Here is a 72,089-nt window from a genome sequence, read left to right on the forward strand (position 1 = left end):
GGTTTGTGGAGGAGTGGAGCGGCGGAGGTGAGAAGGGGCCTGCCTGTAAGGGTATCTACCCAGCCTCTGTTACATATCGATATCATATTCTCTATTTGGAGCTGTTAGATTCCTTAAAATTATAGCAGCCAGAAAGTTTGTGTTAACCTGCTTCCAGCTTAATAACAGGGGCAGTATTGAGGCTCTCTGAAACCCCAGCCTCCACACAGCTGATGCCATAGGATAAAGGAGATACTCATCTTGCTGTGTTTGAGCATTTGAATACTCTAACAGTTTAGCGCTTGGCTCTCCTACTCTCTGGAAAGTCCTCCTCTTTCCCTCCTTTGTCTGTTCCTCAATTCAGACCATTGTCGGTTCAGCCATCGGTGAAATGGCCCCCAAAAAGTTTAAGGCTTCTACTTCTGAGTCACCGGTTCAATTTTTCAAGCCCCAAAATATCTCTCCCAGTACAGGATATGCCAAGAAAGATAGACCAGCCGGTAGCGCTGTTGCTGCACAAGCAGTGGAGAAATGAAAAGAACTTCCTGCCAGCAATCAGTCAGAAGAGGGGGACTCTGAAGGTCCTCTCACGATTAAGTCTATGCAGAATATGTTGGCCCTATTTAAAACCGAAATTTTGTCCGAAATGAAAGCGTCCATGAAAGAGTTACACCAAGAAGTCATTCAGTTGGGCGGACGCATCAGCCATATAGAGGATAAAATGGAAAAGCTGGCGGCCTCACACAATAAACTTATAACTGAACATGAAAAATTGCGTGATAAAGTCTATTCGCATCGGGATAAATTTACAGAGATGGAAGACAGATTAAGGAGAAACAATATCAGGATCAGAGGCATTCCAGAAACAGTCGCTCCTTCTGAGTTGCTCTCATTTGCTAAGGAGTTGTTTCACAAGCTCCTACCTGAAGCAACGGAGCAAGACCTGATGTTGGATCGTATCCATAGGCTTCCTAAGCTGAGATCAGCCCCAGAGAATGTACCTAGAGACACTCTCATGAGGATTCACTTTTTCCCGATAAAGGAGCGGATTTTAGGAGCGGCTAGAATGGAGGATAATGCTGAGCACTTACAGAACCTCCAGATCTTTCAGGACTTTTAATTTGCTACTTTAGCCAAGAGGAGATCGTTTCAAGGTGTCACCAAGGCTCTGAGATATCAGGACATTACATATAAATGGGGTTTCCCCGTCAAGCTAATTATACGGCGAGATAATGTTACTCATGTCGCTTCCTCAGTAGCTGAAGGATTGGCTTTACTGAAGTCCTGGGATATTCCGGTGCCTGAGCAGATTCCTACGTCAAGCCTACGTCTCAGTCAAGAATGGTCAAAATAAATGGAAGATGCTTAGAGATCCTGTTGTTTTCAGTCTTATGCTCCTGGACAATAGGCTTCAGTTTAAGTTCTGCTAACTTGTATCAGGACCTCACGCATTGCCTTGGTCTTATTGTGTTGGGAGAAGGAGAAGACATGAGTAGCAGTCTTATCCCAAGATGTAGAAGTGGACACTTTTCATCATGCGGTCTCCCTACTGTTCGTGTGTGTGTGTTTTCTTTCTCCCTGCAGGTCCTGGGTGAAACACGAGAAGCTCAACAGGCTGCGGGACGGTAGACGGCGCAAAGACTGGAGGTTCTAAGTTTTCATATACCAAGCGGTGATGTTAATATAACACTGGCTATACGTTGGTTTTTTGTTTTTCTGACTAGTTAGAGTGAGTTAATTCATTTAAGATTAATCTTTGTTGGTATTTAACGGGTCTGGTGGGTAATGGGGGTTAAGTGGTCCCTTATTGCGTCCCAGGGCGCCCCCATATATACATGTTGCTGGTGTTTTTCCTTTTCACTACCAGCAAATACTCTAACACTCTATTAAGGGTTATTTTGGGGGGGGGGGGGGGTTTCCCCATGTTTCCTGTTTTCTTAAAAAAAAAATTCCCCTCCTTTCCTTCTTGCCCAGGGTACACATTAACACAAACAATTGGTCTTTTGTGCTGTCACAGTACTAAGTTTGACCATGGTCTGGTTTCTATTAGATTGAACAGCTGGTCAAAAGCAAGTAGTCAGTGGAGAGTTTTTAATAGCCCATATCTCTATTACAAATGGTTAAGTTTTTGACTCAAAATGCAAGAGGTTTTAATAAACAAAGATTAGCACTTTCATCATTCTATAAGCTTAAAGCAGATGTAGTGGCCCTGCAAGAAACGCATTTTAAGGCAGCGGCTCCCCCAGTATTGAGAGATAGATATTTCCCACTATGTTTCACTGCTAATGGCCCTCATAAAAAGAATGGCGTGGCCATCCTATTCAGCAATAGAGTTGAGTTCATTCATAAATCCACCATAGCGGACAAGGCAGGTAGAAATCTGATCTTGATCGGTACACTAGACAATAAACTAGTCACCATAGTCTCGCTGTACGCCCCTAACTCTAGACAGGTTCCTTTTTTGAGGGGGGTCTTTCAAGAAATAGAGAAATATGAAGAAGGAGGACTGATAGTTATGGGAGATATAAACATAGTAGCAGATCCAAAATTGGATAGATCCTCTCAATCCTTGACTCCCACTGTGGACAGGAGTCTTTCGGGCCCCTCCCTAGCCTTTACCAAGTTGTTGGGGGAATTTGACCTATATGATGTGGGGCGAACTGCAGATCCTAATGGCAAAAATTTTACATATTTCTCACCCATTCACAATTCATATTCGCATATAGACTTGATTATCACAGATAAATGGTCATTACAGGCTACTAAGATAGTCAGGATCCTCCCGATAACTTGGTCGGACCATGCTCCAGTGCTGTGGTCGTGGAAGGCCACTAACACTTTTGCCCCCCCTAGGCCATGGCGTATGCCATCATATCTTTTCTCCCTCCTAGAAGCTAGACTGGATATTAAGAAAGCGATTGAACAATACAGCCAAACTAACGCCCTTCAGACACAAACATCTTTAACTTTTGGTGTGCGTTAAAAGCAGTTGTGAGAGGGGTAGCGACGGGATCTCGGTTAAAAAGAGCTAATGCTTTTTTGCAAAAAGAACTCCAAGAAAAATTAGTTAAACTAGACTCTCAGAATAAAGCATGCCCCTCTAAGAAACTGAAGAAAGAAATTACTCTAGTAAGAGCTCAACTTCAGAAAATGCTACTGTCCAAGACCCAATTAGCGTTAACTAGACTTTAACAAAAAATCCTTCGTGGCGGGGAACCGCGCAGGGAAGCTTCTAGCGAGGAAATTGAGGAGCCAACGGGCTCAGAATATTCAGGCTGCCTTTATTGTGAATTAGACACTGTTCGTGCACTGATGGGAAAGAATTGTTCTCTGCTTGTGACGGAACTTCCATCTATTTGAGTTGCTATTTTCGCTATGCTTATATCATCTGAGTTATCGTGAGCCGAACAAAGGGATAAGTTAGTTTGTATCATAAACGGAACCCTTGGTCACGTGACTTGAAAAGCTTATCCAGATTGGTGCGCACCGAAGAGGACCTTTAATCTGTCTCCGGATTGTTCCATTAAACAGTGGCTTAATATAGCATTGCTCCTTGATGTGAGGACATTATCCGCTGGGGGTAAGAATACACATATATCTATATATCTTATGTGGAGGGACGCGATGTCTGCCGATGTTTAGCCATCCAGATGGTAAGAAGCTTTCATCTACCACATATCCTTACTACTCTTAAACCCCAGCTGCACGGATATTACTTGTATACGGACATATGAATATACAATTACCTTTGTGACATTGAAGTTATTGTATTCCTCTTCACTATAAGAGGTAACATCGTGATATTAAAGTTACTATACTCCTCTTTATCAAAAGAGACAACTTCTGTTTCTACAGATGATTTATTGGAATTGACATTCTATTGGTTTTCTCCACGGCTGCTTAGGATTTCCCAAGGGTTACTAGCATCTGCAAATGTAATTGATTCAGCTGTTGGATACCCTCATCTAACTGGATACTGTCTAATAAGGGTTAAATATATATTGATGCAATGTTTTTCTCTTTTGAAAGCCATGTGATATGATTGTTTTATGTCTTGCTTTTTACAAGCATAATTTGTATCTATATCTTTATATATTCTATATGCTATTACTGTTATAAGATCACTATTTATTGATCTATGAAAGCTTTACATTGGTTGCTCTCACATGATCTGATTTAATAAATGTTTTATCAGGCAATTCCTGCGCAACTCTCTGTTTGTTGTTGTTGATTTAGAGAAAGCATTGTGTTTGAGGTTCCCACTAGAGGACTTGATCTGGGTCCCTAAATCCTGGCGTCCGGTAACTGCTCTTCTTCCCAAAATAATTAAAGGCTCCCTGGCGGTATGGGATAGGTTTACTGCTAATAGCCAAAATCTCACGGCCCCTACTACGAATATCTCACTAGTAACTGTAGCAAAACTTATCCCAGAACTAAACCTAAATCGGTGGATTGAAAATGGGGCTAAATCTTGGTCTGATCTACTTGAGGAACAGAAGCCTTTGTCATTTATGCAAATACGGGATACATTTCGGCTCCCCGCCCAGGAATTTTAAAAAATACTTGCAGATTAGACATTGGTTCTCTACCCTCCCTGGACAGGGATTGGAAATGTGCCGTGCCCCAGCCCTAATATATACGAGATTGACGAAGGGTTCTAATAGGGCAGGTATTACCTTTTGGTATAAATTCCTCTTTCCTCCCACATTGGATACTATGTCCAGATCCCAACTGCAATGGGAAGTAGACCTTGATATTACACTCACCACTGGTCAATGGAGGAAGATATCTGTTAATTCTTTTCAAATGTCCAAATGTGTGAATCATTCGGAAATGATGGTGAAGCTAATTAATAGACTTTACATTACACCGACTCGTTTACACAAAATGTGGCCCGCTCAGTCCAAATTCTGTTGGAGACAATGTGGCTCTATAGGGGATATTATGCACATATTCTGGGGCTGCCCCTTCCTCCGTCCATTTTGGGAGCAGGTGTTTGAGTTTGCCAATAAGGTCACCTCTCAAAAAGTAGATCCCATTCCGGAAGTGGCTTTACTACAGCACTTTCCACCACAATTTCCTCTTCATGCTAGATATGTGTTTTGTCACATTTTGATAGCTGCTAGAGCAGCGCTGGCTCAAAACTGGAAATCCCCCAACCTGCCCGTGTTAAACAAAGTGATTGCTAAAGTACAGTTTAGCTTCGAGATGGAGATGTGGGGGATGCCATATTCCTCTTCCCCTTCATCACCCCTAATAAAGTGGTTTTCCTGGCATGTGTATACTACAGAGGGTGAGGGGGCAACCAGAGCTCAAACTAATTCATTGCTACCCCTTTCACAGTTCTCCTTGAATGAACCCTTGCCAGAATCCACATAGTTTTCTGTTGGGAATATTCTAATGGGAGTTTGACCTCCTTGTTGTTGTCAGTTCTCTTTGCTGTATAACTAACCTACTGATCTGATAGTCTCTATTGTATTAAGTACTGTTAATTTCGGTGCAGTGTAATGTGTTTACCCTACTATGTACCCCTCTTTCCCTTCTCTTTTTTCTGGTCTTCCCTTCCCCCTTCCCTTTGTATTTTTTTTTCTGTATCCCTTAAATTTGGAAGAAAAATAAAAATACTATTGAAGTTAAAAAAAGAAGAGCTCTTCAAACCGTCACCAAGATCCTACGCCAGCACAATATTCGCTACCGCTGGTGATTTCCCTTTCAGCTTCAAATCTTTGCGGCAAACACCACTCATCGCGTTAAAACCCTAGACCTAGGCCAGGAAATACTAGCCAAGCTCAACATTCTTCCCGACTCCAGACCACTGTCCAGCTCCACGCTAAGGCAAGACCGATCACCACCTCCAACCCCTGAGTGGTCTAAGGTTCCTCGACGTCGAGCTCGGGATGACTCTCCAACCTGAAATGTTTAAATGTTCTAGTATAATTTATTTTATTGTTTTTCATACTCATTGGTCTGGAGGTGTCTATAGCAGAAGGTTTCATCTTGCAGAACTTACTCTTCTAACTGCAATCTGCCCAATACAGACGTCTTTTACAATTTATATTGTATTTTCCTTTTGCACCTCAATTCGGTCACCGGCTTAAAAATAACTTTTTTGCCTATAATTTTAGTTAGATGTCTTTACGCCAAACATCTCATAGTCTTCAGTTTAGAATCTTCTGTTCTCGGTTAGATATTACAATTGTTTTTGTTATTACGTTGTTATATTTTATGGTATTTTCTACTTACCTTATACAATAGCTCTCTCATTTTGTACCATTGTACTGTATTAATGTATAATATGTCTTTGCTCATATCACCCTCCCCCCTCTATTTACCTTTCCCCTCCCCCTTTTTTCCCTCTCCCATCTTTTTTCCCTTCTTGTCAACATCCCCCTCCCCTGCTGCACAACTTATCTATGCATCTGGATAACCTGTGGATGTGAATCCCTTTTCTAATAGCCATATCCAGTTTATTAGACAGAGCCATCAACTCAGGTGGCAAACCTGATTAGATGTATCCACACCACCCCCCACGCTCCCTATAGGACTTTTGTTTAGCTATACGATGTTTACTAACAATATGTCTGGATCCCACCGTTAAAGGGTTTCGGCCCAATTCGGCTACTCTTTTCTTTTTCTTCTTTCTCTCTCTTTCTCCTTTCTCTCCTAGTGGCTTTCTCCTCTCTTTCCTCCCTTTTCCCTTTTCCCCTTCCTCCCCATTTAAAGCTCCCTGGTCCTACCCTTCTTACTGTTACAGCTCCCAGATGAGTTATTTAGCGGCGAATACATCATTTTGGCCTCCATGACGATAAAACTTCTCTCCATTAACGTCAACGGCCTCAACTCCCTCAGCAAACGCACAATAGTCCTTGGAGCCGGCAGAAGGAAAAAAGCGGACATAGTCTTCCACCAGGAGACTCACCTCACAGGTTCACACACACAACTCCAGGGTAAGCAATTCTCCCAGACCTTTTTTTGCCTCAGTTAACTGTAAAAAACGGAGGATTGCGATTCTCATCCACAATAAGGTTCCATTTCAGCTTTCCTCCACATATTCCGACTCGGAGGGTCGCTTCCTATTAGTAATGGGCACGCTCCGCTCCTACCCAACCACATTAGCCATTACCTATGCCCCAAACCAAGATCAAGCTCAGTTCTTCCCAATATTATTTTGACACATTGAGCGATTGGCCCAGGGTCACATTCTATTAGGTGGTGACTTTAATGTTGTTTTGGACTCTCTCCTCGATAGGTCCTCCATCCCCCCACGTGGACTCCCCACACCCTCTTCCAAGGGCTCCTCCACCTTGTCTGCCTTGCTATTACAACACTCTCTACATGACTCCTGGCGCCTTAAAAATTCCACTGCGAGAGACTATACACATTCAGCTCCCCATCAGATATACTCCCGCATTGACATGATCCATGTCTCCCAATCTCTGATACCCCTAACAACTCAAGCGGGCATTGTCCCATTCTCATGGTCTCATGGTCTGACCATTCGGGAGTATACATTCCTCTCGACCTCCTCCACCATTATCCACGCCCCTTTAGTTGGCGCCTAGATGATTCCCTGCTTTTAAACACTTCCTCCTTTATGGACATTAAATCAGCTATATCTGATTACTTTCAAGAGAACGCCACTCAGGAATTGGCGCCTGGCGTAATATGGGAAGCTCACAAAGCTACCATTCGTGGGCGACTCATAAGTGTTGCTTCGCAGGTAAAGCGTAAAGCTGCCCTAGAAATCTCTTCATTAGAGCAACGTATCTCCACTCTTTTGTCCCAGCATAAACTGGTCCCTGATCCATCTCTATTAACACAAATTAACTCTTTAAAGGGCTAGCTTAATTCCCTTCTTTCTCGACGGGCGGCTTCCATACTACAGAAACTTCAGCAACGCTTCTATGACAAGATAGATAAGGCGGATTCATTGTTAGCTCGGAAGCTCCGTCAGAGGCGTACCCGAGGGGCTATTGACAAACTCCATAAGAAGTCCACTAGTTCAATAACATATGATCTACTGTAAATTGTTAAGGAATTTAAAAACTTCTATGCATCCCTCTATAACCTTCCTGACTCCCCACCACGCGGGGACCTCTTATCTGAAACTCTGGAGTCGTACCTAGCTAATACCCCCCTTCCACATCTCTCTCAATCTCAGCTCATTTGCTTAAATGAGGACATCACTGCAGATGAAGTTAAATTAGCCATAAAATCCCTTAAATCCGCCTCTGCTCCGGGCCCGGATGGTTTTTCAGCACAGTATTACAAGAAGTTTGCTGTGGACCTCGTTCCTCATCTAACATCCTTTTATAATCAAATTCGCTTCCCGCTGGGCGCCGCCATCTTGGATTCGGGTCTGCGCATGCCCAGACCCGGTGATCACACTAATTCTCCTGCTCACTGCTGATTGGCCCTTCTCCCTGGCGGCAAGTTTAAAAGGCACCTCCTCTCTATCTTCAGTGCCTGTTCTTTGAGTTACCTCCTGGTGATAGAAGTGGCTTCCTGTTACTTTCCAGCTATTTTCCTCCATTCTGGACTGCAGAGCTGACGCTCATCTTCGGACATCTCCACTACATTTGTCTTCAGAGCTGACGCTCATTCTCCTGAACTTTCACCACATAGTGGTCTGCAGAGCTGACACTCACTCTACTGAACTCTCCGCCACATAGTGGTCTGCAGAGCTGACGCTCATCTTCGGACATCTCCACTACATTTGTCTTCAGAGCTGACGCTCATTCTCCTGAACTTTCACCACATAGTGGCCTGCAGAGCTGACGCTCACTCTACTGAACTCTCCGCCACATAGTGGTCTGCAGAGCTGACGCTCACTCTACTGAACTCTCCGCCACATAGTGGTCTGCAGAGCTGACGCTCATCTTTGGACATCTCCACTACATTTGTCTTCAGAGCTGATGCTCATTCTCCTGAACTTTCACCACATAGTGGCCTGCAGAGCTGACGCTCACTCTACTGAACTCTCCGCCACATAGTGGTCTGCAGAGCTGACGCTCACTCTACTGAACTCTCCGCCACATAGTGGCCTGCAGAGCTGACGCTCATCTCCAGACATCTCCTCTACATTTGTCTTCAGAGCTGACGCTCATTCTCCTGAACTTTACACCACATAGTGGTTTACAGAGTTACACCGATCTGCATTATCTTCATTGCCATTACTTATTGTATTGACCATCCTTCCTACGTTACTACTGCCTGTAGTCTTCCCAGGGACTTCCGTACAGTGCTCTAGTAGGGACCGCGACCTGCGAGGTAGACGCAGCTAAGCCCATACCGATTTGCGGCGGTTCCTGGTGAACACCGTCTCCTCGTTAGACTCCGCGCCCTGTTGGAGTAGTGCAAAACTATTCGAATCTCTTGGTTTCGCTACATCTGCCGAGTCTCCTCGTAAGAACCGTGACACCTAACTTTAAAAAATATTACCTATCGGCCCAAATCGTCAGTGTGTGTTATGGAACGGTCCTTCTTCTGCTAGGGTTTGGGTGACATTAGAGGCTGAAAGTCTGGGAATGCTTACTCCTGCCTCCCTTCTGGGGATTCCAAGGGCACGTCGCCCCAAAAAGGCTTCGTCTCATTCCATAATCTCCCACTCTCTGGCTATATGGGACACATCCATCAGGCTCTATGGTCTCTCTCCGCATCCATCACCAATAATGCCCCTTTTTAATAACTCAGACTTCCCTCCAGGCCTACACCATTCCACGTTCCTTCCGTGGCATTCCCGAGGGATACGTTTCCTAAATGACATAACTCGCGATATATCATTTTCCCAATTCGCGGACATTCAAGCTACAATTGGCCTGCCCACACGGATATTTTATCAATTCCTGCAAATTCGCAATTTCCATTCCTTCACCAAATTACCTCTTATTTCTCGTCCTCTCACAACAATCGAAACATTGTGTCTGCACCAGGCATCGACGTCAGGTCTTATATCTAATATCTACTCTGAATTAGTTGCTCCCTCTATTCCTCCTCGTGACCCGCATGAGTTGGCATGGGAACATGATCTGGGCTCTCCTCTTGACAAGGAGGAGTGGTTGGAAATTCGAGACAATGCTGCCTCCAGCTCAAATTGGGTCCGAATAAAGGAAAATGTCTACAAACTCCTCTTCCGGTGGTACTATGTTCCTACTCGATTACAAAAGATACTGCCTGATTCCTCCGACAGATGTTGGCGTCTATGGTCTGGCGCGGGCTCTTTCTTACATATATGGTGGGACTGTCCGAAATTGATTCCCTTCTGGCGTGAAATTAAAGATTTGATAGAAATGTTAATTGAAACTCCCTTACCCCTTGACCCTAAATTTTTTCTTCTACCCCTCGGGTTTCCCTTGCCATTAGACATCAAAATAAACTTGCGCGTCACATTATTTCAGCGGCCACTTGTCAAATTGCCATAGATTGGAAACAGGTTGCCTCCCCTTCATTTTCCGCTGTAACTAACAGGATTTGGCAAATGTATAGGATGGAATACATGACTAGTATTATACGAAACACGGCCAAATCTTTAATAAGGTCTGGGATCCCTGGATGTCTTACTTCCAATACCGCTCCCCCTTTACCTAATCATACCTCCCCTTCTCATTTGTACTTCAATCATATGCAGTATGCCAATACCATGTGCAGAAAAACAGCCCCACACCATGATGTTCCCACCTCCAAACTTCACTGTTGGTATGATGTTTTTGGGGTGATGTGCAGTGCCATTTCTCCTCCAAACATGTTGTGTATTGTGGCATCCAAAGAGTTCAATTTTGCTTGCATCTGACCACACTATATTCTCCCAGTATTTCACAGGCTTGTCCAAATGTTGTGCAGAAAACTTTAAACGAGCTACAACATTTTTTTCTTCAGCAAAGGAGTCTTGCATTGTGAGTGTGCATACAATTCCTCTGACACCCTCTCTTTATTTGATCCCACAAATGAAGACGAAGTAACTACTCTCTTCTCATCTTCCTACTCTACCTCCTGTCCCCTTGATCCCTTACCCTCACAATTTGGTAGGTCCCTGTCTCCTGTGCTCATTCCACCTCTAACTAAAATCTGTAATCTCTCTCTCTCTACTGGTTTCCATCACTATTCAAGCACACAGTGATTACTCCTATTCTGAAAAAACAAAATTCTGACCCAAACTCTCTCTTAGATTACCTCCCCATCTCTCAGCGTCCATGCCCCGCCAAGCTTTTTGAAAGAATTGCCTACACTCGTCTCACACACTTTCTTACAGCAAACAACCTACTGGATTCTCTTCAGTCAAGCAGGCTTCCTACACTCCACAGAGCCTGTGCTAACCAAGGTTGTCAATAATTTGATTACAGCAAAAATGAAAGGACATGACTCTTCTAATTTTCCTGGATCTCTCTGCTGCATTTGACACTATTGACCACTCTTCATACAAACGCTACAATCCCTAGTTCTTGAAGGCACTGTCCTAGCCTGGTTCTCATCCTACCTATCTAATCGCTCTTTCCATGTTAATTTCTCTACATTCACCCCCACTCCGCATCCTTTATCAGATGGAGTACCACAAGGTTCAGTCCTAGGTCCTCTGCTCTTCTCTATCTACACCACTTCTCTTAGAAAACTAATAAGCACCTTTGGATTTCAGTATCATCTCTATGCGGACGATACACAAATTTATTTATCCTCTCCTGATCTCTCCCCATCTGTGTTGTCTCGCATTACTGACTGTCTTTCTGCCAATTTATCTTTGATGTCCTCTCGCCACCTCAAATGCAATTTTTCTAAAACAGAATTAATAATATTCCCACCCAAAAACAGTATCTTCCTGTCTGATATTTCTATTTCTGTTGATAACATGACCATATATCCCACCTCATACACTCGCTGCCTAGGTGTGATCCTTGACTCACAACTATCCTTTGTTCCTCTCATCGACTCCATATCTAACTCATGTTACATACATTTAAAACACATTTCCAGAATACGCTCATATCTCACACAAGACACTGCAAAAACTTTAATTCATGCACTCATCCTCTCCTGCATTGACTATTGCAATTCCCTCCTTACTGGTCTTCCCAAAATCAAACTCACACCCCTACAATCGATTTTGCATGCAGTGGCTAGATTGATTTTCCTTGCAAATTGTTTATCCTCTGCAGAGCCACTCTGTCAGTCTCTACATTGGTTGCCTGTTTTTCAACAAATCAGATTTAAAATTCTTTTACTAACATACAAGGCCATTAACAAAATTGCACCGATATACATCCCGCTTGTCTCAAAATATCTCCCAACTCGACACTTCCGTTCTGCACAAGATCTGCGTTTCTCTTCCACTCTCATCACATCCCCCTATTCCCAGTTACAGGACTTTTTTCGGTCTGCACTCACTTTGGGGGAATTCCCTCCCTCGCACAATTAGACTTTCCTCTGGTCTTCCTGAAAACCCACCTCTTCAGACAAGCTTATGATATTCCTCAACCACCATCTTAATCTCCGCAGGTTACCCTATTACTACCCTCTACACAGCTAACACAAGACAACAACCCTGTGACCAACATTGCTGTGTGATTGATTATACAGCTCACTCAATACTTTTTACTTTTGCATTATAGCTGGACCAGTATGCAATATGATGTAGCACTTACCCTTGTGTATCAAACTCCCATTGTCCCATAGATTGTAAGCTTGCGAGCAGGGCCCTCTTACCTCTCTGTCTGTATGTATTACCCAGTATTGTTTTATTGTTGTTTGTTCCCAATTGGTAAACGCTACCGAATTTGCTGTTGTTATATAATTAAATGATGATGATGATGATGTATTGTCGGATAAAGTGGATGTAGGCAAAACAATGCATTTCAAAGTCAGATTGAAAATAACTTTATTTGTTTATTTACAGCAGTAGGTAAAAGCCTCCATAGTCTTCTCAATAACTGTTCAAAATTGTAACTGTCAGTTTTTATCTCCACAATTGAAGCATTAAGTGTTAATTTCTTATCACCGGAAGGAATGTAATTGATACAGGGCTTTGTTCCTTGTTTACTGATGTTATCCAAGCCTACTCTGAACTTCTAACTCCTCAGCGGTGTCTGTGCTTTGTCAGATATTGAGTGTTGCTGTTTTAAGACCGAGAATTGTAATAAAATGTTTGCCTTGAGGCCTTGTTGCTTTGCAGAGTTTTTGTTATCTCACATCATGATGTCTTGAAAGGGCTCACGAGCACTTGTTGACTGAGTGTAGATCAGACTGCTGGACAAGTAGGCGAGAGGTCATTGGTAATGTATAAACGCAGGCTGTTAGTTTTCTTTTAAATCAAGATCACGGTTATTGAACAACAAAAAGTTACACGCTAGCATCACAAATAAATTAATACCAGTTGCACTAGATGTCACATAGTACTGTAGTGTTCAGATATGAGACAAACATGTGTATTAGCATCACAACAGGTGAAAAATAGAAAACAAATGAAAACCACAGCTATGAAAGCAATGGTATACCCCGTTCACACTGCATCAAAATCCCGGTTAATTGCCTGGCAAGCCCACGACAACCCGGGTCGAGGCTGAGTGTGAACAGGTCCGAAAGCTATTGAAAACTTAAAAAAAGAAAAGAAAAACTTAAATCACAAGAGGCGCCAATCAAAGCTCCTCTTGTGATGTTGCTATGGAATTGTGAACCCGGTTGACCCGGGATATTGCCGGGGGTGGGGGTACCAATGTGAAAGTGGTATAAGTCTGCAAAAGGCTGTAAGGAGAAAGTTTTCAATATGCGACACAGGGTCACACTAGTCCACCAGGGAACCGGGAAATCCCCAGTGGGCCGCCTGTGGGTCCCGCTCCCTACACTAGGGGGTGGCCTGGATCAGGGACCACCTTTTTTTAATGTTCCTAATAAACTGCTGGGTCGTGCAGGGCCAGTGCAGAAATTAATCAGCCGGGCGCCAGTATGCGGTGGGTACCTGTGTGACCGTCCCCATTCCTTCATTTAATCTTTGCCCCCTCCCTCCTTATGTTTGTGTGTCTCTGTATCCACATTGTGGGTGTATATCCTTTATTTCTCCTTTTTGTCTGTCTCCCTTACCCCTCTTATCATTTATATTCCTCCATTTGCCCCCACCACCCCCTTTTTCCCTGTGCACCTCAGGAACCACTTTTCCTCACCTGCTCCTGCCTTCCCCTTCTTCTACTTCTCCCCTCTTCAGCCCTTACATTTCTCCTCCTTCTTTTCTGCTGAAGCCAATGGGCTCCTGGTGGCTGCCGATCAGAAGCAACATTGATGAATGGAGACAAAACCAAGTACTAAGGCACATATCTGGACCGGAGGAAGGCAAGTAAGTGCAATATTCTGAATTCAATCATTTTTGTTGAGCTAATAAACTTTTTATACATTGTCATTATTACTTATTTATTAATTATTACTATTGATCAATATGAACAACCCAGGCCTGATTCATCAAGAAAAGTATGACAAAAAAAGGAGTAAGTTTTCTCTGGACAAACCATGTTACAATGCAAGGGGTGCCAATTAGTTTATTACTTTGCAGTTAAATACTGCCATGTACCACACAAATACTTGATAGCTTTATTTTTACACTGAAATTTAAATTTGCCAAGGTGCAAAGTTACTCTTTTTTTTTTGCTTTACTGTCCTTAATGAATCAGGGGCCCCACGCACACTAATGGAATTTTGAGACACTGACAGTCAGTGATTCCTAATTGAAGATAAATGCTCTAAAAGGCAGCTTTATCAAGGGGAGTAAAGACCTATTACTGCCCAAAACAAGAGTTTTCTCTGATAACAGTGATAACCCTGACGGCGGTATGATTTGCTGACTTTTGCCAGCGAAGGTTTTACCATGCAAAAGTATTACGTTATCGCTATCTCAGAAATGCTTTATTTTTTTAATAAAGCATTTTTAAAGTTTTTTAAAATATTTTCACATTTTCTTTTCCACTTTAGTGGAAATGAAAGACCAAATATGGCAAACCAACTCAAAGACTGGCATGGTAAAGTGATAAGATATAAGGACCTTGTGACAGGATGGACCATCTATGCCACCCTGTTCATTGTGCTGGGGACCGGCTAGGCTTGCTTTGCCACCGTCCCCTTTTCTTTTTCCCAAATGCGCCCTTTCTACCACTGCCACCATTAGGCTCCTTTACCGGCACCTAGAACTGGTTCCTTCTGGGTAAATTTTGCTGCTAGTGTACTCCCTCGCTGGGCACCTAGACTGTAAGCTTGCGAGCAGGGTTCTCTTACCTCTCTGTCTGTATGTATTACCCAGTATTGTTTTATTAATGTTTGTTCCAATTGTAAAGCGCTACGGAATTTGCTGGCACTATATAAATAAATGTTAATGATGATGATGGTACCCTGACCTCTTTCTTTAGATCAGGGTTGCTGTGGATGGTTCCCCATGGCCTATCACACTGGCCAGAGCTGCAAATTAGCGGCCAGAGCGTTGATACTGGATGCAGGGTCCCAACCTCAGAACAGCCGGATAACGGATTAGATTTGGTCTAATCTGCAGATCACAGGAATTACAGAAGGTAAGTAGTTGTCGAAGCAGGTTCTTGAAGCAGGGATGTTTATTAGCTCAAGTAGCCCTTATAAGGACAGTTAAATACACTAATTTAAGTTACTAGGGATCTCTAGAAGTACAGATGGTATAATAATACATGGTCACACAGAGCTCCTTTTTATACAGATTCTGACACAACTGTTAGCAGACGGTAACACCGTCTCCTGATACTAGATGGCTCCGCAAAGACTGATAAATCACATTCGATAATTTAACATCAGGATGTAATCTAATCTTGCATCTAACAATTTTAACTTTCAACCAACCTGATTTCCACAAATGTGCTGTCTATATTTTTAGGAGGTTTCCTGTCTCTCTAACATCTAACAAGACATGCACAGAGGTAATGACCCCCTTCCGGGCCTTTAGGCCAAACCAGGTGTTTGTCACTTGTGAGATGAAAAGAATTAATTAACTTAATTTAATATTTCCTTTCCACCTTTCTTACACAAACACATTTCCTCCACCATGGCTACAGTACATTCCCAAGACACAAATATAACACAGTATCAGAGTCAGTGCATTTGCAATGATATAAATTGGTGCACCGCGCTAATAATTTAAATATATTTATACAAAAAATTATTTATAAGTGATCCAGCCACAGACCTATTTATCAAGTATATATTATTTAGCAAAAATAATACTGCCGGGACTGTTCAGCTATGCTGAGCTACCCTGGTGATGTTATTGATAAATTGTCGTGATAAGGGATGTAAAATATCTTACATATTGTTCTTGATAAATATGTCCCTTTATCTTTGAAATGGATCTCTATTGCTTTTAACAGGAATAAAATTAATCAAGCTTCCTGGCTATTTTGCAAACACTAGTTTGGACAAGTGGTTTAAAAATGATGTTGCTTTAAAAGCACAAATAAGAAATCTTTGTTTTAAAATGTAGTTCTTGTGACAGGGATCTTCTTTAACATAGTGAGAATCTTTAAAATATCACACTTGCAATTGCATAGCATATTTATATTTACTTTGGATAGCTTCCCAAATTGATAGACTCCACCAGGGTCGAATGACAACTTAAAGTGGCCCTGGAAAAAATGTGTGAAGTGGCCTCATATGGATGGGACCAAGTCAACTGTAGGTGGGGCCAGCACAAAAGTAGGCGGGATTTAGAACTAGTTGAATTTGGTTATAGTAATATTTAGTAAAACCTGGATGTGATGACTTAAGACACAGTGGGTCATCTCTAAAGCAATCCAGGGAATAATCTGCCAGTCCTGTGCTATAAAAAGACATAAATCCTTTTGGATGATTTGTAACTGGTTTATACTTCTGTGCTCAAACTTGTTTAGTTGCCTACTAACACATCCTTGCAAAATTCCCTTCATAGAAACATATCTGACTTTGTTTAATAAGTTTAACTATTAAGAAACATGTTGCCACAATTGTATTTGATCAGTCTGCCAGAGCAGCATGTGAGCACCTTACACCACTGTTAAATCTTTCCCTGACATCATCAGATGCAAACTACCAGTCAAATCTCTCTATATATAATATATAAAAATGTGTACTGTTTGTTTCAAAAAAGGGCATTATATAATAAATGGCTATCAAGTTCGATCACCACAAAGGTGAAATTTTGCAAGCATCTGCAAAAAAAACACTTTTTTTGTTGTGTATAGTTGTTGAGTAATAGTTGTGTATGAGCCTCAAATGTGCCCAGTGATTCGTGGTGGTGGTTGAAATTAATAACAGTGCAGAGAGGTTTGGCAGAAAATGGCATAAGTGAAGGGGATATTCCAAAGGTTTGCTGGGGATATAGTAAGTGCAAAGGAGGAAGGATTAATAATATTGTCAGTGCAATGGGGCCTGGCTATATCTTCTACAAAGTTATCTGAGAATGGAACCAGTACAAGGTAGAAGGCAGGCAATGGAATCAATGCAATAACTATTAAACTGCTAAACTTTTTAGATATATTCTAGACAAATACACAGACAAAATTGTGTGCACTACTGTTACATACCTACTGTGACATACCTACAAACTGTCCTTATAGTCGGACCAAATCTACACCAAGTGACTAAGCGAGACAGTCACCCAAATTCGGGACTGCCCCACCAGATTCAGGACATTTGGCAGACTGTCCTGTTCTTTCCTACCTATTCTTGTCACTTTCACCACCTGTGGCTGCTGGTTTCTTTAGATCAGTTGCTACTTGTCTGGATCCTGGAATGTTGGAGGCCCTATTTGGGAAAAAAATGGCTAAATGAAATTTAGAAATCTCCAACCACCCCCAGCTCTAAATCAATAGCGCCTACATTTAATAATAGCCCCTCAAAATTTTAGTATAGGCAGTCCCCCCTTCCTATAGTTTAGTATAAGCAGCCCCCCATAATTTAGTATAGGCAGCCTCCTACTTATAATTTAGTATAGGCAGCCCCCCCATGATTTAGTATAGGCAGCCCCTCTATAGTTTAGTATAGGCAACCCCACTCCCTAAATTTTTGTATAGGCAGCCCCCCATAGTTTAGTATAGACAGGCCCACCCCATAATTTAGTATATGCAGCCCCCCTCCCTATAATTTATTATAGCCAGTGCCCCACTATCCTTACGCTAAACTCTGCGGGGAACACCCAGGACATGCGTGCCCATGCTGGAAGATGCTCCCTGTAGGGATATCTGTATTTTCTCATTGACCCGCTCTCCACTTCATTCTAGAGTGGTGGTACAGAATACTTACTGACACCACTCCGAATTGCCTCAGGACAGGATATTGTGGCCCAATGATGCTTTCCTAAGGATGAGATACACCTCCATCTCTACACTGATCCTGTGCACAATTGTCACGGTCACTAGAGTTCTTGACCCAGCTTTCTGCCAGTTGTTACCACTACTCTCGAGGCGCGGAGTCTAACGTAGCGGCTGGTCTTCTCCAGGGACCCCCACAAGAGGGTTTGGGTTTCTGCGGCATCACTACGCAGGTCGCGGCCCTCAAGAGAGTGCAGCAGAGCAACTGAGTACAGCTTAGTATAGAGATAGACAGTAAAAATTATGCAATGATATTTAAAAGAACAATTGTATTAGTATATATGTAATGGTTGTAACAACAACTGCCCGAACCAGCAGCAAGATAAAACAGAACTATAGAACAAACAAACAGCAGTAAAGTTATCCCACATGAGGCTAACGAAGTCAGTCTATCTAAAGGAATATAACACGGCAGTGATAGTAAATCGGAAATAGTCCATCTAGAGGAATATAGCACGGCAGTAGTGGTGAATCAGAAATAGTCCATCTAGAGGAATATAGCACAGCAGTAGTGGTGAATCAATAGTAGTCCATCTAGTGGAATATAGCACAGCAGTGATAGTAAATCAGAGGTAGTCCATCTAGAGGAATATAGCACGACAGTAGTGATGAATCAAAAGTAGTCCATCTAGAGAAATATAGCACGGCAGTAGTGGTGAATCAGAAGTAGTCCATCTAGAGGAATATAGCACGACAGTAGTAGTGAATCAGAAGTAGTATAGCACAGATGTGATTGAGAAGTATCCGGCCAACGAATGAGATGCAGCGGTCACTACAGCATACAACAGAAGACAGGTTTATCACGAAGGTGGCTGAGAAGTATTCGGCCAATAGGTGAGATGCAGTGGTCACTACAGCATACAATAGGAGGCAAGTTTACCACGGAGGTGGCTGAGAAGTATCCAGCCAACAGGTGAGATGCAGCAGTCACTATAGCATACAATAGGAGGCAGGTTTACCACGGAGGTGGCTGAGAAGTATCTGGCCAACAGGTGAGATGCAGCAGTAATGATTAGACAAAACAATAATAGAATAAAGTCAATGAATGAATAACTTTACCACGGATGTGGCTGAGAAGTCTCCAGTCAACAGATGAGATGCAGCGGTCACTATAGCATACAACAGGAGGCAGGTTTACCATGGAGGTGGCTGAGAAGTATCCGGCCAACAGGTGGGATGCAGGTAGAACTTAAAGACCAGTGTAGTGAAGCAGGAACGCTGAAAGTAACTACAGCCACAGGAACAGAGAGCACAGCTGACACGAGGAAGTGAGAATCAAGATCAGACAATTAAGGAGAGGTCAGAGGTGCTTTGAATAGAAAAAAGGCAAATGGATAGCCAATACAATTAAAGGGAAAGTTATAAAAGACCCTCCAGGTTAGCACATGCACAGAACCATAGTCAAGATGGCGGACGGCTGCGGCGCTGCACAGGCGCCAGAAGAGGGGCAATTGGCCCAACTCTAGGTCTGGAAGTCCGGTGAGTGACAACTATTCTAAAGCTACATTAAATTACTTGTGCTTCAGATATGGACACACTGGACAGTTGCCTGAGGGCCCAACGAGCATAGGGCCCCATAGGCTTGCCAACTTTTTGGCATATTATTCCAGGAGATCTATTCAAAACCTTCAAACCCTCTTTATTAAAATGTTTAGGTGGACTAATCACCTCATTATCAGCTGTTATCTGTACATGCGATTTTGCTGTTGCGAATACATATCTTGACCTTGGCGAAAACAACATACATGTACTAATTGTACATAAGCAAGACAATATCAGCACACAATTTTTTGAAGGAATTTCTGCAAAGAATTTTTGCAAATGTTTGTCTTGAACATTTGATTAATAATAAATAATTCATATTAATTTTGTACTGTGCCATCTCAGTCTATGATTTACCAACTGAGTACTATTTTTATGTTGAAGTTCTTGCTTTTCAACTTCAAGGCTCATGCTATATTGTCCAAATGTTTGTGTGGATTAATATCTGCTGTACACCATGTTTTTTTAATGTTTAAACACTGATTTTGTTGGAGGTACCAATAAATATAAGCTTAATTTGATTGCTAATTTACATTTTTATTGCCGTGAGGGGTTGTGCAGATCACACAATATAACACTTTTAGAAAATATCAATGTGAAACCAGCAGGTACTGGTTGCTGGCCTGTATACTGGGGGAATGCCTGGGTGTGGCAAAGCATATTGCCAACAGTGTAAACTGGGTGTGGGGTGTGATGAAGCCAAGGGCCTGTATTGCAGTCTGGTACTGAATTGTGCCAAGGCTTGAAGCCTGATATGCAACCTGGGGTAACAAGGTCTGGCTTCAAACCTCATAAGTCCTGGTGGTCTAGTGAAGTCTGGTGGTGGCAGGTTGGGCCCAGAGGTTGGACTGAGTAGGGAAAAACTGGCCATACTGACACACAGAGTCCTGACACTGAACAGGAGTTTGGAGAGGGCACAGTGATAACTCTTTTGCTGCCATCTCCTACTCTTGGACTAGTGCTGCATCAATCCTCGCCAATTCCTGAGCAGTTCTGCTCAGATATCACCAATGAACTGCACTGCCTCCGCTTCATCTCGGTGTCTTCTCCTGCCTTGACATCACCTCCTGGCTCCAGAGCCTTTTCTCTTGATTTTGCCATCTTCTGTCTTCTTCCATTCTTGGATGTGTCCATGTTCATCATCACCGGGAATGGCTATTTATATAGCTGCTTGATGGGGTCCAGCCTATGACTTGGTGAGCCTTCGATTGCCTTGCCACTGATCATCAATAATTAGCTCATCGCAGTGGATCCTTATTATTCCAGATACAGATTCACTTTGACCATTCTCAGATGGGCTGTCACACTGCCAAGGCACAATCCTAATACATTTTTAAAGAAGGACCAGCTTTCAGAAAGGCCATCGTCTTAAGTGATAAAGTTCAGCATGAATAAAATTAAGTTCTTTACCCTGGAGAGGAAGGAAGTACCTCAGTACAAGTGGTGGTTGTAAAGTGGTAAGAGGCTGTGCTTTTGATGAGACTTTTATACAATGCGTCTCTTCAGATTTTTCTGCCTGAAGTGCGCTAAATGGACTATCTATTTGCCCAGGTGCATAACCAAAGCATTTTATGCTGTACATCTATTGCGCTTCTTAAATGACTTCACAGCGTGTCAATGTCTCCCATAAAAATGGAAATGTTCAGGAATTGGGCTATAAAAGCTGTTCTTTTTTTTGTGCAACTATGTTTTTTAGGGAGGGGATATGTACACACATCATACAAGAAGGCATGTGATCTAATGGGGCAGCGAAGAAAAATATACCTGCCTATCTTCAGCTGGTGTAGTTGAAATTTTACCCATTTACCTGCCACAGTGGATCCGTATTTATCTATTCCATAGTAATAGCCTGTTGTTTTATTCCTAATGGCACAATGAAAGTGACCAAAAGATAACTGTATCAAATACTGCCGACCCTGTTCTCATTTTCTCCTCAGACTATTACTCCATATGACTTCAGTTTTATGTGGGTGATTGTCTAGTCCTGTGTCTGGGTTAGTAAATGGTGTTTCCTTTTGCATATTGATTTTGTTGTTTTGTTGTCAGGGAAATTATACAGTAAATTTAACTTCACCTACAGTTCTTTAAAATACTTAGGGCTAGATTTACTAAGCTGCGGGTTTGAAAAAGTGGGGATGTTGCCTATAGCAACCAATCAGATTCTAGCTGTCATTTTGTAGAAAGTACTATATAAATGAAAGCTAGAATCCAACATCCTCACTTTTTCAAACCCGCAGCTTAGTAAATCTAGCCCTTAGTCCCTGAGTCATACAAATGCCACATGGGATTTCAAATAGGCCGTATATATATATATATATATATATATATATATATATGTGTGTGTGTGTGTTTGATAATTGCGTGTATATATATATATATATATATATATATATATATATATATATATATACATACAGATGCACCCACACAGTGGTTCTGGAGTGCTATTGGAGGCCCTGAGCACCATGGTTACAGACTGCCAGCTGATATATGGAGGAGGTTTGTTCATAAGCAATCCCTCTTCGACCCTCTCCAATCCGGTTTCCGCCCGATCCACTCCACTGAAACGTTACTAATGATCACTTCTCCCTACTCATCCTCCTGGATCTCTCTGAGGCCTTTGACACAGTGGACCAACTCTTCTGTTGCAACCCCTTCTCTCTCTCGGCCTTCCTGGCTCTGTCCTTGCCTGGTCAACTCATATCTTGCTGACCGTTCCTTCTCCGTATCCATGTTTGGTTCTTCCTCCACCCCCTTCCCCCTCCCTGTAGAAGTCCCTCAGGGCTCTGTTCTCGGCCCTCAACTGTTTTCACTCTATACTACCTCCATGAGTGCTTTCGTCTCTTCCTTCGGTCTTCAGTATCACCTTTATGCTGATGACATTCAACTATCTTCTTCACCTAATCTTTTCTCCACCCTCCTCTCTCGCGTATCTGGCTGCCTCTCTGCTATCTCCACCTGGATGTCCCAACTCTTTCTCAAAATTAACATTTCTAAAACTAAACTCATTGTCTTCCCTCCTTTTAGATTGTCTTCCCAACTTGACCTCTCTCTATCACTGTTTACAGCACCATGATCTCCTGACTCCACTGCCTGGGCGTCATCCTCGACTCCTCCCTCTCTTTTGCCCTCCACACTCACTCCCTTGCCCAATCCTGTTGAACTCCAAAACATTGCCTGCATCTGGCCCTTCCTCTCTCAGGCTGCCATCTAAACCATTATCTATGCCAGGGTTTCCCAAACCCAGTCCTCAGGGCTCCCCAACAGTGCAGGTTTTCTGGATCACATCTGACATAATTAGGACCACCTGTGGATCTGTTACAATGTGTCAGTCAGTAATGAATACACCTGTGCTTCAGCAAGGAAATATGGAAAACCTGCACTGTTGGGGAGCCCTGAGGACTGGGTTTGGGAAACCCTGATCTATGCAGTCATCATCTCCTGTCTTGATTACTGTAACCTTGTCCTTACCGGCCTCCCCCGCTCCCATCTCACCCCCATTCATTCCATACTCAATGCGGCTGCAAGACTTATCTTCCTTTCACGCCAGTCCTCTTCTGCCTCCCCTCTCTTCCTTGCCTTACACTGGCTCCCCTTCCCCTACAGAATCCTTTTCAAACTCCTCACATCACCTACAAGGCTCTCTCTCACTCAACTGCCCCAATATCTCTAACTTACTCTCTATTTACACTCTGGCCCGCTCCCTGAGCTCGGCCAATGACCATCGCCTCATCTCCACTCTGATCGCCTCATCCCACTCCCACTCCAGAATCCAAGATTTCTTCCATGCTGCCCCCTTCACTGGAACGATCTTTCTTACTCTATCCGTCTGTCACCTAACTAGTGCTCCTTCAGATGGGCACTTAAACCTCACCTGTTCCTTAAAGCATTCAAGCCATCCACCTAACCCTTTCTCATTCTCCTACGGTCTTTCTTACCTCCTCTCTGCTCCCTTTTTTTTTACTCCTCCTGCACTCTATTCCCTTAACTGACTGCCATATGTGTCTAATGTCTGCACTTATGAGCTTATGGGCAGGGCCCTCTTCCCTCCTGTCTCTATACCTATTCTTCTGCAGCAACTTCACTACAATAGCCATACCTGAAGGTTCTGAAGTCTTGGTATTATTTGTTTATTGCTCTGTACTGTTTCACGCTGTATAGTCTAATGTTTGAATTGTGTATGGCGCTAGAAGCCATACTTGCCAGAATGTCACATCCACTTCATAGTGAAGAGGGTGGTACAGGGAACTCAAAAGCGTGATTTGCAACACCATGTTCCCACCCCCCACTTGCAACTTGATTGGAAGATCCTGGCGGGGAGAACTTTAATGTTGGTAATTATTTTTACCATCAAGACCAGAGTTGGAAACACACAAAGAAAGAAAGCCACCCCCCAATTTTTCTCTAAGTTGGTATTTATGATGGAAGATCAAAGCTCTAGTGGGAGCTATGGATGGATTAAGTTCTTCAGTGCCAGAAGTCATAGCTACTTCAGGTAACTTTTGTTATACATAGAGGGAAGGTTAAATTAGTAAGGTGTTGTCCAAAAGCAGTCAACCCCCTTATCAGAGAATTTAAATATAATACACGAAACTCTTCACTTTATGATGTTTTTTAAAGCAAATTTACTCTAATTGTTACAATCTGCAGAAAACTCATGACTAGTGACTAATAGCAAGTACATACTTACATCCGCTCATTTTCTGTGTCCTTAAATAGGTTTAAGCTCTACATTGAAAATGCATTTGTTTGTCCATTTTAGGCTAGATGGAGCATGTTAGGTAATTCCTTTCTTCACGTTACCTGAATAATAGGTCAACAGCAGTAAAGACTTCTCTTTTATTTTCAATTCAGATCAAACAGAGCAATGGCATTAGTAATTAGCTCGGAATGCTTTCTTGAAGGTCCTTCTGCTCATAACATATTTCTAAAACACTTAAGTTTGGTATTTCACACTAGTTAAAGAGTCACAAGTGTGGAGAAGAATTAAAATCTCAACCTTTCTATAAAAAGGATCTGAGTGACCCGTAAAACAGTAAAAGGTGGTCTAAATTTCACCATGGCAGGAAATAACAATATATTTCTTTATTAAGGAAATATATAATATAATCATATTTTTTATTGCTAGCTTTTTAGTAGTGTTATTTATAGTCTACTTTGTTGGTGTTCACTCTTGTCTACACTAAATAAGTACAAAGGCATGCTATAATTTTAATTTTACATTGCTCTATTTTAAAATGATTAGTTCTCATAGCATGTTCATAGAATCAGCAGTTAAGATGATTTGCCTAAAGGTGTTGTGTACCTGACTTGTGTTCAATGCCTAACACTCAGCAACCAGCTCGATGTTATGGCTACAGGCTACCAAGATAAAATTTTAGAACAATGAGGTCTTCACCTTTAGCAACCGCCTTTCCGCAGAGCTGAGTATGCTCACAGGTACTTGGATACCCCCAGGTCTTAAGCTCAGCGTTGTAAAAGTTTATCTATGGCAGCCGTAGCGCAGCTGGAACAGGAGGCAGGAGCCACGAGGATGGAGTGGGTGGTCAGTGGTAGGCCGGGATCAGGGTTCTGAAGCAGGCAGAGTAGTCAGGAAAACAGGCTAACGGATCCGGGTGACAAGCAAAACAGCAAATTCCAATGTTCAGGCAGAGTTCAGGGCTACAAGCAAACAGGCAAGGTCCAATTCCAGACAATGGTCACAACGAGGAGTCAATCAGAAGTCAGAAGACAATGAGCAGGTTAGCAACTACACAGGTAGAGAACGCTATAACCGGCATGGAGGATAAGCCCTCCCTGTCTTAAATACATAAACTGCCCAATCAGAATTGAGGAGCGGCTGGAGATATAATCAGCCACCTGGGGCTGAAACTACCAAATTAATCTAATCTGCACCAGTGGAGGGCTGTGTCAGATGCCGGGACATGGTGCTGTCAGAGATAGCGTCCTGACCGTTGCCATGGTGACGGTCGGGACCTGGAAGCCGGAAGTGACGTCCCGGCTGTTGCCATGGTTGTCGGGATGCAAGCAGGAGAGGAGAGCCAAGGATCGCCGTGGCTCGCAGCACTCAAAAAAAGTTTTAAAGTGGGCAGCAGACAGTGGCAGAGTGGACAACATCTGATTGATGATACATTATAGGTGGGCAAGATATGCCTAGCTGATTGCTTTCAAATGTTGAAATTCCTAACCTTTACCCTGTGTCACGGGCACTAGGAGCCTTTACCCAGGGATCACCAGATGATGGACTTACCAGAGCAGTATAGGTGGTAATATGGTACTCTGGTAGCGGGGTGATCACTGAACAGGAGACAGCAGATGGTAGAGAATGCTCGTGGAAAGTCTATGACTAGCAGCACTGGTAATATGTAATAATAGTACACGAGGAACTGAATGGACAAGGGAAACGTGAGGGTAGTCAGTGGTCTGCGGATAGCAAGTTGTACCACTGCTATAGTGAGGAGGAATGTCCAGAAGTAACGGGGAGGTGATGAGAGTCAGCGGTCTGCGTTAGCAAGTTGTACCGCTGTCTAGGTGAAGGAATGGAATCCGGGTGGAGGTATCCGGGAAGTCAGTGGTCTGCGTTAGCAAGTTGTACCACTGCTATGTGAAAGGATACGGAAACAGGTGACTCAGGAAACAGGGAACAGTGGTCTGCCTCTAGCAAGTTGTACCACTGAATATATATGTGAGGAGGAGCACGGGTAGAGAAATGCAATGCAGAGTATACACGGGCACACTGAACTTGATCCCACGATGAAATGCACAATATAGTAATGACTGAACAGCACTGCACAATAATACAAAGTCACAAGAACTATCCAGGCAAAAGGTAACACAGTCAAATGATGGCAATAGTCTCAGCGGATAGTAAACTCCAGAGGAGAACAACTCAGTCCAGCAAGATATGCAATACCCCAGCACAGTCAATGAGAAGTATGCATACCGTGGTTCAGGAGAGCAGGCTGTCAGACAGAAGTGCAGAGATACCTGGACGGCGGGAGACCGGCAGGATATGAAGTCCCAGGAGGGTAGAAGCGGTAATCTAGTAGGTGCAGCGCACAGGTAGGTGAACCCGCAGGGATAGAAACAAATACTCAGGAAGCAGTAGTATATAGAACTGGACACCTGGAGAACACTGAAGAGTAGAGATGATCTAGACGAGATGAAAGCAGCGGGGCGTTGATCCAATGCAGACAGGCGAGTTGACACAAGCGGAGACACTGTAGAAGCACGGAGAGCGGATCAGCTGGCTGCAGACACGAGGAGTACTGGAGGGTAGCGATGAGCAGGGAACGGCAGATACACGGAGGCAGCGGATAGGAATCAGCTGGAGCAGTCACGATGAAACACGGGAGAGTTGAGGTGAGCAGGATACTGTAGATACACGGAGGCAGCGGATAGGAATCAGCTGGTGCAGTCACGATGAAACACGGGAGAGTTGAAGTGAGCAGGATACTGTAGATACACGGAGGCAGCAGATAGGAATCAGCTGGTGCAGTCACGATGAAACACAGGAGAGTTGAAGTGGACTGCAAACTGAAGTAGCACAGAGGCAGCGGATAGGAATCAGCTGGTGCAGTAGCGATGAAACACAGGAGAGTTGAAGTGGACTGCAAACTGAAGTAGCAACGGAGGCAGCGGATAGGAATCAGCTGGTGCAGTCACGATGAAACACAGGGAACAGGAAGTGGACTGCAAACTGAAGTAGCACAGAGGCAGCGGATAGGAATCAGCTGGTGCAGTCACGATGAAACACAGGAGAGTTGAAGTGGACTGCAAACTGAAGTAGCACAGAGGCAGCGGATAGGAATCAGCTGGTGCAGTCACGATGAAACACAGGGAAGATGAAGTGGTCTGGAAACCACAAACGAACAACAGGAATCAGCAGGAGCTGAACACACGAGGAAACACAGGAACACCTTCAGAGGCTCATGGGGAATGAGACTCCAAGATCAGGCCCCGAGGTATTGACCTCAGGTGCTTTAAATAGGGAGTGTTGCCTGATCAGCCAATTAACTAAAAGGAACATTAACTGAAGGTTGAAAAGGGCTGCACATGCGCAGACCCTCAGGATGGTGGACGGCCACGGTTCCTAAACACACAAGAAGTAGCACTCACAGTCTGGTGAGTGACAGTTCTCCCCCCCTTTAAAGGTGGGCACAGAACACCTGGAACCGGGTTTGTCTGGAAACTTGAAATAAAACTTCTTAAGAAGAGCTGGAGCGTTGAGATCTTCAGCCTTGATCCATGAACGCTCCTCAGGACCAAAGCCCTTCCAATGAACGAGGAAACGGAGAACTCCTCGCGAAATTTTTGCGTCCAATATATGAGTAATCTCAAAGTCTTCCTGCTGATGAATTTGAACTGGCCGAGGTGCTGAAGGAGGGACCGAGAAACGGTTGATGATGAGAGGTTTGAGCAAGGACACATGGAAGGCGTTGGAAATACGAAGATTCTTAGGAAGTAGAAGTTTGAAACAAACTGGATTGATCACTTGAATGATCCTATACGGACCAATAAAACGAGGAGCGAATTTCATAGATGGGACCTTCAAACGAATATTTTTGGTAGATAACCAGACACGATCTCCAATTTTCAGTGGTGGAATAGCCCGCCTCTTTTTATCTGCAAAAGACCTATATTTGGCAGATTTTTCTTTAAACAGGTTTTGACCTGAGACCAAATATTTTTGAAGGTTTGGAAAACAGTCTCTACAGCAGGAACTTGGGTGGGAGGGAGGGCAGGAAATTCTGGAAAAGACGGATGGTGACCGTAAACCACAAGCACTTGACTTTTTGAAGATGACTCCTGAGATCCATCTTCAACGTCTGAGGACGTCACGAACGCCCGATGAGGAGGAAGGCGTTCAGACTGACCCTTATCGCACAGATCCGTAGATGAAGGATCCTGTGGAGGGAGACCTGGTGGACCCGGTGAAATAGACGACTGCTGTATTTTGAATGGAACAACTTGAGAGAGACAACGATGATGACATTCAGCTCCCCAAGACGTAACTTGAGAAGTGTGCCAATCAATCTGGGGAGAGTGACGTTGAAGCCATGGAAGGCCTAATACAATCGGACTTGTAGTAACAGGAAGAATTAGAAATGAAATTTCTTCTTGGTGTAATACACCAATTTGAAGGGTTACTGGAGACGTACTCTGGGTGATGAGACCATTGACAATGCGTGATCCATCGATAGCAGTCACAGTAATAGGTGTCTTCAAAGTAATCACTGGTAGGGACCATTGATTCACGAGGGATTCAGAAATAAAATTTCCCGCAGCTCCAGAATCAATAAGTGCTTGGGACTTAAAGGATTTGGTAGCAAAGGAAACTGAAACATCAAAAGCACAGACTTTTAATTTCGTAGAACAAGGAGAGGACTCCAGGAACCCTAACCTTATCTCCCCAGTATTGGTTAGAGCCCGGCATTTCCTGGGACAAGAATTGAGCATATGCGTGGAATCAGCACAATAGACACAAAGTCTATTTTTTACTCTTCGGTCCCTCTCCTCTGAAGTTAATTTGGAGCGACCTATCTCCATGGGTATCACTGGAGATGAAGCTGGGTGAAATTGAGGTACCGAGTGAAGAGGCGCTTTGAAGGAAGTTACTTTTTCGGAATCATTCTCACGAAACCTCATATCTACACGAAGGCAAAGGGAAATCAAATCATCCAAAGAGGAGGGTACTTCTTGTGAGGTCAGTGCGTTTTTAATTTTATCGGAGAGCCCCTGCCAGAAGGCGGCAATTAACGCTTCAGTGTTCCACTGAAGTTCAGAGGCTAGAATCCTAAATTGAATGACGTACTAGCCTACTGTACGAGAACCCTGACGTAGACGGAGGATGCTGGATGCAGCGGAGATGACACGACCTGGTTCATCGAATACACTTCAAAACGTGGAAATAAATTTGGCACTATCCTGTAATAATGGATCGTTTCTTTCCCACAGAGGGGAAGCCCAGGCGAGAGCTTGTCCAGAAAACAATGAAATAAGATAGGCCACTCTGGAACGATGAGTAGAGAAATTTTCAGGTTGGAGCTCAAAATGAACTGAGCATTGAGTAAGAAAACCCCTACATGTTTTGGGGTCTCCATCATACTTTGACGGAGTAGGCAGGTGAAGCGTAGAAGCCGTAGACACCTGGGATGGCACTGGGGAAACGGAGGAAGGCACAGGAGCATCAACAGTAGCTGTGATATTTTGGACAGACGTTCTTTGGGAGGCTAACGCCTGGTAACACCGCAGCAAATGCCGTTGGCAAACTTCCTGTTGCTCAATACGGGTAACCAGATGCCGCAGCATCTCTTTAGCTGTAGGTTCCGAATCTGGGTCTGTCATGGCCTGATCTTACTGTCACGGGCACTAGGAGTCTTTACCCAGGGATCACCAGATGATGGACTTACCAGAGCAGTATAGGTGGTAATATGGTACTCTGGTAGCAGGGTGATCACGGAACAGGAGACAGCAGATGGTAGAGAATGCTCGTGGAAAGTCTATGACTAGCAGCACTGGTAATATGTAATAATAGTACACGAGGAACTGAATGGACAAGGGAAACGTGAGGGTAGTCAGTGGTCTGCGGATAGCAAGTTGTACCACTGCTATAGTGAGGAGGAATGTTCAGAAGTAACGAGGAGGTGATGAGAGTCAGCGGTCTGCGTTAGCAAGTTGTACCGCTGTCTAGGTGAAGGAATGGAATCCGGGTGGAGGTATCCGGGAAGTCAGTGGTCTGCGTTAGCAAGTTGTACCACTGCTATGTGAAAGGATACGGAAACAGGTGACTCAGGAAACAGGGAACAGTGGTCTGCCTCTAGCAAGTTGTACCACTGAATATATATGTGAGGAGGAGCACGGGTAGAGAAATGCAATGCAGAGTATACACGGGCACACTGAACTTGATCCCACGATGAAATGCACAATATAGTAATGACTGAACAGCACTGCACAATAATACAAAGTCACAAGAACTATCCAGGCAAAAGGTAACACAGTCAAATGATGGCAATAGTCTCAGCGGATAGTAAACTCCAGAGGAGAACAACTCAGTCCAGCAAGATATGCAATACCCCAGCACAGTCAATAAGAAGTATGCATACCGTGGTTCAGGAGAGCAGGCTGTCAGACAGAAGTGCAGAGATACCTGGACGGCGGGAGGCCGGCAGGATACGAAGTCCCAGGAGGGTAGAAACGGTAATCTAGTAGGTGCAGCGCACAGGTAGGTGAACCCGCAGGGATAGAAACAAATACTCAGGAAGCAGTAGTATATAGAACTGGACACCTGGAGAACACTGAAGAGTAGAGATGATCTAGATGAGATGAAAGCAGCGGGGCGTTGATCCAATGCAGACAGGCGAGTTGACACAAGCGGAGACACTGTAGAAGCACGGAGAGCGGATCAGCTGGCTGCAGACACGAGGAGTACTGGAGGGTAGCGATGAGCAGGGAACGGCAGATACACGGAGGCAGCGGATAGGAATCAGCTGGAGCAGTCACGATGAAACACGGGAGATTTGAGGTGAGCAGGATACTGTAGATACACGGAGGCAGCGGATAGGAATCAGCTGGTGCAGTCACGATGAAACACGGGAGAGTTGAAGTGAGCAGGATACTGTAGATACACGGAGGCAGCAGATAGGAATCAGCTGGTGCAGTCACGATGAAACACAGGAGAGTTGAAGTGGACTGCAAACTGAAGTAGCACAGAGGCAGCGGATAGGAATAAGCTGGTGCAGTCACGATGAAACACAGGAGAGTTGAAGTGGACTGCAAACTGAAGTAGCACAGAGGCAGCAGAAAGGAATCAGCTGGTGCAGTCACGATGAAACACAGGGAAGATGAAGTGGTCTGGAAACCACAAACGAACAACAGGAATCAGCAGGAGCTGAACACACGAGGAAACACAGGAACACCTTCAGAGGCTCATGGGGAATGAGACTCCAAGATCAGGCCCCGAGGTATTGACCTCAGGTGCTTTAAATAGGGAGTGTTGCCTGATCAGCCAATTAACTAAAAGGAACATGAACTGAAGGTTGAAAAGGGCTGCACATGCGCAGACCCTCAGGATGGTGGACGGCCACGGTTCCTAAACACACGAGAAGTAGCACTCACAGTCCGGTGAGTGACATCCTGCTTGTACAAATAATAAAACTTGAACTTAATTCAAAAATAAGATTTGTTTCTTTTAGGAGGACAAATATTTTACATTTATGTGGGCATTCCCCAGTGAGTGGGGGGTGCAAAGCATTTACCTCCCTGGACACATTCTCACAGGAATATGACAGGACCTTTTCACTCTATCCACCGTGTACATTTCTAGTAGGACCTGCAACCCTGCAGAAGTTGGCACAGAGTGGTTTCCCAGAGACAGTTCCACAAACCGTTATGTGGGCATCCACCTTTGTATGTGATACGCAAATAAATAGACACATTTGTGCAACATTAAATGCAATGCCAAGGCACAGCAGTTTATTTTTATCATTAGTAAAGTGGCAAGAGGCTGTTACCTACACATGGTCATGCAGGGCAGATATGCGTTTTAAAGCAGTTGGTAACATCACTATTAACAGCTACAATCAGGGGGGGGGGACAAACACAAGTGACTCCGTTTTTTCTACTAGCTCGCAACAAAGGAAAATGGTTGTGATTAAAACTGGGAGGGTGTGGTTTTATAAAGCAAATGAAAGATATGAAAAATTGCTATTTCAGAGAACTATAATCAAATACAGCACTTACCATATCCCCCTAATCTCTGTTGGCTATGGTCAGGACCGCCATCAGGGGGTACGGCCAGTACATTTGTAAGAGGCCCGGACAGACTAGGGGGCCCGAACAGGCAGAGAGGTCTGGGAGTAAATGTATCAAATTCTGATTTCTGCAAGTCGTCGTAAATCTGCGACTTTGCAGGGAAAATTTTAAGATGGCTTGTAAAGGCAAACTTGCCTTCACAAGCCATCGCCGCCTTAAATTTGGGGAGAGGGGAGCATTTGCTGCGATGGGGGGACATTTACTGTGATGGGATGGGAACATTTACTGTAATGGGGAGAGGGGAACATTTACTGTGATGGGATGGGGGGGGGGAGAGAGGAACATTTACTGTGATGGGATGGGGGAGAGGGGAACATTTACTGTGATGAGGGAGGGGGGAACATTTACTGTGATGGGATGGGGGAGAGGGGAACATTTACTGTGATGGGGGGAGAGGAGAATATTTACTTTGATGTGATGGGATGGGGGGGAGAGAGGAATATTTACTGTAGTGGGAGAGGGGAACATTTACTGTGATGGGATGGGGGAGAGGGGAACATTTACTGTGATGGGATGGGGGGAGAGGGGAACATTTACTATGATGGGATGGGGGAGAGGTCAACATAAACTGTAATGGGGAGAGGGGAACATTTACTGTGATGGGATGGGGTGAGAGGGGAACATTTACTGTAATGGGATGGGGGAGAGGGGAACATTTACTGTGATGGGATGGGGGAGAGGGGAACATAAACTGTAATGGGGAGAGGGGAACATTTACTGTAATGGGATGGGGTGAGAGGGGAACATTTACTGTGATGGGATGGGGGAGAGGGGAACATAAACTGTAATGGGGAGAAGAGAACATTTACTGTGATGGGATGGGAGAGGGGAACATTTACTGTGATGAGGGAGAGGAGAACATTTACTGTGATGGTATGAGGGAGAGTGGAACATTTACAGTAATGGGAGAGGGGAACATTTACTGGGATGGGATGTGGGTAAAAGGGAATATTTACTGTGATGAGGGGAGAGGGGAACATTTACTGTGATGGGATGGGGAGAGAGGGGAACATTTACTGTGATGGGATGGGAGAGAGGGGATCATTTACTGTGATGAGGGAGAGGGGAACATTTACTGTGATGAGGGAAGAGGAGAACATGTACTTTGATGTGATGGAATGGGGGAAGAGGGGAATATTTACTGTAATGGGGAGAGGGGAACATTTACTGTGATGGGAGAGGGGAACATTTACTGTGATGGGATGGGGGAGAGGGGAACATTTACTGTAATGGGATGGGATGTGGGAGAGGAGAACATTTACTGTGATGTGATGGGATGGAGGAAAGGCGAACATTTACTGTAATGGGATAGGGGAGAGGGAGGGTATGGCGAAGAGTGAAGGGACGCATGTACAATAAAGAGGGAGGGGGGGTGCTGCCAGATTAATTAGTACTGGGCTCCACAGTTTCTGATGGCAGCCGTGCTTATGTTGGCTTTATAAATTTAAACTATCTTGTGCTGCTTAAGTCACGGCTGCACAGTTCATGGCTATGACTGGCGAGCAAGAGACTGGTGGAGTATACTTCCCAGCCATTCTGATTGTGTTTAAAATAAAGCACAATTGGAATGGCTGGGGAGTATCCCCTGCATGCCCCTGGGCCCAGCCTGGTCCTGGATACAGTATTAAAATATATCTTATTTTTTGACTTGCTGAACTATAAAACCATCAAGTTCATTGTCAATCTCCCCCACATATGAGGAAAATTGGTGAAGGTGTGCTTTCCAGGAAATTTGGACACCAAGAGTTTCACTTTGCTTTTATTCATGTTAATTCCCCATAGTAAATGCACAATGTATACCTCCAAACTGTACCAGTTTAAATGGGACAGTCCCAATTTAAGAGGCCTGTTCTGGTGGTATGAATGTTGGAAGGTATGTCCCGTTCAGCACTGCTTTGCATAGCTAAGATGCGGTGAACAGATGGCAGGTGAGCACTACAATGAATGTGTATTTTGAAAGGAAGGAGGCTAGGGGTGGTCTGGTGCTTCAGAAGCTCTAGACATGCTCCCCAAGTCCTGTCCCCATTAGGATGCCCTCTTTGTGCCATGGCCATGCCCCCTTTAGTACTCGCTACCATTTAGTAGCCCTTATTCTATATTTTCTTTATGGCATTGTGTTCTGATGGCAGTAATCTATACAATATAATTAGGGTTCATTTACTACTAATTCATTTATATGCAAAATTTGCACTAAACCACAACAACCAGCACTTGTACTTACTTTCATTATCTACCTTGCATTAAATAGTGATTGCTGATTGGCTCTGGGTACTTTATGCTATATTTTACATCCAAATGCTATGTTAGTAAATGAGCCCCATTGTGTCAGTTCAAACCTGTGCAGTATAAATCGGCTTTTCCTGTGCTGGATGATTAAAGATTGAATGGAAACTGTGTGCAGAATAAAACACAGAGGGCCTCATCTACAAAGCGCACTGGATGCACGCAGCAAAATGCTTCGGGCTTGCACTGGTGTGCTTAGATGGTACACCCAGCACGCAGTTACTGTCCACTCTCGGGAGGCTGAAAGATTTAAATTGCCAATTTGCGCAAATGTGTCACAAAATCCAAGCTTTAACACTAAAATCACCCCGACATTAAATATTTTTTTTTCTTGAACACTACTCTGTTTAGCCTCTTGTATGACTACAATCCATTATGAGAATAAGGGGATATTGGGACTAATTTTATTTCTTGTCACTTTTAGATGCGTGAAACTTTATATTACATTGCATGAAGTGTGCATTTTTCCTGAGCCAAATACTAAATACGGAATGAAGGCATGTTTTAGGCTTGCTCTTTGGTATGTGCAAGGCAAACAATTAGGTATGTTACAATACAATATATTGCACGTCCGCACGTTCTTCGCAAATAACCTTTGGTGCCCTCTCTGTAGCAGACAAAAAGTGCATTTAAAAACAAACTGCTAATAGACCTGATAGGTTCATACTTGATCTCTACAGCTGCTTTGTCTGTTTTGCTAATTCCCTTTACGTGTACTGTAAGACATATAAGGTCATATGGATGGTAAAATAACACATTAATCAAAGAGCATCTAAGGTTTTGATAAACATAAACCCTGAGCCCAACCTTTTCTGTCGTCACACCGTCTGCAGCCCTTGAACGGCTGCACTGATGAACCTTCCTCATACGTAGTGTGCATTTCTCATTCAGCAATATGTAACAAAAGATCCTCTGTGTCCTTAGTTACATCTGGGATAGCAATAATACAAATATCGAGGAACAAATGCACATTATAATGACTACATGAAATCTATTATTTATGTAAAAGTGTGCCTTAATATTTCGTTAATTATTTTACCCAGCCACTGTAGACTGCCATATATTTACTTGTGATTGCACCCAGATGCGTTCTCACTTTATAAAGAGTCCTTTCCATACATTTGTCATATATCTGAGCAGTGGTCGAAGTGGACATTTAAAAGTGGTGGTATGGAAATTTAGAAGTGGCAGTATGAAAAATGTAATGGGAATGTAAGTGAATGGAATGTGATAGTTTTACAATGAAGGCAGTAGGAGAAGTGGGGGTATGGCATACCACCGTATACACCCCCACTTCCACCACTATTTCTGTGGCACTAAAGGAACCGACTTGGTCTGAGATTAGATAATGCTCTGTTAGCAATTTGAAAGGGTCATTAAGAAAATGGAGCTTCAGAGCAAGTATCCTATGCATGTCATCATGAATGTGGAAAAAATTATCTTTGGACTACGAAGTTATCGATGTGCTTGTCGAAATGGAGAGCGAGTATATTTAACACAGTATGATGGGTTGACTGGGGCAAATCATGGCCAATAATCACTGATATGGGATAGATGTAACAATGACACTTATGGGGGAATTCAATGCATCACATTGCCGGCATTTGCGGTAGAAATCTCCACTCATTTTCCCTCGCACCTCTATAGGGTACTTCGGAGATACTTCATGGCTAACTGAATTCCCTGCTTACTGTCATACACCAGGCTCTCAGGTTCTGTCCTAACCTCTTTGCTGCCTTAACAAGTTGACCATGCGGTCCTCAGGCTCTGCTGGTTTCAGATTTCTCTGTAAGATGCTGTCCAGTGTGTCTCCACTCCAGACATCCCTCCAGAATCAGGGTATGGGTGCGGCCATCTTGGATTCGGTTACATGATTCCTCTCAGCCAATCAGGTGATAACAGCCTCCATTTCAGATTCTCTCCAAAACCAGATCATGGATGCTGCCATCTTGGAAATAGTCACCTAATCCATCTCAGCAACTCAGAGTGCTGCTTCTGCCCAGCTGACTGCAGTCTCCAATCAGGACCAATAACAGCTGTAAAAGGACTTCCTGGAGCCCTTACCTGTTTCCAGTGCAACATTGTATTTCAGATGCCAACCTGGTTCCCAGCAGTCTGCAGTCTTGCTATTAATCCAGCTCAGACAGTGCAGTCTGCATTTCGTCTCCAGTCTGATTCCATCCATTCCAGTTACTGCATTCCGGTTACAGTGATCCACTTCCACCATTCGGGTTACGGTAATCCACTTCCAGTATTTTGGTTACAGCATTCCAGTTACGGTGATCCACTTCCAGCATTCCGGTTACAGCATTCCAGTCCAGTTACAGCAATCTTCTTTCAGCATTATGATTACAGCATTTTGGTTCCACTTCGGTGCAGCATTTCGGTTCCAGTCTGGTCCAGCAGTCCAGTTCCTGTTTGCTCTCCTCTACTAGTGTAATCACCATCTGCACCAGTTCATTCACTACATGCAGAGGAACATTATTGGGCACCCCAGCTTTGTCCACATAGTCACCAGTCCAGCACCAGAGACACAACCTAGTCTGGGTACAGACAGATCCTCAGGTGTGACACCTACCATGTTTATGTTCACAGAAATGAGATTTGCTTTTGTTAGGCACAGTGTACCAATGCATTGCACTATATAATTCTTGCTCATCATAAATGACTCTATAATTTGTATTTATTGGAAGAATGCTAACATAAGAACTTCTGAAGGTTGAAAGGATGATGACATGATGGGATCAATATTGGACATGTTCACAAACAACGTTGGGAGATGACCGTTATTTTTTGACTATGAGAACGGGAACAAATGTGGCTGGATATCATCAAAACAGCCTGAACTCATACAATTTGGTCACCCATGTGTGACTTATGTGTGCCTACCATTAGATTGGGAGGATTATAATAATACTGGAGAGGTTGAAAAAATAATGATATGTGGAAAAGTTTGGAAGGATGAAGACGGGAAATATAGATTGGAATTATGACGACAGAGTGTAGAGTTGTAAGGATGATTACAGATTGAAGGAGTGATAACATAGGAAATAAATGAAAATATATAAGAAGTCATGGGATGTGGATGAGAAGAATGAAAACCTATAATATGGCTTTGAAGATTGATGATGTGCTAGATTTTACCATTAGATATATTTTGAGATTAGCAAACGGATTCCTTTCGTTATGACTGATCATTGAAGGAGACAATACTAGAATATGGCATCCTACAAGCCTACACATTATCCTCAGAGCACTGAAGATCATAGTATCCACCAGGGCTAGACTGGCCATCTGGCATTTCTGGCATTTGCCAGAAGGTCCGATGGCTGTATGGGCCGGTCCAGTCCCTGCGCTTCCAGTCCCGCAATTTTTTATTTTTAAATTTCCGCGCGGCCGCGCGATGTGACTTCATGATGACACATCTCGCTGACGCAGCCGTCTAGGAGCCTTCGGTAAGTTGGTGCACTCTTTTTCTTTGTAATCCGTCCAGGGGATAGTGACAGGTACTGCGGAGGGGGGCTGGGGTGGGCAATAACTACAAATTACTGCACGGGAGAAGTGATGTCTGCAGGGGGAAGAAAATGTCTGCAGGGTGAAGGGGGGGTGAGTGACAATGTATGCATGGGAAAGGGGGGGTGAGTGACAATGTATGCAGGGGAAAGGGGGGGTCAGTGACAATGTATACAGGGGAAAGGGGGGGTCAGTGACAATGTATGCAGGGGGAAGGGGGGTGAGTGAAAATGTCTGCAGGGGGAAAGGGGGGGTGAAAATGTCTGCAGGGGGAAGGGGGGGTTGAAAATGTCTGCAGGGGGCAATGACTGTAGGAGGGCGACAATAAAAATGGCCAATGTGTGTGGGGGACAGTATATGACTATAATGTGTGTGGGGGACAGTATATGACTATAATGTGTGCTATTAAGTGAATGTGGGGCTGTTTGGGGAAAATTAGGTATATTTATTGAATGTGATTATGAATTATTTAATGCCTGAGATGGTTGTGGGAAATGGTTATTTTTATTAAACATAAATGCTATTTAATTTCTTGGTGGGGTTGTTTGGAGGGAGGGAAATAGGTTAACTTATTAAAAGGAAATACTATTAATTTAATGTTTGGGGCTGGTTGTAGGGAAATAGGTATATTTATTAAATGTATATACTATTTAATGTCAAGGCTAGTTGGAGGGAAATAGATGTATTTATCAAATGTGAATACTATTATTTTAATGTTGGGGCTGGAGTGAGGCCTAAATTTAAAACGTGGGTGCTATATTGATTTAACACCGGTGCTGGTTGGAGTTTTCTACATTTCATGTACCCAGTTTTTTTTTCCAAATAGGGCCTCCAACATTCCAGGATCCAGATAAGCAGCAACTGATCTAAAGACACCAGCAGCCACAAGTGGTGACAATGACAAGACAGGTAGGAGAGACTAGGACAGTCTGCCAACTGTCCTGAATTTGGTGGGTGACTGTCCTGCTTAGTCAGGATTTGGTCTGACTGCAGTTGGGAGATATGTCCTACTTCACATTGTACTGCTTGTGAAGGCAGAACTGTGTGCACCTAACAGTAGTGCTCACAGTATTGCCTGTGTATTTGTTGAAAATGTGTATAATAATCATATTACATCATAGGAGCTCCCCTGTCTTAAGTGCCTAGGGCCCCCGAGCCTTAATCCAGCTTTGGTTAGCAGGATGGAGCAGATAGCTACTCCCAGTCCCTGGATAGGACACAGCCTGCAGAGCAAGCCGAGGAGATCTAAGTCTCATGAGATTTATTAATCTTGTGAGACTGAGAGCTTCCCTGCTTACTCTATAGGAAGTTCCCACTCTGATGGATGTCAGCAGCATCAGAAGCATAGATAAGTACAGTGGGCTGGGGGTGTTGTAATGTGTTTCTGGGGTGGGGGGGTGGCATGATGGGGAGGGCCTGATAAATGTAATGTTTTATAATAATGTATGTATCAATGCCCCATGTTGACCACGCCCCCAACATAATGTGGCCACGCCCCTGACGGCACCGCTGCTGCACAGCGGCACACAGTTTTGTCCTGCTCATCAACAGAGATGGGCCTGTATGCTTGAAATGCCAGAGCTGATGTCAGACGCCGTCTCCGTGCTATGCCTGCCGCACAGAGACGGACGTCTGCTTCTGTGACTGAGCGCTCGGTTGCCAGGCAACCGAGCGTACTTCCGGGTCAGCGGTCGCGCGTTCCGTTGCTAGGCAACGGAACGCTTCCTAGTAACTCCGGCGGTGGTGTTTAGCGTCACCACCGCCAGTGATTGGTCTGCACCTGTATAAAAACCTCACTCTGGCACATGGAGAGTGCCAGAGTATTAGGTCTCATCCTAGCTCCAGCGTTCCTGTGTACCGTTTCCAGCGCTTCCTGTGTATTACCCGGCTTGTTACCGACTACCCCTGTTCTGTGCTCCCTGTGAACTTGACCTCGGCTTGATATTTGACTCTTCCTCCTGTGCTTCTGACCTCGACCCGGCTTCCCTGACTACGGCTTTGAACTATCCCTTGGACATCTCCTGAATTCACGGTTTGGACTGGGCCTGTACGACACCGCTTTCATCTACTGCTTCACTGATTACTCCCTTAGAGGACCGCGACCTGCGTGTTCCCGCAGCTAAGACCACACTTCCTTGCGGGGGTCCCTGGTGAAAACCAGGAACACGTTAGACTCCGCACCTCTCGGGTGAGTAGTGCAAAAATCAGTAAGCAAATACCCTAAATCTGTGACAGCTGATTTGTACTCCCAGCCCGGCCCTGGTATCCACTCACCCTAATCTGTAAACTCCACTTTTGTTTTGCTTCCAAATGATTCTACTTTTCAACCATATTAATTGAGCCATATTTTTTGCTTCAAAAGATTACTTTTAGGGAATGTTTAATTTGACTTGAACGTCTGTAATGAAGGCTGTGCCAGAGAAAAGAAGTCCTGGAGGCATAAGTGAGAAGAGGTGATCAGAAAGATAGAGAGAATGAAGTCTTGTGCGGAGCTTGTGTTTGAGATAGTACTGGAAATGAGAGAAGATATTTAAAAAGGGGCAGCATTACTGAGTGATCTGCAAGCATGTTGGGCAGATCTTTGACCCGGGGGGCTTGTTCTGAGCCTTCCACTGGATGGATTTGGATGAAAACTTCACAGGCTGGTAACTTTGGATTCCAGAAGACATACTAGGCGGTTGAGGTCCCAGTCAGACCTGTTATTGTATGCTGGCCAGAATTTTAACCCAGGGAGCCTGTTCTCGGCCTTCCACTGGATGGATTGGTTTCTTTGTCTCTTAATATAACATAGAGAGCCTGATTCATTAATGAAAGAAAAGCAAATATAAGGAGTAATAGTGCACCTTGGCAAAACCATGTTGCATTGGAGGGGGAGATAAATTTAAAAAGTGGGGACAGATTTATAGGTGGGGTAGGCCATGTCTTAGATCAACTTTAAATTTTAGTTTAAAAAAAAGCTATCAAGTATTTGTGTGTCCTAAGTCCAAGTCCAAGAGTCACTTCTCCCTACTCATCCTCCTTGACCTCTCTGCAGCCTTTGACACCGTGGACCACCCCCTCCTGCTGCAAACTCTTCGCTCTCTAGGTCTTTCTGGATCTGTCCATGCCTGGTTCCCCTCATACCTCGCCAACCGCTCCTTTTCCGTATCCACGTCCGGTTTTTCCTCCTCCCCCTACCCTCTCCCTGTAGGAGTCCCGCAAGGCTCTGTTCTCGGCCCGTTACTCTTCTTGCTCTATACTTCCTCCCTTGGTGCTCTCATCTCCTCCTTCGGTGTTCAGTATCACCTTTATGCTGACAACATTCAACTCTACATCTCTTCTCCTGATCTTTCTTCCACCCTCCTCTCTCGGGTATCTGAATGCCTCTCTGCAATCTCCTCCTGGATGTCTGCTCGCCTTCTCAAAATCCTCCACTCTCATCACCTCTTCCCACTCTAGAATCCAGGACTTTTCCCGTGCAGCCCCCCCTTCACTGGAATGACCTCCCTCGTTCCATCCGTCTCTCTCCTACTTTGTGCTCCTTCAAACGTGCACTGAAAACTCACCTCTTCCATAAAGCCTACCAACCATCTACTTAACCACCTCACCTCCTCCACTCGCTTTTCCTTCTCTCCCTTTGCCTCTTCTGGCTCCCCTTGTGCCTGTTCTGTCTACCCTCCCTTAGGATATAAGCTCACATGAGCAGAGCCGTCTTCCCTCCTGTCTCCTCACCTGTTCTTCTACTCCGTGCTTATTGTATTAGCCTGCGTGGAGTTTCTGAAGTATTGGTATTTTGTTTATTGTTCTGTACTCTTTCACCCTGTATAGTCTACTGTTTGTACTGTGTACAGCGCTGCAGATACCTTGTGGCGCCTAACAAATAAATGATAATAATAATATCACACAGCTCTGCATTCAAGCCCTGCAGACTCACCAGTAATGGAGTCTTGGGTCTATGAATCAAAACACTAAACAAGACTGCTTGAGGGTATCGGAGACCAGAGACCTATTTACTGATGTGTCTTTACATATAAATTGCCATAAGTCCTCACCGTTCAGCAGGGCAGCCAGCGAGTGATGTAATTCCTGGAGATATGCGTGGGAGGAGCTGCTGCGGCCATTTTGTCAATACTGTATAGGGGCAATGTTTTGCATGTTTAAATACATGCTTTTGTGTCCGTTCACGGAGGGGAGGGGTTTCTAGAGAACCAGAAACTCCCCCCTGCATGCGTCCCTGGTATGTATATATATATATATATATGTATGGATAGATATACATGTATGTATATATGTATGTATATGTATATATATATATATATATATATATATATATATATATATATATATATATATAAGCTAATGAATTCAGTTTATATTTAATTTAATAAAAATATTGTCCCTGTAGTTGGCCTCACAGGTCTCAGGTATGATCAGACCCAGAGCTTGCGGTGAAATACCTGTGATTTTTTAAATCAGCCAGTGTCCTTCTAGTGGCCAAAAATATGACGGTAGAAACCAGTCTCTGCAGTTATGGCTCTCCTGAAATAGATGTCCTCCTTTTGTATGAGTGGAGTGATAAAATGAAGCAGCTCCTGGAATGTAAGATCATTCATCCGCTGGAAATTCCTGAAGTCATCAAAATTCTTGTCTATATCTCCTGTTGCAGCTGCATATGGGAAAAGGACTCTCCTCAGTGACCAGTACTTGGTCCAACAACTGTGATTCTTTCTCTTCCTTTTTCTATGGTTAATTGGTTGCAGCGTTGTCGCCATGGCAACAAGCACGAGATTTTCTTTTATTTGCTAATCTCATTATATAACAATAAATCCCACCATATGTACAGTTGTGAAGGGAGTTAACCAAACGTACACTGTGCACAATCAATGAATAGTGATGATGCTATTTCCTCTTTCGAGATGTCTGTCTCTGTGTGTGTGTGTGTGTGTGTGTGTGTGTGTGTGTGTGTTTGTGTGTGCTGAGGTTCAGCCCATTACTTAAATTAGGTTTGCCTTTTGCTGCAGGGATGGCAGATATCTGTAGAGTGTGTATGGAGTCAAGATCATTTCAGCAGATGGTTATGAGAGATGAAGATCACAGATCTGACGGTAAATCATGTATTGGAAAGCTCATCATGAATTTCAGTTGTTGGTAAAATTGTTACAGAAATCGCATCTGAAGTAATTTTTTGTAGTGTATAACTAGTTTAAGAAGCAACATGGGATTATTTCTTTTACAAAAATCAAGGACTCATTGCAAATCACAATATTTCCTACTAAAGAAGATCTATTGACAAAAATAGATAAATTGTTTGAAGCTGTACTGAACAGAGACATGAGAATGAATAATTGCATTGTATTTCCATGGAAACAAGACACGTAATAAAGTGAAGCTTGTATCAATTCATCTAAATTTAGTTGTTCCAAAAAGATTAAAATATGGAACTGCTAATTTCTAGAACAGATACCTGCTTTTTGATCAACAACACTAATTTAGTATTATGTGCCTATAATATACTATAAAATTATCTTCTTTTATTACCTTTTTCCGTTATATCTTAATCCAATTTTGTATTTTCTGCTGGTCATAGCAACTTTCCTTAGCTTGTGAATTCTCTCTCTATATATTTATGTCTCCATTGTGTTATAGGTTGTGGGTAACATGCAAAAGGCCCGAAGACAGGAGGATATAGGGCCCTACTCATGAGAGTTTACAAACTACTGGGGAGTGGAGCCAGGGTAGAGATTTCCAGAGCTGGGAAATGGAAGTTTCAGTAGTTTCAAGATGAGAAAGGCATTGAATCGTGGCAATGTTCGAGGGTTTAAAGATGGAAGTGACAGGCTTAGGAGAAAGTTTGGATATGGGAAGTGAAGAAGAGGGTGGAGTCAAGTGTGTCTCCCAGACAGCTGACATGAGGAACAAAGAAGAGTGTAGTGTTGTTGACCATGAGGCAGATATCATCATCATCATCATCATTTATTTATATAGCGCCACTAATTCCGCAGCGCTGTACAGAGAACTCATTCACATCAGTCCCTGCCCCATTGGAGCTTACAGTCTAAATTCCCTAATATATACACACACTCACACAAAGACAGACAGAGACTAGGGTCAATTTTTGATTGCAGCCAATTAACCTACCAGTATGTTTTTGGAGTGTGGGAGGAAACCGGAGCACCCGGAGGAAACCCACGCAAACACAGGGAGAACATACAAACTCCACACAGATAAGGCCATGGTCGGGAATCGAACTCATGACCCCAGTGCTGTGAGGCAGACGTGCTAACCACTAGGCCACTGTGCTGCCATGATATGGGGGAGTATGGAAATTTCAGAAGGAAGGGTGATAATGAGCTTGGGTTAGACATGTTGAGCTTCAGGTAGCATTGTGACACCCATGAAGAGATAGCAGAGAGACAGCTTATGAAAGAAATGTAAAGGTCAGGGGAGGAGAGGAAGTGGTTAGTACTTCTGCCTCACAGCGCTGGGGTCATGAGTTCAATTCTCGACCATGACCTTATCTGTGTGGAATTTATATGTTCTCCCCGTGTTTGCGTGGGTTTCCTCCGGGTGCTCTGGTTTCCTCCCACACGCCAAAAACATACTAGTAGGTTAATTGGCTTCTATCAAAATTGACCCTAGTCTCTCTCTCTGTCTGTCTGTGTGTGTATGTTAAGGAATTTAGACTGTAAGCTCCAATGGAGCAGGGACTGATGTGAATGAGTTCTCTGTACAGCACTGCGGAATTAGTGGCGCTATATGAATAAATGGTGATGATGATGATGATGATGATTTGTGTCATCAACATAAAGGTGATATTGGCAAATGAAGGGGTTGATTAGTTCACAAAGGAATAAAATGCACAGTTACAAAGCTAGAAGGCCAACACCCTGTTAAGAGCGTTTTGTCGCTATCCAATAACGATTGTCGAATTTAGATTTGTGTTCCCAACGCACAAATATTTATTCTCAAAAAGTAGCAGAATAATTCAAGCGAAATAATAATAAGTACAGCCGTTACTTATCGCAGGCGCTCTGGATCCAGTGTACAGTCATTCAGGTCTGAAGTCTGTGGTCAAGGTGACTGAACACTACATGAGAGCTACTGCTTATATGCAAACAGAGATACAGTGAAACAATGCAGATGGTATAGCTGGCTTCTATTGGTCCAGGCTTCAGGAGGGTCCAGGGAGTTGCACATCATAGGCTGATTCAATCTAAGGAATCCAAAGGTGGGGGTCATCTCTCCAGGGGATGAGCTCTGTTCTTCCCGCCAGAACTCCAATTACAATCAGTCCATTAGCATTTCACAGTCAATATCATATTAAAGGTTTATTCCCTAACATCAATAACTAGAGTATGCAATGTGCGATCTCTTCGCCAAATGCACCGGACAGCTGCTGATGTAAAGGGGATTGATATGATATCAGACATGACATATTTCCCTTAACCTGAACCATAGGATTCACTAGTATGCATATACCTCCTTTACTAAACATGAATTCTACTATATTTTGACATAAATGACTATGTGTTGCAACTACAATTAATGTGTACTATTTACAAATGTTTATGTTTGTGCAAATGTGTGTAAAAGTGTAGAAACTGTTTATTGCCACATGTTGCGGCTGGATATGCCCTTTTACGCCGTAGCGTGCTCTACGCATAATTTCAGACAAAGACAATCAAGTTAGCTCGATATTAATTGAAATTACTTTATCCAATTTGCTGACTTCGACAACCCCAAATAATTTCTCCAGCTCTTGGAATGTGTGACCAAACCACTACAGTGTCTCTTCTCCATTACAAGATTTATGTCACACACAGGCCCCATGGATGAGTACCGGCGTTGTTACCTCTGTCTCTTAAACGGTGACCACGGTATATTGGATCCAGTGTTTTAGTCTTAGTTTCCATCTGGTTCTATTCTACACATGTGTCAATCATTATTCTCTCATTACCTCCCACTTACTCCTATTGACCTTGATGCTTTTGGAGCACTATTTAAACCTCCCAGTTCCTCCTCTCTGGATCCTGTTCTTCCTGTTCTTCAAGTCACTTACTCTTGTCAGGATTGGGCTCTCCTTGTGTGACTTACCCATGGTTGCTGTGCATCATTGCGTTGCTGTGTTTAATCTCTGGTGTCTTCATTGGAACTCTCGCCTTATCAGGTCTCCACTGCTGCATTCAGTGTCTCATCTACAGTTTCAGTCATTGGACTTCTCCGTTTTACTATTGCAACTCCTAACTTCACTAGGAACCTCCTTCACTTGCTGCATTAAACTACAAGCTAAACGGATCAGCTAAGTCTACATTATTGCTGTTTCTACTGAACTGTGTTGTATCAGTATATCAACTACTGTTACCCGAGTTACTCTTTAAACGGATTAGCTAAGTCTTCATTATTGCTGTTTCTACTGAACTGTTGCTGTACTCCAACTGTGGTTGTTTGAGTTATCATTTAAACGGATCAGCTAACTCTGTTATTATTTCCGTTTCTACTGAACCGTTGCCGTACCAGCTATTCTTCTGCTGTAGTCCTGAGTTACCACTTAAAGGGATCAACTAGTTCTTCAACATATTTGTGTCTATTGAACTGCTGCTGTACCAGTAACTCTTCTACGGATGCTCTGGGTTACCATCTAAAAGGATCAGCTTGTTCTTCATCACATTTGACTCTATTGAACTGTTGTTGTACCACTAACTCTTCTACGGATGCTCTGGGTCACCACCTAAACGGATCAGCTTGTTCATTACATTTGTTTCTATTGAACTGCCGCTGTATCGGGGAATCATCTGTTGTTGCTCTGAGTTACCATCTAAATGGATCAGCTTGTTCTTCATCACATTTGTTTCTATTGAACTGTCGCTGTATCAGTAATTCATCTGCTGTTGCTCTGGGTTACCATCTAAACGGATCAGCTTGTTCTTCATTACATTTGTTTCTATTGAACTGTCGCTGTATCAGTGATTCTGCTGTTGTTGCTCCACCTATATTCCTGCATCACTCGTTCTGGGAACCGCGACCTGCAGTAATAGGTGTATCTAAGCCCATGCCCTCTCCTAGGGTCATGGTGAAAAACACCTACCGTTAGACTCCGCGCCCCAGTTCGAGCATCTGTCATCTGCAGGTATACAGGACTCACTAAATTCTCCAGATTTCGCGACAATGTAATTATTTTTTCGCATCTACTACAGGTATAGATTCACACCTCACTATACCTCTTTATAACTAAAAAATAAAAAACAGTGAGAACAGTTTGATTATTAAGCACACAATTTATCTATTGTTTACACTTGTCTATATATCTATGTTCTCCATTTAAACTACAAACTAAATGCTCTTAAGACATTTATGTTTACTAAGTACCTCAGTCGCCCTTCCTTTGACCCCAGCCCTCACCTTTTTTCTTTTTTTCCTGTGTCCTTATCATTACCTGTTAGATAAAAACCAATAAAAAGGAGGTAAAGGAGCCTTGCTGGACCCCAATGGCTTGTGGGAGAGGAGAGGCAGAGGAGCCAAACTTATAAACAGAGAAGGATTAGTTGAAAGGGTAGAAAATGAAAGAGATAATGGTGCCACAAAGACCAATGGAGTGAAAGGTGTGCAGGAGGCGAGGGTAGTCCACAATGTCAAAAAGAGCTGAGAGTTTAAGGGGGATGAGCATGGAGAAGTGACCCTTAGACTGGGCAGGCAGAATTTCAGTGGTAAGGCAAGTCTCGGTGAAGTGAATGGGATGGAAGCCATATTGGAGAGGACCGAGTAGTAAGTGAGAGTAACCTTGTGAGGCAATTATAGACAAGACAGTCAAGTAAATTGGAGGCAAATGGAAATAGAGTATTTGGGTGGTAGTTGGAGAGAGAGAGGCAGGTTCAAGAGAATGTTTTTTTAAAGAATTGATGAGACAAGAGCATGTTTACAGGATGAGGGGAAGATCCCAGTGGAGAAAGATAAGTTGAAGACGTGAGTTTGGTGCCGGCAGGCGTTGGGAGAAAGGGACCGGAAAAGGTGAGAGTGTGGTGTGGAAGAGGTGGTTGATTGTGTAGAGTGTGAGGATGTGTGTAAAGCAGGTTAGGGTGGATGGTAGTGTCAGTTTGGAGGCAAAATGGATGGCAAAAGTCTAGTTCTGTAGGGGATAAGGGAAGAGGAGTAGAGGGTGAGCAGAGGAGGGAGTTGAAGGTGGTAAAGCGTCAACGGGGGATGAAGACGTTATGGAAAGTGACTTAAATGTAGGGCAGAGCTGTAAGACAAAAAAATTAATTTGAAGTGGAGGGAGTCAGAAGTAGAATGAGGTTTCCTCCAACAGCACTCAGAATTTTAGTGCCAAATTTGTAAGCAATGGGTCTGTTTGGTGCCACATCTGGGTTAAATACACAGGAGGCTGTAAGTGGTGGCAGATGCTGCCAAGTCAAGGGCTGAAGTCATAATGCAGTTTTACAGGGAGACAGCCAGATTGGGGCATGATAGATCGGTGGTAAGAGAGAGGTGTGGTTCAAATGTAAAGTAAAAATGTCAAGGTCAAATGTGATTTGTGTGATAGGAGAAGTGCAGCATGCGGGGAGTTGCTGAAGGAAAGGAGGTTGTGATCAGAGACCGAAAGGGTGAGTTGCAAAAATCAGACATAGCACAGGAGTGGGAGTAGAAGAAATCAAGGGATGTCCATTCTTATTTAGATGCATTTGACTAGGATCTGAGTAAATATTGTAAGCATAGTAAACATTGTGCTTAGAATGTTAACAGCAGCACGGACTATTTCCACTCAACTACTTTGTAATCATCTGTAGGTAAATTTAACGGGACTAAGCCAAATATAGCAAATCTGAACATTTAAATGTTAACAAAGAGTACAGTGTGGTTATATGAGCAGCTTGACAAACTGGTGCCCTGACCCTGAACGCTCCCCTCTTCGTTGGTGGGGGGAGCGGGTAACTTTAAAAAATAAATAAAAAAATACGTGACCGCGGCGCTCCCCGACTCCTCTCTGCTCCGTTCGCACTGAATGTCGGGCGTGACGTCACCACACCCGACGTTCAGTGAGGGGTGGCACAGAGAGGAGTCGGCAAGAAGAGAGAAGACAGTAGAAGAGAAGGAAGAAGCCAATAGAAAAGGTAAGTGCAAGAATGGAGGCAAGGGGGAGTAAAGGCAGCATGGCAGAGAGTGGAGGGGCAAAGGCAGCATGGCAGAGAATGAGAAGGTGCAAAGGCTGCATGGCAGAGATTGATAAGGGGCAGAGGCAGCATGGCAGAGTGTGAGGAAGGGCAAAACCAGCATGGCAGAGAGTGAGAAGGGGCAGAGGCAGCATGGCAGAGTGTGAGAAGGGGCCAAAGCTGCATGGCAGAGAGTGAAGGGGGGCCAAAACAGCATGGCACAGTGTGAAGGAGGACCAAAGCAGCATGGCAGAGTGTGAAGGGGGGGCAAATCAGCATGGCAGAGTGTGAAGGGGGAACAAAGCAGCATGGAGTTTGTATGTTCTCCCCGCGTTTGTGTGGGTTCCCTCCGTCTGCTCCGGTTTCCTCCCACATTCCAAAAACATACTGGTAGGGTAATTGGCTGCTACTAAATTGCCCTTAGTCTCTCTCAGTCTGTGTGTGTGTATGTTAGAGGATTTAGATTGTAAGCTCCAATGGGGCAAGGACTGGTGTGAATGAGTTCTCTGTAAAGCGCTGCAGAATTAGTGGCGCTATATAGATGATGATGATGGCAGAGTGTGAAGGGGGGCCAAAGCAGCATGGCACAGGGTGATGAAGGGGTGCCCGGAGAAGGGGGGGAGCAAAATCAGAATGGGACAGTGTGATAAAGGGGGGCCAGGAAAAGGGGGGAGCAAAAGCAGCATGGAGGGTGCAGTGTGATCATTAGGAGGCACAGCATGGTGATGAAGGGGCACAGTAATGTGTGTGTGATGGCACAGTGGGCTTGTGGCAATGTAATGTGTGTGTGGAAAAGGTGGTGGCTAACTAATGGGTGCTATTTTGTTTGTGGGGTGATGGTGGGGCAATTTAATTTTATAGTGGGGACTATTAATTTAAGATGGGTTGGTTTGGGCGCTATTAATTGAATGCGGGGCTGAGTTTGATGAGCATGAGGTCTATTTATTAAATGTGAATATGAATTATTTAATGGCAGTGAAGGTTGCAGGAAATAGGTATATTTATTATACGTAAATTCTATTAATTGATTGCTGGGGCTATCTGGAGGGAGGGAAATAGGTTTATTTATTAAATGGGAATATTATTACTTTAATGTTGGGGCTGGAGGAAGGCCTAAGTATTAATTGTGGGTCCTATTGATTTAACGCCGGGGCTGGTTGGAATTTTCTAAATGTACCTATTTTTTTTCAAATAGGGTCCCCAACATTCCAGGATCCAGACAAGCCGCAACTAAAGAAACCAGCAGCCACAGGTGGTGAAAGTGACAAGAACAGGTAGGACAGTCTGTCAAATGTTCTGAGTCTAGTAGGACAACCCCGATTTTTGGTGACTGTTCTGCCCAATCTAAGGGGCAGGTCAAGACTGTGTATTTTTTAAATACACACGGTATTGTTATGAGCTTACCTGATCCCCATTCCGCTGTGCTGTCAGCGTGGTCTAGCAGCTGTATCCGCTCTGTGCAGCGCTTCTCCTGATGGCGCACTTCCGGGTTCTTCCTGCAGCTAGTCATGTGACTCCTGGGCAGGGAATTCAAATACTATATCTTCTCTGCTCTGACACGCTGCCTGTGTCAGAGCAATGTGTTTCCTGTTCCTGGCTAACAGTTCCTGTGTTCCTGACTCCTGTGAACCTGCTCCCTGTGTACTCCTTTATTCCTCCTACTCCTGTGTACCAACCTGGCTGTGACCTGACTATTCTTTGGCTTATTCCTGGCACCACGTATTGGACTGTCTTCCCTGTGTACCGACCCGGCTGTGTTATCAACTACTCTCTGGATTTCCCTCTGGCACCGCATACCTGATATCTCCTGTGTACCGACCCGGCTGTGTTCCTGGACCCATCTCCTGCTACGCACTCATTGACTCCGTGCATCTACCGCTTACTGCTCCAAACCTTCAAACCCTGGAATTCACGGTTAGTGCCTGTACTTGCCTCGCTTTGTCATATTGCCTGTCTGACTATCCATCACTTAGAACCTTCTCCCTTACGTCAGTAGGCTAACCTGGGGGCCGCGACCTGTGGTTCTTCGGCAGCAAAGACCACACTACCTTGCGGTGGTTCTTGGTGAAGACCGGAAGGCCGATAGACTCCGCGCCCTATGTAAGCCTGTGCAAATACTGACTAAGGCATTTAAATCGTAACAGTTTGCTCTGACCCCCATATCTAACTGATGGATGCGTCAGGGAATCCCACCGCTAGGGTATTACTGGATCACCTAGCGGCCCAGGTTGAAGACCAGGGGAAGAATCAAGAACAGTTATTACAGATTCTGCAGACTCTCTCTAACAGGTTGGATACGCTTCAAGCAGCTCAGGTGGCAGCTCCAAATCCTCCGCCTGTTCCGGCTCCACAACCTGCCCCCGCCCAGAGCAGCCCTGCCGTATCTGCTCCAGCACCCTCTCAACTCCGCATACCTAACCCACCTTAGTTCAATGGGGATCCCAAGGAATGCCGAGGGTTCTTGAACCAGTGTGCTATTCAATTTGAACTTCAGCCCGGAAACTTTCCTACAGAGAAAACTAAAGTTGCTTATATAATCTCCTTATTGTCTGGTCAAGCGCTTACCTGGGCTTCTCCCCTTTGGGAACATGATGACCCTAGTCTTCATAATTGTGCCATCTTTTTGGAAACCTTCAGACGCATCTTTGATGAACCTGGACGTGTCTCCAGTGCTGCTTCTGGACTTCTCCGTCTACGTCAAGGTACTCTTACTCTGGGCCAGTACGCTCTCCAATTTCGCACTATGGCGGCTGAGCTACGATGGAACAATGAAGCTTTGGTGGCCATGTTTTGGCAAGGCTTGTCAGATCGTATTAAGGACGAGTTAGCAGCCCGGGAATTACCCACTACTCTGGACGAATTGATTTCCCTCTGTAACCAGATTGATATCCGATTCCGAGAACGCACTCAAGAGAGAGAAAGTTCCCGCCGATCTACATTCCGCTTGGCACCCCGATTTCAAAGTCCAATTACTCCTGAGGAAGAGCCTATGCAGTTGGGAAGGGCACGTTTATCCCAGGAGGAAAGAGCGAGGCGATTCAAGAACCGTTTGTGCCTCTATTGCGGAGAACCCGGTCATGTTTTAAGCCAGTGTGGGAGGCGTCCGGGAAACGACCGGACCTAACTGACGTTGGAGAGGCTAAGTTAGGTAGGTCTATTCCCTCTCCTGTGGATTCTAGTTTTTCTATCCAAGTCCTTCTGCGATATATTGATAAACAACTATCTTTTCCAGCTCTCATTGACTCATTGGGGAATTTTCTATGAGCTGACATCGTAGAGAGGTTGTCATTACCCACGCAACCATTGGATCCACCTGTCGCAATTACAGCTATAGACGGCAGCCGTATTATTGGAGGATCCATTAAGAACAGAACTGTCAACCTTTGTCTACGCATCGGAGCCTTACACACTGAAGAAATCTCCTTTCTAGTCATCCCGAAGGCCATCAACCCTGTGATTCTAGGCCTACCTTGGCTCAGACTTCACTCTCCCACTATGGATTGGCAGAAGCCTGAGATTCTTGCATGGGGTCCAGGATGTCATTCCAGATGTCTTCCCAGGATTCATAAACCCGCTATGGCCGGTTCTCCCACATCTTTCGGTATAACTCCTCAATATTGTTCATTTTCTGACGTCTTTTGTGAAAAGGAGGCTTCCAAGTTACCTCCACACAGACCTTGGGATTGCGCCATTGAATTGATGCCGGACAAGATACCACCCAGAGGACGTGTATTTCCTTTATCTTTACCCGAATCTGATGCTATGTCCCTATATATCAAGGAGAATTTGAACAGGGGTTTTATCCGGAATTCCTCGTCACCAGCAGGAGCCAGTTTCTTTTTTGTAAAAAAAAAAGATGGTGGACTGCGTCCTTGTATAGACTATCGTGGTCTCAACGCCATGACTAAGAAGAACAGGTATCCCTTGCCATTGATCTCTGAACTCTTTGATAGGGTCAAGGGAGCTTCTATATTTTCTAAACTTCACTTGAAAGGGGCTTACAACCTAATCCGTATCAAACAAGGTGATGAATGGAAAACAGCGTTTAATACGCATGATGGGCATTTCGAATACTTAGTTATGCCATTTGGACTTTGCAACGCCCCTGCCGTTTTTCAAAACTTCATCAATGAGATTTTTCAAGACTTCCTGTATCGATTTGTGGTGATTTATCTGGATGATATCCTGATTTTTTCTCCTGATATGGTTACTCATCGCCATCATGTCTCCTTAGTTCTTCAACGCCTTCGCTCACATCATCTATATTGTAAATTGGACAAGTGTGTCTTTGAAAAAACGTGTCTTCCTTTTCTTGGTCATGTGGTTTCTGGCTCAGGATTACGGATGGACCCCGAGAAGTTAAAGGCAATTTCTGATTGGCCCCAACCAGTAGGTCTCAAAGCCATCCAGCGTTTTGTGGGGTTCTCTAACTACTACCGTCACCTTATCAAGGGGTTTTCTTCCGTGATTGCACCTATCACCTCCTTGACCAAGAAGTCCGCCAACGCTAAAACTTGGCCACAGGAGGCCGTGGAAGCCTTCAAGTACCTTAAAGAAGCTTTCATCTCGGCTCCCATTCTTCAGCAACCAGATCCTTCCTTCCCTTTTTTCCTTGAGGTGGACGCATCCTCTACCGGAGTGGGAGCTATCTTGTCTCAGAAAAATTCTACTGGAAAATTTTCTCCCTGTGGTTTCTGTTCTCGCAAATTTTCGCCTACCGAAAAAAACTATGGCATTGGAGATAGAGAGCTTCTCGCTATCAAACTGGCCCTGGAAGCTTGGAGACACCATTTGGAAGGAGCCAGGTTTCCTGTTACCATTTTTACAGATCACAAGAACTTACTGTATTTACAAACTGCATCTTGCCTCAATCCTCGTCAGGCCAGATGGTCCCTGTTTTTCTCCCGCTTCGATATGATCATTACCTTCAGACCAGGGTCCAAGAACAAGAAGGCTGACGCTCTCTCTCGTTCCTTTGACTCCATGGATACAGAAGAAGAGAGTTCTAGACCCATCCTAGATCCAGAATGTATTTTGGCTACTACTCCCACTCACTTTATTATTCCTCACGGGAAAACTTTGGTTCTTCCACATCTCCAATCAAAACTCCTTAAATGGGCTCATGCCTCCCGTTTTTCTGGTCATGCCGGTATAAAAAAAAACGGGGAATTTATCTCCCATGGTTATTGGTGGCCATCTATCCACTCAGACGTTCGACAGTTTGTGACGGCGTGTTCCACTTGCGCTCAGAACAAAGTCCCTCGTGAAGCTCCAAACGGTCTGCTGCAACCTCTACCAATTCCGGATCGACCTTGGAGTCATCTTTCCATGGATTTTATCACAGATTTACCCTCCTCCAGAGGGTTCTCAGTAGTGTGGGTGGTCACTGATCGCCTTTCCCGGGCCGCTCATTTTGTGGCATTAAAAGGTCTCCCTTCTGCTCCTGTTCTGGCTCAACTCTTCATCAAAGAGATTTTCCGCCTACATGGCTGTCCAGATGTTATTGTTTCTGATCGGGGAACTCAGTTCGTGGCAAGATTCTGGAGGGCTTTTTCTCGTATTTGTGGAATTAAGTTAAATTTCTCTTCTGCATATCATCCTCAAAGTAATGGTCTCACTGAAAGGACGAATCAAGAATTGGAGAAATTCCTCAGATGTTTCATTTCAGCTAAACATGATGATTGGGTCGATTTATTACCTTGGGCAGAATTCGCTCACAATAATAATTCACATGATTCTACCTCCACTTCTCCCTTTTTTGCTCTTCAGGGGTTTCATCCTAAAGTTCCACCCTTCAAAGATTTAACCGCTTCTGGAGTTCCTGCAGTTGATTCCCTTCTATCGGACTTCTCGGCTAGGTGGGATCTTATTAAACGCAAATTGCTTCACACCTCTGCCATCAGTAAAAGAGCATTTGACAAAAGAAGACCATCTCCACTACTTACTCCTGGTGACAAAGTATGGTTGTCTATGAAGAATCTTCGCTTGTTGGTCCCCTCTTGGAAATTCGCTCCCCGATTTATTGGTCCCTTCAAGATCATAGAGGTCATTAATCCGGTGGCCTTTAGATTAAAGTTACCTCCTACCTTGAGGATTCCCAATGTGTTCCACATTTCCCTTCTCAAACCACTTGTTATTAACAAATTTTTCTCTTCAAAAAAACCTCCTGCTGCTATTTCTGCGCTAGATCAGGAATTTGAGGTGAAGGAGATTCTAGATTCTCGGATTTCCAGAGGTTCCTTGCAGTTCCTGGTTGACTGGAAAGGCTACGGTCCTGAAGAGCGTTCTTGGATTCCTGCACGAGACCTTCATGCTCCGAGTTTGTTGAAGAAATTCCATACCAAGTTCCCTCAAAAGCCTTATAGGTTGTCCGGAGGCCACCCCTGAAGGGGGGGCTACCGACCCGGCTGTGTTATCAACTACTCTCTGGATTTCCCTCTGGCACCGCATACCTGATATCTCCTGTGTACCGACCCGGCTGTGTTCCTGGACCCATCTCCTGCTACGCACTCATTGACTCCGTGCGGTTCTTCGGCAGCAAAGACCACACTACCTTGCTGTGGTTCTTGGTGAAGACCGGAAGGCCGTTAGACTCCGCGCCCTAGGTAAGCCTGTGCAAATACTGACTAAGGCATTTAAATCGTAACAGGTATTCTTTATATACTACACTATGGTGCTAGCTGTCCTTCATGGGCTGACCACTCCCCCTCTAGTGTCTGGTCTCGCCTTTCGCCATACCCCCTCTGGTGGACCCCTAGTGATGCAGTCCCCCGGTGGGCCCTTCAGTCCCCAGTCCAACACTGCTATGAGATTATTCAAATTGTTTAATATTAAATTCTTCTTAGCCTAAATACTAACTTTCTCAAATATGTTTTTTCCCCTCAGTCTTCACATACAGCACATTATTCTCCAGAGATAACTTCAAGCATAGCAAGCATTCATACTGGTATTTTGAGTTCTGTGACACTGGATGAATAAAGCAGAAGGGTCAAAATGGTTATCCAGCAATTCCAGATGGGCAAATGCCCTGATAGGGCAGCAGGGCTAAGGGGCCCCTAAAGATGCAAATGCTGTTTCTGCTGTGCTTGTTTTCCTGCATTGCTGTGCTCTTGCCCATTGTGTCACTGTTTGCAAACAGCAGTGATTCCAATGTGAGGTGAGGTAGTTATATACAGTATAATTGTCCTGAAGTCACAGGCACATACAATGTATGACTGTGACTACAATGCTCCTTCTCTCTGGCAGAGATTGCGTGTGGATGCGGAGTAATGGAGAGTATGAGGGAGAGACTAGAGACACTGTCCCTTGGGTCTTTAAGAGGTGGCAACCAGATATAGCTCCATCACTCATTGTCTCTGACAGTCTCTGGTCATGGAGCAGTAATCTGGAATCAATTATCATAGATCCTGTGATAATGATTCATGATGAAGCTGATAAGTACAAAAATGAAAAACATTGCTCCAGGCAGTACCAGTACACCCATGCAGATAAGATCATGGCACCTCTGGTCATGAAGAGGTTAATTCACTAGTTATAAGTATGAGAATAAATAAAGCATAGCCTTCACTCACTAGTTATAAGTATGAGAATAAATAAAGCATAGCCTTCACTCACTAGTTATAAGTATGGGAATAGATAAAGCATAGCCTTCTGTCGAAGTCAGTAAATTGGAGAAAGTCATTTCAATTAAAGTCTAGCAAACTTGGTTGTCTTTGTCTGAAAAGATGCGTACAAGGGCACGCTACGGTGTGAAAGGGCGTGCGCATCCACTACACGTGGCAGCAACAGTAATCGGTCTTTTACCACACATTCGCACTAACACGCATACTTATAAAATAGTACACATTAATGGTAGTTGCAACACATAGTCAGTTATGTCGAAATATAGTTGTATTTATATGTTATATCAGAGTTACATGCATATTAGTGAAATACACGGAATGGGTTGAAGAAATAACATCATGAGTGGTATCATAATGAACCTTGTCACATATCCTACTGTTTGGTTCACTTTGCGAGGGAATCGCAGAGTGCATACGCAAGTTATGAATGATAGGGAATTATGAACTACTTAAGACTAAGGAATCTTGGCGGGAAAAGCAGAGCATACCCCCTGCTGAGATGACCCCCTCCTTTGGATTCTTTTGTATAAACTGGCCAATGATGACGACACCTTGGACCTTCCTGAGACCTGGACCAATAGATGCAAGCTATTCCATCTTCATTGTATTACTGTATGTGATTGTGTATATAAGCAGCAGCTTGTGATCCAGAGTGCAGACTTCTTGTCCCCAGACTTCAGGATTGAATGACTGCACTGGATCCAGAGCGCCTGCGATAAGTAACGGCTGTATTTACTATTACTTCGCTTGAGCATATTATTCTACTTATTTGCGAATAAATCTTTGTGCTTTGGAAACACAAATCGAGGTTCGACAATCGTTATTGGTTAGCGACAATACGCACATAACAATTTGGGGGCTCGTGAGCTTTGGAGGTTTCGTTGCCGATGATACGCAAGACCAACGGATTTCGGTTCCTCAACAAAGGGTGGAGACGCGTCATAAACGGGTAAGAACGCATGGTGTTCAAAACCTGAATTTTACTCTGTGTTGCGAAACCGAATGTCCGTTTTGCATTATCTAGGGCACGCTAACTAGAACCTAGGGACAAAAGAGAAAATTGTTTCTTTTTACTGTCATTGTGCGTTTTAACTGTATTGCATAGCGTATGTGTACTTCCTGCTGTGCGTACGCGAACTTCCGGTAAACTTGCCACGTGGTTAAACAATCGTTTTGATAGTTATTGTACATGCATAGTATAATCACTTGTGAAAGCCTCTGAGACATTATTACTATTGTTGGGAACTTTTGATTTTCTGCGCAGAAAAGGTGTATAGTGTGTGATGTTGTAACGTAGATACACTGTTTTATTGTGGATTGTGCTCAGTTGCTGTCTGACGAGGCGGATTGCCCAACTGAAGGACGGTATACAGGGCAGGTATACCGAATGCGAAAACCGGGTTTTCGCAAAAGCTCTACCAATAGATCGCAAGGTTTGCTAATAATTAGTATTGGTAGGCAGTGCGATCCGATCGCACCGTTAGTGCGGATTGGTGAAGCAGCTAGGAGGAATTATACTGGAAAGGCAGGTTGATTGTATCGACTTTGCGCTCCCAGCGATAATAAACTCAGCAGATTTTTGTGGTTAAGCCAGGGTATCGAGGAGCTGATAGCCCTTGGGGCCCACAGTGATATTTCTGTATTAGGGATCCTCGCCTGGTGTGAGAAAAGCGAGTGAACGGGGCTAAAGGAAATACGTTCACCGAGCATTATAGATCTCTAGCGGTGAGTATAGCAACAGAGTTGAAATCATTAGGTGGAAAGAACAGAGCATTGCGGTGTGTCTGTGTTTCACATTTGGCCGGAAGGAACAGAGCACTGCGGTGTGTCTGTGTTCCGGGTAGAAGGTATATTGTTCAACATGGGTGCTAAGCATACGCTAGAGATGGACAGTGTACTGCCTAAGGAAGGCCCTATTGGTTCAGCTAGGTTTCTCATGTGTAAGAAATATGGTGCATATGCAACTGTGTATTGTGACACGTGGGTCGGGATGACCAAAGCTTGTGATAGGCCTTTCCCAACAATAGGGAGTTTTAATGCAGAGGTACTAAATACTGTAAAAGATAAAGTATGGTTGATCAAGTCAACGAAAAAGAGAAATAGACATAATGATTGTTTAAAATTGTGGCAAATGGAAGGTAACACGTGGCAGAGCAGCGAATGCAAACCGGAAGTAGGCGTGGTGAAAAGCGCGCGCGAGGCGGATGTAACCATTGAGAAGCGTGGCGAACTCAGAGCAAGCGCGCCCCCGCCACCTTATGTGGCGGGAGGGGTAAGTACAGCCGTTGTTAAAACTGAAAATAGAAAAATTACTAAGTTGTACCCTGTTTTAAACCAGTTTCAATCAAGTGTATCTGAAAATGAAGATGAACCCACTGTGATTTCGGCCATTGCCCATGCTGTTAGTGTACTAGAGGCTCAGCGCAAGTATGAGAAAATGGCTGAGATAGGTGAGAGTAGCGTGATCACTAGGAGTGAAAGTGTTCTACATCTAGGGCCTGTAAATGCTGTAGTGCCCCCTGAAGTTAGTGTACCAGAGGGTGTGTTCCCGGTCCGCACAATATCGGTTCCCAATGGGAAACCGGATAAGGATGGTGTAGTTCCTTTAAGAAATGTTACAATGCATTGTCCCTGGACTAGATCAGAATTACATTCCATTATGACTGAATTCCCAGACCCTAGAAAGGAGTTAGCTAAATGTCAGAAATTTGTTAAAGACTTAGGGAATGCTCACGAACCAACCAGTAAGGATTGGCGGGTAGTGTTGAGGGCGTGTCTTCCTCCCAATACTAACATACAAAAATTTATTGAAGATTGTTTTTTGGAGGAAGATGACACCTTGACTGATGAGATTAACCAACGGAATATAGAACAAATTGTCAAACATTTAGCCATCTGTTTTCCAGTAGTAGTAAACTGGAGTAAGATTTTCACCATTAAACAAAAGGATAGTGAAACTGCCTCAGATTACTTTTCTAGAGCTATAACAGCGATCGCACGATTTACTGGGATATCCAACATAATTGAGGATCCACATCACAGAGAGGTAGCTGTAGGAGTACTGATGGACGGCCTTAGAGAAAATTTAAAGACGAGAGTACAAACCACATTACCTAATTGGAGAGGCGTCACGGTAGACTCTCTTAGGGAGTCTGCTGTGGAGCATGACAAGAACCTTTTTAGAAAAAGGGAAGAGAAAAGTGATAAGTTAATGACGGTAAGTATACAGGCTCTAGAAGGGGTGCACACACGACCACCAGCATTCAACCCATATAACAGGAAACCTAAAGTGATCAGGTGTTTCAACTGTAATGAGGAAGGACATTACAGGAGAGATTGTAATAAAGAAAGACTTAATGCACATAGGGGCGGGTCACATAGATATCCTCCAAGGAAGGATTCACATAGACTAGAAGACTCACATCTACCCGCGCATATTACGGCAGCAAATGCTGCCCGGGAAATCAATAGTCAGCGCTAGGGGTCAGGTCATACCTGTAGTCTACAGCCAGTGAGGTTAACTGAGAGTCAGAGTGAAGAACCAACAATGATAGTTGACATAGCTGGTAGGAAACAAACTTTTCTTGTAGATACAGGGGCGGCCCGATCTGTGATAACCTCTCCTTTCAATCTACAGGTGACCAGTAAAACCATTCCAGCTATGGGGGTGACGGGAAAAGTGTTACATTATCCTCTAACTAAACCCACTGAAGTTACTATCGGCCCTCTGCATACTAAGTATTCGTTCCTCTTAGCTGCAGCGGCTCCTACTAACTTGCTAGGGAGAGACTTGTTATGTAAAATGGGATGTGTCATATACTGTACTTCAGATGGTGTGTTCCTAGATATACCCGAGAAGGTTGCACATGAGCTACAGGACATATTGGACACCCCTCAAAGGTTAATGTTACACTCTCCTGTTATAGAACAAAGTCCATCTCAAGTAAAGGGGATGTTGCTGGAAATACCAGGTTCCCTATGGACCAGAGATGGACAGGACACTGGACTGATGGCAAACGTAGCCCCTGTCATGGTCAATCTAAAAAGTGGTAGGATAGCTCCAAAAATCCCACAGTATCCATTAAAACCGGAGGTGGAACTAGGGGTATATCCTGTTATTGAGAGGCTAATACAACAAGGGATTTTAATCCGTACAGCTAGTACAGCAAATAGTCCCATTTTCCCTGTGAAGAAGAGTGGGGGGAGGGGCTATAGATTAGTCCAGGACTTAAGGGGAATTAACAAGGTTGTTGAGAGCCAATTCCCCGTAGTGCCGAATCCAGCTGTCATCCTCATGCAGATTCCACCGTCTGCCAGCCATTTTACTGTCATTGATCTATGTTCTGCTTTCTTTTCAGTCCCTCTTCACCCTGACTGCCAATACCTTTTTGCATTCTCCTACAGGGGAGTGCAATACACATGGACCAGACTACCCCAGGGGTTCATTGACAGCCCCAGTATTTTCTCCCAAGCCTTACATGACTGTTTGCAATCCTTTCAACCCCACAATGGGTCTGTTCTAATTCAATATGTGGACGATTTGTTGTTGTGCTCTGATTCTTTTATGTCATGTTTACATGATACTAAATTGTTGTTGCTTCATCTTTCACAAACAGGGCACAAGGTGGCAAAGGATAAATTACAGCCATGTCAGACTAAGGTCAAATACTTAGGACACTGCCTCACTAAGGGGCTAAGACACCTGACAACCGACAGAATTGAGGCCATACAACACATGACCCTGCCACAGAGCCAGAAGCAGATTCGTACTTTCTTGGGGATGTGTGGATACTGTAGGTCCTGGATCCCAGGTTTTTCTATTCTGGCATTACCATTGCAGGAGCTAGTCTCTTCCTCAAAACCAGAACGTGTTGTACACACAGAAGAGTCAGAGCGAGCGTTCTTTAATCTTAAAGATAGTCTGACAAAAGCACCTGCATTGGGAATACCTGATTATGAAAAGCCTTTTGAACTATTTTGTACAGAATCTGATGGTTGTGCAGCAGGTGTCCTCGCACAGAAACATGGTGACGCTAGCATACCGGTAGCATACTACAGTGCACAATTAGACAATGTGGCAAGATCACTCGAAACATGTCTCAGAAGTGTAGCAGCAACGGCCCTTCTAGTAAGTAAGAGTGAGGATGTAGTATTAGGACATAATTCAACCATCTATACACCCCATGCTGTATCAGCTCTGTTAAATTCAGCTCAAACCAGACATGTTTCTTCAGCTATATTCACAAAGTGGGAACTAGCCCTGATGGCACCCTCAAACATCACCATCAAACGATGTAGCACCTTAAATCCAGCTACATACCTTCCATATGTGTCTCAAGAGACAAAAAGGGTGGGAGGTGAGGAGACCCTGGTTGATGATGAGTTAGGCAAGAATACTGACACGCATGACTGTATGGAACACCTGAATCAGACCTTTACTGCAAGACCCGACATACGTGACACCCCCTTAGAAAATGTAGATTTTATGTTTTATACAGACGGAAGTTGCCATAGACAGACAGAGACAGGAGAGCTATGTACTGGTTATGCTGTTGTAGACGATTAGGATGTGGTAGAAGCTGAACCCCTTGGCCCACCTCACTCAGCCCAGGTGGCGGAACTAGTAGCACTAAGGAGAGCGTGTGAATTGGCAGAGGGTAAATCAGCCAATATATATACTGACTCTAGGTACGCCTTCGGGGTAGTGCACGATTTTGGGGCCCTTTGGCGTCTTAGAAACTTTACGACAGCAGCAGGTACACCAGTAGCACATTCACAACACATAAAAGGACTTCTGACAGCGATACAGTTACCCAGAACAGTAGCCGTCATAAAGTGCAAAGCCCATACCTTTGAAGAAGACCCAGTGTCACTGGGCAACAACAGGGCAGACGAAGCTGCTAAATGGGCAGCAGGCCAACCTATGACTGTATCGACCGAGACTATGATGGTTTTTCAGACATTAGACATGCAGAAATTAATTGAAATGCAAGATTTGTGTTCCCTGCAGGAAAAGGCGGTCTGGAAGGCGAAGGGATGTGGTCAAGAGTCCTCAGGACTCTGGAGGGATGGACAAGGTAAGCCTGTAGCTCCCCGAACATACTATCCAAGCCTGGCTGAAGCAGCACACGGCCTGAATCACCTGGGTAAAGAAGGTATGCGCAAACTGGTGAGAGCATACTGGTGTGCTCCCGGATTTTCCTCTCAAGCTGGTAAGAAAGCAATGTCATGTCTTTCATTGTTTGAGGAAAAATGTTGGGAAAACTATTCCAACTGAGCCATCCCACATCCCTCCTACAGACGGACCTTTTCAGGTAATACAAATTGACTATATCCAATTACCACCGTGCAGGAATCTAAAGTATGTGTTAGTGTGTATTGATGTGTTTTCCGGTTGGGTAGAAGCATATCCAGCAGCCACTAATACTGCTGTGTTCACTGCAAAGAAAATTGTACTAGATTTTGTGTGTAGGTTCGGTATCCCTAGGATCATTGAAAGTGATAGGGGTACCCATTTTACTGGTGATATCTTCCAAAATATGTGTAAACTCATGGGAATCAGTAGCAGACTTCACACCCCTTACCGACCACAAGCCAGTGGTAAGGTGGAGAGAGTAAACGGTACTATCAAGAACAAACTGGGTAAGATAATGGCTGAAACTGGGTTGGCATGGCCTGAGGCTTTGCCGTTGGTCCTCCATAGCATTCGAACCACTCCTAGACCTCCTCTTAATCTGTCCCCCTTTGAGATACTGTTCGGACGACAACCTCATTTGATCGTGAGTCCACAAGACGACTTGTAGTGTAATAATGAAGTGACTGTACAATATCTTATAAGAATGAGTAGACAGCTGAAACAACAACAACAAAAACTAAAAATGCTGTCACCTGGTATGCCAGAGACGAACTGTCATGATGTTGAACCTGGAGACTATGTTATGATCCGCAATTTCTTACGTTCAGGTTGTTTAACAGACCGTTGGGAAGGCCCGTACCAAGTGCTGCTGACCAGTACTACATCACTGAAGGTTGCAGAGAGAGACACTTGGGTCCATTCCACCCACTGCAGGAGAGTCCATAATCCGGAGAAAGTGCAAGATAAAGCTAAGACCAACAACATAGATCTGTCACTCGTGAGTCTGTTCCGGGAGAGCTAAAGCCTGCAGTCGAGACAACTGAACCAGAGACGTTGCCCCAGAACTATCTTTCCAGCGATGGAGTGGCGGTTTTTATTTTTCTTTTGTTCCAGGATTTTCCTTGTTTTTACTTTTTCTAGGACATTCTATTTTTGTGAAGGAGGATGGAGGACAGAGGAGAGTTCTGGGAGTGATACGGATGAAATGGAGGCCGAAGAAAAGTTAATAGGATACTCTGAGCAGCCCATTATCAAACTTGGTCCAGGGGTTATGAAAAGGTCTGCTAGCTCAGGAACTCGGAGGCATTGTGAGGGGCTATTGTCTGATGAGTATTGTATCTGCAAGTTCTGCGACTCCCTAGTTGAAGAGAGATGCATCCAACGATGCCAGTCCCCCAGTACTCTGAATATAGGCGGGCATCCTTTGGAGGATTATCACTCCCTGGTGGGTAAGGTGCTAAACCAAACCGAGTGTTGGGTGTGCTCTCACGTGCCTCAAGGGCAGCATAACATAGGACTAGTGCCATTCCCCCTAAACATATCCGAAGTACTCGAATTGAGGGGTGGGAGGCCCATAGAAGGAAGGTACAATAACACTAGGTCCCCTAGTCTGACGCTTCGACAATACTCCATAGGCAGATCTTTGCTGTGCCTAAACATATCTCATGCAAAGCACCTGGAGAATTGGGAGGCTGACATATCAGATCAGACAATGGCTCGCCACCCTCATTTTAAAGGAAGACTCACAAGGTCACTACTAGGCAGGAATGTTGATGGAAGTCACAAGTTAGGGCGTATAACCAAACATAAGAAGGTATCCATTGGAAAAGTCTCTACAGATAAATGTGAAAATGTCATTAATGCCGACACGTGTCTAGAGCAGATGAAGACACTAGGCATGGGTAGTTTTATCAAAAATCTGTGTGATATAATTCATGGGCATACTGTTCCTTATGTTCTCCCTGAGAATGTGTATTTTGTTTGTGGGAGAAAAACTTATTCCTGGGTGACTCCGAGTTCCAAGGGCTTGTGTTTCCTAGCTAAACTGGTTCCTGAAATCATGACTATTACTCATGAAGAAATGGTTGGTATTCACAAGACTACATCACCACCATACATACACACACAGTATGAACACCGTGGTAAGAGAAATATGATTCCTGGTGAGGAACCCATAGCTACAAAATTGATTAGTGAAACTGCTGGTTTCCAAGTTATGGTTGCTCGAGATCTCACCAGGACCGCTCGGGGAACATTAAACTTTAAATATATCCAAGATCTAGCCAAATTAATAGATAATATCACCGAGATGTATGATGACACTTTCAGGTATACTGGAAGGGAGCTACAAGTGTACAAGAAAGAGTTGGTGCAACACAGACTGGTACTAAATTATCTCACCTCTATTACTGGTGGGTACTGTGTGACACTGGCCACCCAGTTCGGTGTCAAATGTTGCACGTACATTACTAATAATACGGATGACCCTAAAGAGGTTATAGACCGGAAGATGGAGGAAATTTTGCAGCTGAAATGGGAATTTCGAAAGAGCCATAATCCTTCATTATATGAGGTCGGGGAAAAGGTGGCGGGTTGGTTCTCATGGTTGAACCCAGCAAAATGGTTCTCCGGTCTGGGGGAGTGGGTACAGGAAATGATTGCGAGTGTAGGTAAGCTCCTTCTCCTGATACTGGGTGTCATCTTAGCAATTGGTTTAGTTGTCAAATGTGTTCCTACTGTGTTGAAGTGTGGAAAATGGTCTCAAAGGAGTAACACTGAGAAAGAGACTGAAAGGGTGGTACCAGATACCGAGATCATGGTCTGTGGAGAAGTATTGTATAATCCTGAACTTGAAACGGTGATTGGGTGATAGTTTATTACACTATCAAAGGGTGGAACTGTCAAAGTCAGTAAATTGGAGAAAGTCATTTCAATTAAAGTCTAGCAAACTTGGTTGTCTTTGTCTGAAAAGATGCGTACGGTACGCTATGGCGTACAAGGGCACGCTACGGCGTGAAAGGGCGTACGCATCCACTACACGTGGCAGCAACAGTAATCGGTCTTTTACCACACATTCGCACTAACACGCATACTTATAAAATAGTACACATTAATGGTAGTTGCAACACATAGTCAGTTATGTCGAAATATAGTTGTATTTATATGTTATATCAGAGTTACATGCATATTAGTGAAATACACGGAATGGGTTGAAGAAATAACATCATGAGTGGTATCATAATGAACCTTGTCACATATCCTACTGTTTGGTTCACTTTGCGAGGGAATCGCAGAGTGCATACGCAAGTTATGAATGATAGGGAATTATGAACTACTTAAGACTAAGGAATCTTGGCGGGAAAAGCAGAGCATACCCCCTGCTGAGATGACCCCCTCCTTTGGATTCTTTTGTATAAACTGGCCAATGATGACGACCCCTTGGACCTTCCTGAGACCTGGACCAATAGATGCAAGCTATTCCATCTTCATTGTATTACTGTATGTGATTGTGTATATAAGCAGCAGCTTGTGATCCAGAGTGCAGACTTCTTGTCCCCAGACTTCAGGATTGAATGACTGCACTGGATCCAGAGCGCCTGCGATAAGTAACGGCTGTATTTACTTTTACTTCGCTTGAGCATATTATTCTACTTATTTGCGAATAAATCTTTGTGCTTTGGAAACACAAATCGAGGTTCGACAATCGTTATTGGTTAGTGACAATACGCACATAACACTTCACTCACTAGTTATAAGTATGGGAATAGATAAAGCATAGCCTTCACTCACTAGTTAGTGCTCTTTTTTTTCAATCTTTACTGGATGCACTTGTGTAACAATAATCTGCTCTCACACTAATGACTGGTACTAGATGCTTTATCAATTTTAAAATAATGGTAATTAGGAAATATAAAGTGTAGCGAGTATTTACTAGGAATACATCTGCTAAATTGTAAGATTCTTGGAGCAAAGTTACTTAATCCACATCTGGATGTTGTCAACTGAACAGCTTTTTCTGCCTGTAAATTCAGATCTAAAATAATCAGACACAATAATGATGATAGGGAAACATAATTAGTTTTCATCTTTGTTCTGCAGGTGGCCTTCCCTATATATTCTTACTTCAAACCCTCCCAGCATTTTCAAGGAGAGATTTTGTTTATTTTCACAAGAATTGTGAAGTTCCTGAGATCTATTCATCTCATATTACAATCCTGACGTCTAGATGTGCTGAGTGGAAAGTATTGTGGCGTGCACTAATTGCACACACTGTTTTAGTGGAAAATAGATATTGCTTACCATCTCTCCTGATCCCTGTTATGGGTTAGACACCCTACTAGCGAGCTGGAAAGTGAATTAACCTTTCCAACCAGAGGCCGGCTGGTAGTCTGTTAAGGAAGGGAAATCATTCACTTGCCAAAATACAAAGCCACCGGTCATTCTTACACATCCACGCAATGCAAAAACTAGATTGTAACTTACTTGAGTATTCAGATCATTTGTGGTGAATGGAACAAAGATCACAACTGCTGCACAACATCTTCAGAAACTCTTTTTTTGCACTGTGATACCAGTAGGCATTAGTGCCTTTATCGAAAAGGTGGGTTATTGGCATAAACGGGCCTAGATATCACCATTCTTTTGGTCTCATCGGTTATAGTCTTAAAAGCAACGCTGAAAACCCCGACAGCACATTCCACGACATCATAACAGCAATGGTGTCATCCCCGACACACTCTTCAGACCGACTGCTTCAAAACCAGACTTAAAAGGATTCCGATGAATAAAGGTGACGGGCGTCTACAGTGACGTCACTGTTAAGCCCAACTGTATTGTTGTTGCTGCTAAGGTTGTAATTTAAGGAGGACACGGCTGTACAAATTGTACAAGCCTTTGCACATTGTACAGCCATGGGCTCCTTAAATTACCACCTTAACAGCAACAACAATACAATCAGACTTAAAATGGTATGTGCTGTTGGGGTTGTCGGCATCACTTACACATACCCAACCCGGCCTCATACCCACTGGTGTTACATTACAAGCATTTATCAGAGTTTTTACCACTTATACAATGCATGCAAACGGATCTGACAATGAATGTCAGTAGACCCACATACGTTTTTTATTTGCATTTGGATGGGTTGCATTTGCATAGCAGATTTTATGAGCGATTGTTGTTCATTTCAATGTATTTAACACAAGTTACCCACATTGTGGTCAATAGAATAACCTTCTGAACACAAGTAAACACATTGGACCTGATTCATTAAGGAAAGTAATACAAAACAAATGAGTAAGTTTTCTCCTGGACAAAACCATGTTACAAGACAAGGGGTGCAATTTAGTTTATTATTTTCCACATACTGTCTGTTTTTACATGTAGCACACAAATACTTGATAGCTTTATTTGTACACTGAAATTTAAAGTTGATCTAGAACATGCCTTACCCCATCACATTTTAAATTTGCCTCCCCCTCCAATGCAACATGGTTTTGACAAGGTGCAAAGCTACTCATTTTCTTTTGCTTTACTTTCCTTAATGAATAAGTTCCATTGTGTTTGCATTTGACATATGTTCTTAAAATGTAAACCAAACGCCAGTGGGTATAAGGCCTAAAAATCAAAGCCTGATAACAGAGCTAATTGCTGCATTGGTTGTTGTACAGACAGACATCTTCTCTCTTATATAATTAGTTGTAACGTAACGTACAAAAAAATGCAAATAGTTTATTCAATTTATATCTGGCAGGGGCAATCACTACAAGTGGAAATAATAAAACAGTATTCCCCTCCAATAACAAGATAGTTGTCACACTCCGGGCATTTGGCTTCCAGCCCTGAAGCCCGGCGCGCTTAGCAGCTCCCCGCTGACAGCTACTCCCCGTCCCAGCCAGCCGTCATCTTCCGAACTCCTTATTCCCGCTGCCGCTTGCTCATTGGCTGGCTAATTTGACTCCTAGTTTTAAGGCACCTCCTTCAGTAACTCATTGCCTGTTCTTTTGCCTGCTCCCTCTACCTCCTTTATTTTCTGCCATGGTAAACCTATTGTCACCTCCTATGCAAACTCCATTATTCCAGTGGTATCATCATCATCATTTATTTATATATCTGACTTATGCAGACTATTGCACCTCCTGTGTAAATTTAGATCATTCTAGGGGTATATCTGCTGTCTGCAGACTATAGCACCTCCTGTGTAAATCTCCACCATTTCAGCGGTAAACCTGCCATACCCAGACTATTGCACCTCTGTGCAAACACATCATTCCAGTGGTATATCTGCCATCCGCAGACTATTACACCTCCTGTGTAGTTCTCCACCATTCCAGTGATAAACTTACTGTCCGCAGACTACCGCATCTCCTGTGCTATCTCCACCATTTCAGTGGTATACCTGCCGTTCGCAGATTGTTGCATCTCCCGTGATATCTCCACCACTACAGTGGTATCAACTTGTCACCAGCAGGCTATCGCTTCCACCAGTGCTGTATCCTCCCTGAGACTTTCTCTGCTCTCAATCAAGTTTGTGTACATTTTCGCTGATGGTTCTTGTCTTCTTCTGCACCGCCCTCCTCTAAAGGTTTCACTTAGTTCTCCCAGTGAGGACCACGACCTCCACCTAGCGGTGGTTCCTGGTGAAGACCATCTGCCCATTAGACTCCGCGCCTCACTGGAAGTAGCGCAAAACTAGGTAGAGCTAGGATCCAATTCTGATTAGACCAAGACAATTGTCTATCACTGCGATACAGTGATAGAAAATTTGCTGTCTTTGATAAATAGGCTCCCCCCGCCCCTCCCTTGCATGGGGAAGTATCGCAGGGGGGTCCTGGCAATGCTACTACCGGCAAAGGCCTTTACAGGTCAATAGCTTTAGTTTTTGGAGGATTCAGGGCTTATCTCCCTTTAATAAATAGACCCCTTAATGTGTTGTTTGTTTCCTGCTGACCAGCAGCTGAGTGCAGAGGGATATTATTTTATTATTTGCACTAATTCCAATACAGCCAACCACTTGATATGGATACCTAATGAATTACCCCTACAGTTATATGATTTGGAAAATAATGAGGTTATATTGACTAAATATATCATTCAAACTAATATGCCAGATAATTACTAATGCAGTTAGGTTCTGCCCTAATGGATATGGACCGGAAATGGAATAGACATTGTGGTGGGTATGACTGTTTGATGGTGTGTAGGAAGCCCTATCACAATTTTGCTATTGGGCCCAAATATTTCTTGTTACACACTTGATCTTATGTAACCAGGGTCCTCACAGACATGCAGATCGGATCCTGTGTAACTAGTTCCCACACAGCCATGCAGATCAGATCCTATGTAACCAGTTCCTACACAGCCATGTCTATAAGATTCTCTGTAACTAGTTCCCACATAGTAGTTGTGTATCTGTCATGCATGCAGTGTGTGAAGTGCACAAAGTTCCTTGAGTCAGAGGTGCCCAATGTTGACTTGCGGGCCCACCATGTGCCCATGGGGTGGGCCCGTCGCCTGTTTCCTTTCTCCAGTCGCAGTGGAAGAACTGGACTCCCTGCAGTCATTGATGGCATGGAGCCTATCAGTAAGCTCCCAGCATATCAGTGATTGGGGGCAGTTGTGTTTCATTATCTGGTGCAAGGATACAGCTCTTCTACTGTCTGTGTGAGAGAAGAGGAGGGAAGAGGACTAGACAGAGAACCTCTTCTATCCGCTGTGTATTTAAGGTGAGTGAAGAGTAGTGGGGTGAGGAGAGAGGAGAGGGAAATGAGGAAGGGAATAAATAGAAAGATGAAGTGGGAAGAAAACGATAAAGGGTGGATGAAGTGGGAATTGATGATATTGCAGTCCCAAGTAATAGTGAGCCAGATAGCTAACTCATGTGATTTCTGATGCCACAAAGCTACACCAAAATGACACCGTCGAACAGCTTCACCAAGATGACGGCACCGGATCTGCATCCTTGTCTACATCTCTCAGCAGTCTAAGCTGCTGGGAGGAGAGAACAGAGAAGGAGGGAGGAGAAGCTCTGAGGAGCCTGTTTGCGCCAATTGCAGGAGGAAAAGCTACAAAGAGAGGGCAGAGGAGAGGAGGAACAGCAATTTTGGAAAAGAGTGGAGCAAGAGACTCCTGGTGAGGGAGGAAAGCCTGAGCAAAAAATTAAAGTCAATCTGAGACCAGCTAGAATGGAGAGCAGAAGAGACATACAGAGACAGAGTTTACAAATTGTTGCTAAGAGTACCCAGTGTGAAGGATTTGCTTTTGTGAACATTAAAAGTTAGTCTCTGGCCAGAAAGGGAGTCTCCTGACCTGGGTGAATTGGGGGTAAGCACAGAAGACTGTATACAAGGATATGCTCCCTACTCATTGGTGCTGAGCCCTGCTTCCACATTGACAGATAAGTGTAGTCACAGTACATATATTGCATATAGACTGAAACGGAAATCCGCTCTGTTTCTGAATTGTGTAACCTACCTCATTGCAGGCATTGCATACCTACCTCATCTAATATGGATAATTCCAGTCTGCTGATATTACTAAGTTAACCACTGAAGAGATATACCTTATAGACATTCAAACAACCTAGGCTATTCAGTAAGTACACCTACCGTGCCTCATGTTTATAACTATGAATGTATTATTTGTATTAGAAGGTCTGAGTGATTGGATTGGTGCAAGGGTGAGTGTGGTGTTATTGATATCTCCTGTTCTGGTTTATTTTATTTACATTTGTATGGGAGATATATAT

This window comes from Mixophyes fleayi, chromosome 4 (assembly GCF_038048845.1).
Source record: "Mixophyes fleayi isolate aMixFle1 chromosome 4, aMixFle1.hap1, whole genome shotgun sequence".
Taxonomy (NCBI): domain Eukaryota; kingdom Metazoa; phylum Chordata; class Amphibia; order Anura; family Limnodynastidae; genus Mixophyes; species Mixophyes fleayi.